The sequence below is a fragment of the Daucus carota genome, chromosome 9, assembly GCF_001625215.2.
Source record: "Daucus carota subsp. sativus chromosome 9, DH1 v3.0, whole genome shotgun sequence".
Lineage (NCBI taxonomy): Eukaryota > Viridiplantae > Streptophyta > Magnoliopsida > Apiales > Apiaceae > Daucus > Daucus carota.
The window spans coordinates 12,537,275-12,609,363 of NC_030389.2; the positions used below are offsets into that span (position 1 = coordinate 12,537,275).

The 72,089-nt window shown below is 36.4% G+C and overlaps 5 protein-coding genes and 1 long non-coding RNA gene across 8 annotated transcripts in view; 5 read left to right on the plus strand and 1 right to left on the minus strand.

The window, feature by feature from the left end:
* The first annotated feature begins 3,267 nt into the window (after positions 1-3,267).
* Positions 3,268-5,886, plus strand: LOC135149421 (uncharacterized). The gene has a single exon (XM_064085138.1). It carries the CDS (start codon positions 3,268-3,270, stop codon positions 5,884-5,886), a length of 2,619 nt encoding a protein of 872 aa, XP_063941208.1.
* A 14,353-nt stretch (positions 5,887-20,239) lies between these two features.
* On the plus strand, positions 20,240-27,971 carry LOC108201746 (probable protein arginine N-methyltransferase 3). Its single transcript, XM_017370032.2, has 7 exons — positions 20,240-20,636; positions 21,709-22,263; positions 22,373-22,470; positions 24,346-24,424; positions 25,271-25,525; positions 25,613-25,780; positions 27,239-27,971. The coding sequence occupies exons 1-7, from the start codon at positions 20,352-20,354 to the stop codon at positions 27,692-27,694; spliced, it is 1,896 nt and encodes a 631-aa protein (XP_017225521.1). The 5' UTR covers positions 20,240-20,351; the 3' UTR covers positions 27,695-27,971.
* A 2,894-nt stretch (positions 27,972-30,865) lies between these two features.
* LOC108201754 (peptidyl-prolyl cis-trans isomerase CYP22) lies at positions 30,866-36,525 on the plus strand. The gene is made up of 7 exons (XM_017370042.2): positions 30,866-31,157; positions 31,536-31,559; positions 32,639-32,726; positions 34,050-34,142; positions 34,634-34,666; positions 35,506-35,562; positions 36,138-36,525. Exons 1-7 carry the CDS (start codon positions 30,982-30,984, stop codon positions 36,246-36,248), a joined length of 582 nt encoding a protein of 193 aa, XP_017225531.1. The 5' UTR covers positions 30,866-30,981; the 3' UTR covers positions 36,249-36,525.
* A 5,011-nt stretch (positions 36,526-41,536) lies between these two features.
* LOC135149116 (uncharacterized) lies at positions 41,537-51,407 on the plus strand. 2 transcript variants are annotated; one of them, XM_064083981.1, is made up of 8 exons: positions 41,537-41,779; positions 41,909-42,111; positions 42,194-42,641; positions 43,224-43,583; positions 43,691-43,869; positions 44,101-47,046; positions 47,224-49,813; positions 51,170-51,407. In XM_064083981.1, exons 1-7 carry the CDS (start codon positions 41,575-41,577, stop codon positions 49,804-49,806), a joined length of 6,924 nt encoding a protein of 2,307 aa, XP_063940051.1. In that variant the 5' UTR covers positions 41,537-41,574; the 3' UTR covers positions 49,807-49,813; positions 51,170-51,407. The 2 variants fall into 2 exon arrangements, with proteins under 2 accessions (XP_063940051.1, XP_063940050.1); XM_064083980.1 differs by lacking the exon at positions 51,170-51,407 and having other exon boundaries at positions 47,224-50,010.
* Positions 51,408-53,398: 1,991 nt separating this feature from the next.
* Positions 53,399-58,076, minus strand: LOC108201756 (NADH dehydrogenase [ubiquinone] 1 alpha subcomplex subunit 6). The gene is made up of 2 exons (XM_017370045.2): positions 57,787-58,076; positions 53,399-53,789 (listed from the first exon to the last, which is right to left on the minus strand). Exons 1-2 carry the CDS (start codon positions 57,997-57,999, stop codon positions 53,604-53,606), a joined length of 399 nt encoding a protein of 132 aa, XP_017225534.1. The 5' UTR covers positions 58,000-58,076; the 3' UTR covers positions 53,399-53,603.
* Positions 58,077-71,131: 13,055 nt separating this feature from the next.
* The window catches only part of LOC108201758 (uncharacterized), a 3,713-nt gene continuing 2,755 nt past the window's right edge, over positions 71,132-72,089 (plus strand). The window contains exons 1-2 of one of the 2 annotated variants that reach the window (XR_010287937.1): positions 71,132-71,251; positions 71,358-71,462. This is a non-coding gene — a long non-coding RNA (uncharacterized LOC108201758). Of the gene's footprint in view, positions 71,463-72,089 lie in introns of both variants that reach the window. The other variant, XR_001802914.2, reaches the window with a different exon arrangement.

Consider the following 72,089-nt stretch of genomic DNA (forward strand, 5'->3'; position numbering starts at 1 on the left):
ATGTCAAGGGTCACTACGAGGGCTTGATTATGACCCCGGGTGACTCCTTCGAAATCCTTGTTGCTGAAGGAAATCACCTGTTCGGGGTAGGCTTGGATGGACATCACTTCTTGACGGGAGCCCGGGCTAGGGGGAGGGGAACAGGATCCTCCCAGCACTACGTTGACAATGTTTTTCTGTTTCCCGGATCCTCCTGTTTTGTCGGCTGTATTCCGGGCTATATACTGTCCCATATTTCCCTTGCTGATCTGCTCTTCAATGAAGTACTTGAGGGATATGCAATTTTCAGTTTTATGACCATGGGTACCATGGTAATCACAGTGCCTGTTGGTAGGTCTGCTTTCGGGAGGAGTTTGCATGGGTTTTGGTGGGTAGTAGAAGGGTTTGTCCCGGACCTCTTTGAGTATGTCCTCGCGAGACCTGTTTAGAGGAGTCCATTCGGGCTCTGGTTTTGGTTCCCTGGTTGCTTTGTTTGGACCGGGGTCGTTTCTGGACCCGGATCCCTGTTGGCTGGTTCTCTTAGAACCTGATTGCTGGATGAAGTTTGTTTGTCTATCTGGCTTGAATTTCTTATCCTGGTGATATTCTTTCCGGGGTCTATCCTCGACCTGCTTCCCTTTTGAGCTTCCTTGTCGGGTCATTCTCATGGCTTGGAGCACATCAGTTTCCTTAATGAATTTTGCGGCCATGGCATAGGCAGCAGCTAGGCTCTGGGGTTCCTTGTTGATCAGTTCGACCACATATCTCTCATTTTGTTCCGGGTCCAGGTTCCTTCTGAATATGCTTAGGGCCTCACGCTCATCCAGGTTGGAAATTTTGTTGATTGCTTCTTGGAAACGTTTCATGTAATCTGAGAGTGCCTCATTGTCATACTGACGAACCGTTTCCAGGTGACACATATGAAGTTCATGTGTCTTGTTTGCTCGGAACCTTCTGAGGAAGGCTTCCCTGAAGTCTTTCCATGACCCGATGCTCCGGGAGATGGTTCAGCCGAATCCCCTCCCGGAGCATCGGGTCATGGAAAGACTTCAGGGAAGCCTTCCTCAGAAGGTTCCGAGCAAACAAGACACATGAACTTCATATGTGTCACCTGGAAACGGTTCGTCAGTATGACAATGAGGCACTCTCAGATTACATGAAACGTTTCCAGGAAGCAATCAACAAAATTTCCAACCTGGATGAGCGTGAGGCCCTAAGCATATTCAGAAGGAACCTGGACCCGGAACAAAATGAGAGATATGTGGTCGAACTGATCAACAAGGAACCCCAGAGCCTAGCTGCTGCCTATGCCATGGCCGCAAAATTCATTAAGGAAACTGATGTGCTCCAAGCCATGAGAATGACCCGACAAGGAAGCTCAAAAGGGAAGCAGGTCGAGGATAGACCCCGGAAAGAATATCACCAGGATAAGAAATTCAAGCCAGATAGACAAACAAACTTCATCCAGCAATCAGGTTCTAAGAGAACCAGCCAACAGGGATCCGGGTCCAGAAACGACCCCGGTCCAAACAAAGCAACCAGGGAACCAAAACCAGAGCCCGAATGGACTCCTCTAAACAGGTCTCGCGAGGACATACTCAAAGAGGTCCGGGACAAACCCTTCTACTACCCACCAAAACCCATGCAAACTCCTCCCGAAAGCAGACCTACCAACAGGCACTGTGATTACCATGGTACCCATGGTCATAAAACTGAAAATTGCATATCCCTCAAGTACTTCATTGAAGAGCAGATCAGCAAGGGAAATATGGGACAGTATATAGCCCGGAATACAGCCGACAAAACAGGAGGATCCGGGAAACAGAAAAACATTGTCAACGTAGTGCTGGGAGGATCCTGTTCCCCTCCCCCTAGCCCGGGCTCCCGTCAAGAAGTGATGTCCATCCAAGCCTACCCCGAACAGGTGATTTCCTTCAGCAACAAGGATTTCGAAGGAGTCACCCGGGGTCATAATCAAGCCCTCGTAGTGACCCTTGACATGGCCGAAAATGAGGTAAGGAGGATCCTGGTGGACAACGGCTCTTCCGCCAACATCTTGTTCAAACACACCATGGATCGAATGGAGCTAGGGAGTATCCGGATGAACGACTACAGGGAGGATCCTCTATATGGGTTCGGGAACAGCATCGTCCCGGTCCTCGGCACGCTTTACCTCCCTGTCCGATTTGGGACTCCCCCGAACCAAGTCACCCATACTATCAAATTCTATGTCACAGATACACCCTCGCCTTACAATGTGATCATTGGCCGCCCAGGTCTGAACAAGATTGAAGCTATCACATCCATTCCACACCTGAAGTTCAAATTCCCAACCCCGTTCGGGGTAGGGGAAGTCAAAGGAGACTCGGCAACAGCCGGGGTATGTTATAGCCAAGCCTTGGTCATGGCGGAAACACACCTGGACAACAAGAGAAAGGCAACCGTCTTTCAAAAACAGAAAAGCAACAAGAAGCACCGACCTTACCCAAAAACCAAAGGTGAAATACAGGTGATCGAACTCGACCCGGGTAACATCAACCCGGGAGCAACCAACCCTGATCCCAGACAAAACAACCAGAAAGCAACCATGAGCTCAGCTCAAGATTTTGTTGAAAAGAACACTGACGCCCGGATCCAACAAATGATCTCGGCACAAGAATTGACCAAGGTCGAAGCCGCAGTAGAGACCGAGTTGGTCCTAATCGAGAAAAACAACCCGGCAAGAAAAGTCAAGATTGGAAAAGGCCTGGACACCGTTTTCAAAGAAGAACTTATCCAACTACTCCGGGACTACGCTGATGTCTTTGCCTGGACCCCGGACGACATGCCCGGGTTGGATGAATCACTGGCAATACACAGCCTTGATGTCGATCCCAAAAAGAAGCCTGTTAAACAAAAACGAAGAAATTTCGCCCCGGAGAGGCAGAAGGCAATAGACGAGGAAGTTGGGAAGTTAATGAAAGCAGACATCATTTGTGAAATCAAATACCCGGAGTGGCTAGCCAATGTGGTCATGGTCAAGAAAGCGAATGGAAAGTGGAGAATGTGCGTCGACTACACAGATTTGAATGCAGCATGCCCGAAGGACCCTTATCCTCTTCCAAGTATTGATCAGCTTATTGATGCCACATCAGGACACCTGATGTTAAGTTTCATGGATGCCTTCTCCGGGTACAACCAGGTCAAGATGAACCCAGCAGACATAGCCAAAACAGCCTTCATAACCCATCGGGCAGTATACTCATGCCCTTCGGGTTAAGGAACGCCGGGTCCACATATCAGAAAGCAATGAATGAAATTTTCAAAGACCAACTTGGAAGAAATTTGGAATGCTATGTCGACGACATCATTTCCAAATCCACATCAGTCCCGGGTCACATATCAGACCTCAGAGAATGTTTTGAGAACATGAGAAGAACTAAGCTAAAGCTCAATCCAGACAAGTGCACCTTTGGAGTAGAGGCTGGAAAGTTTCTGGGTTTCATGGTAAGCAACCGGGGTATCGAGGCCAACCCGGAGAAGATCAAAGCTGTACAAGAGATGCAACCACCCCGGACCCAAAGGGAGGTTCAAAAGCTAGCAGGGTCCTTGGCAGCACTTCGAAGGTTTGTCTCCAAACTCGCTGAAAGATGCCTACCGTTCTTCGAACTGTTAAAAGGGGCAAAAAATCAGAAGTTAGTAGAATGGAGCCCGGAGTGCCAAAAAGCCCTTGATGAAATCAAATCATACCTGTCCAAACCTCCGATCCTGACAAAAGCCTTACCCGGAGAGCCTCTCTATCTATACCTGTCAGCCGGACCTTTGGCCGTTGGGGCAGCCCTGATCAGGGAAGAAGCCGGGCAGCAGAAGCCCGTCTACTATGTCAGCCAGGTCCTCAAAGATGCGGAGACCAGATACCCTAACTTAGAAAAGTTTGCTTTCGCACTGATCACCGCATCCAGAAAACTCAGACACTACTTTCAAGGAAGAGAGATCAGGATTGTCACAGACCAACCTCTAAGGAAAATCATTCACAAGCCGGACATCTCCGGGAGACTAGTGAATTGGGCAATCGAGCTCAGCCAATTCAGCCTAACATTCCTACCCCGGACAGCAGTCAAAGCCCAGGTCCTAGCAGATTTCGTGGTGGAATGCAACTTCCCAGAAAATCAAACAACTCCCATGGAAACCGAACCAGAAGCCCCGGTAGAGTCTAACCCGGGGTCTTGGATACTCCATGTCGACGGTTCCTCAACAACCGAAAGGTCAGGAGCCGGGCTAATCCTGAAGAGCCCGGATGGGTTCACCATCAAAACAGCAATATCTTTTAACTTCACGGCAACCAACAATCAAGCAGAGTATGAAGCCCTATTAGCGGGGTTGAGGTTGGTCCGGACCCTGTCAATCCGGAACCTCACCATCTACAGCGATTCTCAGATCGTGGTCAGACAGACCAACGGGGAGTACCTTGCCAAAGACCCGATCCTGACCAAGTATCAGGCCTTAGTAAAAGGCTACCTCACTCTGATCCCCGGGTGCAAGATCTTGCAAGTCAACAGGGAAGAAAATGCTGAAGCGGACAACCTACCCAGGTTGGTTCAAAATTCAGCAGACCTGGATAGCTCAGTTTATTTTGAGGAATTACACAAGCCAACAATAGATCATGAAGAAATTCTCGAAATCAACAACAACCCTACCTGGATGACTCCCCTGATCAACTATATAGAGAAGGGAGAGTTACCTGAAGACAAGGGAAAAGCACAACGGCTGAAAGCTAAGGCGGCCAAATTTTTTGTCGAAGAAGGAACACTCTTTCGCCGGACCTACTCATCCCCAATCCTGAAATGCATAGGTCCGGAGGAGGCCGAATATTGTTTGAGAGAAGTTCACGAAGGGATCTGTGGAGATCACATGTCAGCAAAAGGCCTGGCATATAAAATCATCCGGCAAGGCTACTATTGGCCAACTATCCACCAGGATGCCATGGAGTTTGTGAAAAAATGCAAGAACTGTCAGCTATTCAGCAACGTGCCCCGGGTGAGCCCTGTCCTACCCTCCTCAGTTCTATCCCCGATCCCATTTGCTGTATGGGGAATAGACATCATGGGACCCTTTCCCCGGGCTAAGGGAGACCTCAGATACTTGCTTGTCTCCATCGATTATATGACTAAGTGGGTCGAGGCCAAGGCAATGAGAACAATCAATCAACAAGACGTCATCCGGTTCATGGACAACATCCTGATGAGATTCGGGTTACCAAGAGTCCTGGTCTCAGATAATGGACCCCAGTTCATAGGGTCGGATTTTGAAAGCTACCTGGCGGAAAGAGGCATCAAGCACAAGAAATCTTCAGTCGCCTATCCTCAAGGAAATGGCCAGGTAGAGGTCACCAACCGGATCCTCCTGAGAGGAATTGAAAAGAGGCTAGAAGAAAGCAAGAGCAAATGGCCAGAAGAATTACCACATGTTCTGTGGTCATACCGAACCAGCCCCCGGACAAGCACCGGAGAAACTCCTTTCAAGTTGGCTTATGGAACTGAGGCAATGCTCCCAATTGAAGTCGGGTCACCTTCCCACAGAGCGATCAACTTTGATGAAATTGCGAATGAAGAAGGACTCCGGGTCAACCTGGACTTGGTAGACGAGGTCCGAGATCAGGCAATCGCAAGGATGGAAAAATACAAAGAAAAGACCCGGGATCACTTCAGCAAAAAATCCCGAGTCAGGAATTTTCAAGCAGGAGACCTGGTCCTACGAGACACCGAAGCCTCTGATCCAACCAACACAGGCAAGCTGATGCCTAAGTGGGAAGGCCCTTACAAAGTCAAAGAAGTCCTAAGGCCGGGCACCTACAAATTGGAGCATATGGACGGGTCAGAAGTATCCAACACCTGGCACGGTCCAAGGTTGAGGAAGTTCTATCAGTAGAATCAACGAGAAAGAAGGATCCCGGAAGACAGCCATATATACCTAAAAGCAACCATGTACTTTTGATCATTCTCAGAGCTGTGTAATAGTTTTAATATCAATGAAGTCTTTTGCTGTTGGTAAATCTACATTACTATGTACTTAGAAACTTTCTAAGGCAATCAAGCAATCAACCCGGGAAAACGTTCACCGGGTCCACCATTTTCATTTACTTGGAAAATTTTTCAAGAACAAACATAAAGAAAACAACCAACCCGGGAAAGCTCTACCCGGGTCCATCCATGCAATCATCTAACTTGGAAAATTTCTAAGTATAAAAGCTAAAGAAAACAACCAACCCGGGAAAGACCATCCCGGGTCCATCCATGCAATCATCTAACTTGGAAAATTCCTAAGTATAAAAGCTAAAGAAAACAACCAAACCGGGGAAGATCTACCCGGGTCCATCCATACAATCATCTACTTGGAAAATTTTCTAAGTACAAACATATATGAAGCAATCAACCCGGGTAAACATTGCCCGGGTCCGCCTAACTTATTTACTTAGAAGAATTCCTAAGTACGAACACTTACAAAGCCATCAACCCGGGTAAGAGTTGCCCGGGTCCATCTATTCTATTTACTTTGAAAAATATTCTAGGTGCAACCCGGGTAAATGTTGCCCGGATCCACTTGTTCATTTTACTTGGAAAAATTTCCAAGTACAAAGCTAACTAAGCAATGAGACCCGGGTACATATTACCCGGACCAACCTATACAATTCTGCTTAGAAAAACTTCCAAGTACCAAAACTATTACGAGCAATCAACTCCGGGCATACTCCACCCGGGAACGCCTATATCATCCCTACTTAGAAAATTTTTTCTAAGTACACAATTATTCTACAGCAATCAGTCCAGATGAGAAATATACAAGGCAAACAAAAGCATTCACAAGCAAGTATGATATTCGATAGAAAGCAACAAGAACAACCATCCACAACCCCGGGCCTACATTGACCCCGGATAAACATCCAAATCCATCAAAAGCAAATTCAGAGTTACAAAAGATTGTTTTAGAAACTAAACAGACGGAATATCATCAACAGGAGGATCATTGGCAGGAGTCTCATCGGCCAAGGGTTCCGAGTCGGCAGAGGAATCAGAGTCCACCTCCTGATCCGGGTCAACATAGGGTTCGGGCTCCCCTCCGCCTGCAGAAATCTTGTTCTTAGCGGCTATGTAAAGGTCGATGAAACTCTGGGCATTGGCAGCCGGATCAGTCTTAATATGCTTCTCGGCCACCGTCCAGCAGCGCATGACTTCAGCAGCTGCAGCCTTCGCCAGAGCATCTGCATAAGCCGGGGACCTCTGAAATTCGGCAACGACCTCTTCTGGAGCCTTCCGGGTCTCTAGTTGCGATTTCAGGTCAGCAATCTCCCTTTCCAACCCGGACACTCTCTTCTCAGCCTCACCCGCCCGGGTCTCGGCATCCTTAGCCCTCTGCCCAAGTTCAGCCTCCTTACGGGCCTCAGCCTCCTTGATCCTGGTCGCCACGCTCGACTCCAACACTTCCCTGGCCGACCTCTCCGTATCCCGACTCTTCTCCAACTTTGCGACCTCGGCCAGAGTGGACGCGGAAAACTCCCTCTCTTTCTTCAATTGGTTCAAAGCATTAGTATTGAACCCGGCCAGGCGGCCACCGAGCTGAAAAGGCAAGATTTTAGAACAAGTCAGAAAATAAACGCAGAGGAAGAAGGAACAAACAATACAGAAAGCGAAAAGCAAAAAAGGGACAAAAACTTCACCTGATCCCAGAGATTCCCGATCTCTTTGAAATTCTCCACAAGACCCTCTTCGCTCATCACTTCCCAGTCCTGATCCGAAGGGAGCTCGGACATCAACCCAATAACTTTCTTCACCGAGTACTTCCCAAACTCGGGCTTTTTCACCTCCGATACCAGCCCGGTCTCACCCTCAGCATCCACATCCACATCAAGGACCTCAATGGCCGATTTCCCCGGGTCTGCGCTTCCAACCCCAGTAGCTTTCTTCACATGGGAACTTGGCTTTCTTTTCTTCAATTTCGGCTGAAGATCCGGACTCTCTACCCCCATCTGGTCAGCGCTAAGCTCCGGAGCCTCAACCTCCAGGATAGGATCCGGGTTGGCACTAGAAGTACCTGTACCCTCGGCCTCCTGTCGAGAAGACCCGGATTCAGCCTTCTTCTTCGCAGATTTAGTCTTCGGAGCCGGCTTAGGAAGAACGTGAGCCGCCCCAAGACTCTTCAGATGAGCAGCAAAAGAATCACTGGCCATTTCTTTCCACAAGTCAGGGTCGAAGTACGGCAAACCTGCAACAATGGGAGAATACCCGGGTCAGAAACAGCATACATATAACCAAGGAAAAAATTAGAACAACAGGAAATTTCTAAGTACAAACAACAAAGACAACCCGGGTAAGAAACACTACTTACAGCCATATCCGTGCAACTTATCGTGTTGCATGAATGAATCCCGGGTCAGTTGGGACCCGAGGCAACCACAAAACTCACGCAGCTGTTCCCGGAATGCACCTGCGGCACCCGGAGCCCCAAAATCCGTTCTTACTTGTTTCTCGTCAGAAACAATATAGGGCATAAAAGCCAGGTCCAAACCTTTCAGCATGAGAACCTCCCCATTCCAGCCCTTCAAAGAGCTTTGGTGCATAACCGGGCTGACGAACCCGGCTCCCAAACCCAGCTCTTTAGAGCGAAAACGCAGCTCGTAAAGGGGCTTCACCCCGGACTTCTTGAATTGGAACAGCATATGGAAAAGCTTGAGAGTTGGATAGTAATTCTTCTTATTACAAGACGCCAGAAACCAGGTCATCCACTTAATAGCGTTAGGAGTGAGCTGCATCGGGGAACACTTAAACTCATATTTACACAAGTGCTTGAAAAAGACGTGCCACCTCGGGTTCCACCCGGATCTGAGATGCTCCATCCAAACAGGAACAAAGCCGTCAGCCGGGCGATGATATATCCTCTCCTCGGCCTCAGGCCATCTCCACTCAACGTCAGGAGGGAGTTGGAATGCTGCCCGGATCATCTTATCCGCGACATCTTCGGGCATCTCCTTTATGTGATCTCTGAGGGGGAAAGGAGCCCGGGCAACGGATAACAACCTAAACCTAAAATCAAAATCCGCCTTGTCATAGGGAGCCAACCGACCGTTCGGGTGTTTTAACCGGTAGAACCCGGACATGTTGGCATAAAAACTTTTCTCCTCCACAAGAGGAGCCTTGGTAATGAAGTATGATTTGCTATCACCCCAAATACCCTCCGGGGTCATAATAACCTGTCGCCCGGTCGAAACCACCACCTTTTAGTGCGCAGAAACTACTCCAGACTCTTCAATTTCACGATCGGCCATCTTGACTCGGGCGCGATGGGCAAGCGAATAGACCTCGTCTGATTCAGTGTCACTAGAGAACTCCCCGGGGACGGCCGAGTAAGCAACCTCCCTTTGTCTTGGTCTTTTAGAGATACGGACCCGGGCACGATGGGCGAGGGCGTGAGACCCGTCCGATTCACTACCGCTAGAGAACTCTCCGGGAACTTCCGAACAAGCAGCAATCTCTTTACTTGACCGCTGGGGGATCCGGACCATGGACCTAAATAAAGAAGCAACCCGGGTCAGTTTTAAGGATTCGCAAATTATTTCAAGTTTTATTAAGGTCCGGATCCCGTCCTAAATCTATGTGAAGGATACCAAGTCGGAAGGAAGCAATTAAACACATACAAAAGCAATAAGAGAAAGCCTATACCCGGGTCCATATTATCTACCCTACTCAGTTACATAAACACCTTACAAACCAACCCGGGCTCTCCCCTTTTGCAAAACTACGTGAGAAAAAGAGCACTATATACTAGAAGGGGACCCGGGTCCTATGGGTTCTACATATACAAATTGCAGCACAACGAAATTCTCCCAAGTACGAAACAAAGCAAACACAAAAACCCCTACCCGGATCTGACACATATACCCGGGTCGAAAAACCTACCCTTCGCGACTACATACACAACCCACAAACACCTAAAAACATCTATACCATAAAACTACCCAACCCGGGCGCAGTCACTCTACCCGGGTCCAGTTCAAAGACCAAAAGCCACAAACAGTTTCTAAGCTATTTCAAACGAAAATCCAAGATCAAAACCCAAACCCCACCGATATATACATACATATATACACACCTAGACATCAAGAACATTCAAACGAAAAACCAAAAACCAAACCTTCAAAACCCAAACCCAAACTTTTCAAATCGAAAACATGAAACTACAAACCAAAAATGCCGCAAACTTCGCAAGATAAAAGCATAGCAAGTCTAAATACGAGAGGAAAAGAAGCAAAAACACAACGAACACCAGTCTTTACGAACCAACAACAACATACAGAAACGTCACATGCAAAATCTCAAAGAAAAGCTTCGAACAAACGAAGAACAGGCGAAAGACTTACCGGAGAAATGGAAAACAGGCGGAAGCAAAGACACGAAGCAGACGGCGGGACTAAAACTCCGGCGAGAGACAACGAACAGCAAAAAATCCAAGAACCCTTTCCAAGAGAAAACAGAGAAAATCACAGCAGCAAAAAGTAAAAAATGGAAAATGAGAAGGGAGTCCGTACTTATAGCCACGTCCAAAGCCACGTGGCGGCCTCCCATTCGTAGAAAGTCAATAATTACAGCTGTAATTATTACACATCCTCAAAAGGCGCACCAGTTCAACTTCCAAGACACAAGACTCTTCGAATTCCACACATTTCAAACGTTCCGCCATCCCTCAACCAACCCGGGCGTCTCCCACTACCCGGATCCACCAACGAAGAAGTACAAAGGACAACAACACTCATCAAACCCCGACCCTTCGGCAAACTTTAACCTTACCCGGGTCTACCCGGGGAGGGAGGAACAATAACAAAATCTCTAACCTTACCCGGGTCTACCCAAACAGGAGGGCGTCAGCAAAGACTCCGCTCTAGCCCGGATCCGTCCAGGCCGGGGGGCGAGCATGAACACCAACCACACCCGGATCCACTCAATCGGGGAAACAAAAGCAAAAAACCCTACTCTACTCCCTCACATAGAAAATCTATATAAGGGAGTGGGGGGCAAATGATAGGGTATAACCCGGTCAAGGCACACCCGGGTCCTGATAGGGTATAACCCGATCAAGACGCACCCGGGTAGCCACCGACACCACAGTCGACCCCTCGATCCCTCCAGGATACACCACCCAGGTATGACATTGAATCCGGGTATAACCTAAAACATACCCCCGACCGGGATCCATGCATGTACCAGCCGACACTTGCTGTACAAGGCACAGACTGACACGATAAAGACAAATATAACGGTCAACTACGGACGATAGAGACAAGGCAGGGAACATTCCAAAACACTACTTCTACGCTGACACCTGGACACGTGTAGGGGATCGAGCCCCTACACGTGTAGGACCAGGATCCAGGTACGCACCCTTAAACCCTAATCCTTGGCCTATAAATAGACCAAGGGTCTGGAGTTTAAGGGTTACTCTCTTTTTACACTCATCCATACACACACTTCCACTCAGCATATACTCAAACACTCTCAGCCACCAGCAACCACCAACCAAACGCCTTCACCCACCACACATAGATAGCACTCTCTCTAATCTTCATCCTTCCGAAACCCACGCTTACTCTCACGCCGGAGGCGCTTTGGGGCCAAACCCCCCCGCCGGCGTTGTTTTGTAGGCTCCCATCCAGCAGCAGCACCACGGAACCACCAGTCACGGCGGAGGAAGGACCGGGATCGGAGATTGGCGTTATCATGGCTACCCTTGGAAGGCAACCTGATAGCTTACACATCAAAAAACAATCTTGAAAAAATTAACAGAGATACCCTGATTTTCTTTATCAAGCTTAGAGCCTCCCATAAAAGCTTTTCTAATCTATTCTGATAAAGTTTGTGTCCAAACTTGGAACGTGATTTTTGATTTCTTCGAGAGCCAGACAAGATTCTGAGTAAGCAAAGACTGTGGAAGCGTAACAACCCTCTTCTTCTGCACATCACAAAATCATTTATTCTACTAATAGTCATCCTTTAATAACACTATACTGGGAGCTAAGTCATGCTTCGAGTCCTAAGGAAATCATTTGAAAATTTGGGTGTATCAAGGGAGTTGAACGCCCATGCTCCTGGTTTTGAATGCCCACGTAGTTGAGGATTAATTGAAGCTGCTTTTCTGGTCTTTTTTAACACACGTAAACGTGAAATCTTGATAAACTTTTTGATATGGTACATAATAAAGGAGGCATATTTGTTTTTGACTGATTTCTGAGCTGTAACAATCCACGAAACCGGTAACCAGAAGATCATAAAAACTAATCCAGTAAACCAGACAATGAATAGTTTAGGTATCAAATCGCATGTCATCTAAGTTCTAACAGATGGCCTAGTGTAATATCCAGACAATCTTCCCAGCTTCCTTTTGCTTCGTTTGATGAAATTTAACAGCTTCTTTCATGCTAGGCCGATATTTGGGGTTTGGATGTATACACAAAACTGCTACTTTATGACTTGAACCATTATCCATCGGACAAGGGAGGCGTTGGTCCCGAATACCATTCAACTGAAAATCTCAAATGTTTCATAGTGCTGATGATGAGGAAGTCCATAGCATTGATGAGATAGATGAGATAAAATCATCAATGTACTATGACTTTTTTTTTTGCTCTAGGCATACACAGGTGATTAACAATAGTGGCGGAACTAGGAAATGTAGCTTATGTGATCGCCCAATAAGAGGCTTCTTGATCTCATCCGGTGCAATATGTAGGGCTGGTAGGTGACATTATTATCAGGTTCAGATGTTCGGTAGTTTCTGTTCTGTCAACTGCCTTTCAGTCAATACCAACTTCTTTCTTCTCCAAATATATTTTTAGTTCCATACCGGACCTGGCAACCAATGCAGTACGGCTGACTTCTCTTGAATTTAATGTCACTATTTTACTTCTAAGTTATTTGCTTATACACTAGTTAGACTAGAAAAACTGAAACTATTGTTCTGTTTGGCCATATTACAGTTTTGGCTTGATCAATCATTTTAATCAGATTGATTTAGGTATTCTGGTAGCAATTATATACATAAATTCTAACTGTTTTCACTATTTGTATCCCAAGTAAGCAAGACTTAAAGCTATAAATATAAGAACTCTAGTAAAAAAGGAATTCAAGCATTGCAGCATTTTCTTACAACTTCCAACCAGTAATACCACTGTGTTTTTGTGCAATTCTCCACAGCTTCATTCCACCACATAAAAGGATCTCATTTACTCTTACTTGATTTGATTGTTATGGTCACTATGATGCCGTGGAAGATTTGATTATAGTCACCATCACACGGGAAAGAGTGAATTTCATGAGCTGAACAAAATTGAACATAGAACCAAACCAGTTACTTAAATCTTGTATAAATTTCTAATAACAGACACAGGCTTACATGTCAAGCTAATACAAGCAACTTATTGCAGACCCTTGTGAGTTTAACATTGAAGTCTGCCGATCACCCATGTCTTTTATCTTGATGAAACATGCATAACAACAGAAAATGTCCTGGCGGTCTCATGTAAGCTAGATTATATTATGTGACCCTTATTTATACTAGCTAGCCTGTGCAAAACACGGGTGGTTTTTAATTATTTATAAATTTTTTAAATATATTGTAACTGGTGTGAAAAGAATTTAATTTATAAATAATAAATTAAAATTTTCAATTAAATAAAATTTGAAATTATGATTTGTTTGTAAGTCAGAACTATTGTAAAAATATATAGTCACAGTCATTAATGTCTTCAAATAAACTATTGTAATCAAGCTATTTCTTTTCTTTTATATATCATGTCGAAGTATTAAATTTTTTCTATTAGATTTTAATATATAGGGGAATTATCTTGTATATTGTTTTTTCAATCTTATTTTCAAAAATACTACCTTATCCAATCTTATTTTCAAATCTCTAAAATATTTTCAAAAATACTACCTTTTTGAAAATATTTTCCAAAAATACGGTGGTTGCATATGCAACCATATATGCAACTACAAATCTTGATTTCAAGTTTCAGTTTTCAAATGTCATTTTCGACCTCATCTTTGGAGTCGATATATATATATATATATATATATCGACTCCAAAGATGAGGTCGAAAATGACATTTGAAAACTGGAACTCGAAATCAGGAATTCAGTTGCATATATAGTTGCATATGGTTGTATTCAGTTGCATATGGTTGCATTCAGTTGATTCTATTGCAATCTAATGGCCCCGCCAGGGGCACACCATACATCCGTTGCAACTTACAGTTTTCAGTTGCATTTAGTTGCATATGAGGTTGCATTTAGTTGCATATGAGGTTGCATTCAGTTGATTCTATTGCAATCTAATGGCCCCGCCAGGGGCACCCATACTTCAGTTGGAACTTACAGTTTTCAGTTGCATTTAGTTGCATATGAGGTTGCGTGCAACCTCATATGCAACCTCATATGCAACGGAAAACTGTAAGTTGCAACTGATGTATGGGTGCCCCTGGCGGGGCCATTAGATTACAATAGAAGCAACCTCATATGCAACCTCATATGCAACGGAAAACTGTAAGTTGCAACTGACGTATGGGTGCCCCTGGCGGGGCCATTAGATTACAATAGAATCAACTGAATACAACCCATATGCAACCATATATGCAACTGAATTCCTGATTTCAAGTTCCAGTTTTCAAATGTCATTTTCGACCTCATATTTGGAATCGATATATATATATATATATATATATATATATATATATATATATATATATCGATTCCAACGATGAGGTCGAAAATGACATTTGAAATCTGAAACTTGAAATCAGGATTTGTAGTTGCATATATGGTTGCATATGCAACCACGGTATTTTTGAAAATATTTTAGAGAAGGTAGTATTTTTGAAAATAAGATTGGATAAGGTAGTATTTTTGGAAATAAGATTAAAAACGTGATTATTAATAAAAAAAAGCCCTAATATATATTGAGTAGAATATGTGACGTCAACTTCCATTAGATTATATTTATAAATGTATTTTATATTAGAATTATTATAATATGGTTTAAATTTGACTTACTAATTTTAAAATATATTAGATAAAAATAATTTTGTGACAGTGCGATTTATATGATTCTACAATTAAAACTGGTAGGAAATATTTATTTTGGATTAAAATATCCGGCTTATTAATTTTAAAATATATTAGATAAAAATAATTTTGTGACGGTGCGATTTATATGATTCTACAATTAAAGCGGTAAGAAATATTTATTTTGAATTAAAAAAATCATAAACATGTGAAAGTCGGAATTTGTTTTGGATTCAGAAAAGTAATTATAAATATGCAAGTAGATATCAGTTGCCTTATAGAATTAGAAGTTAATTTTGTTCTAATCAAACGGTACCTATTTGTTCAATATACGATCCAACGGATGATAAGCTTTTGGACCACGTGACCATGCGACCAAATTATCTCTTTTACGCTTATTATATATAAGTATATAATGTATATTCTTACGCTTATTATATATAAGTATATAATGTATATTCTTGTAACTAAATTCATACACCCGCGTATTTTAATACTCTCATAAAATATAATTTGATAAATTATTTTGAATTTTTTCCCTCTGAATAAAAGTCTAATGTTTAAATTTTTATAAAAAAAATTTAGAAATAAATTATGGACATATTTTATATGCGCCTTAAAACATTTATCGAGTAATAAAAAAAACTCCAAAGAAATTCGCTGAGTTATATTAAGCAGAGTTATAATATGTAACATTTATTTATATGTATGCAACTAAATTAAAATAATAAATATTATATTTATAGAGAAAAATTGTATGAAGTCCACTTTTAAAAAAAAGAGTTTTGAAGTCTCATTCTTTAAAATAGTATAATATATAATCTAATGGTTTTAGTTTAGTTTTTTTTGTTATATAATATTTTTAACATCCGGTGAAGATGTGTTTTGACTTAAATTATAGATATTTGTTTTGATAAAATAAAAATTTATATTATGTATGTACAGAAATACTCAAATACCCTTGAATTAACAACTCATATTTAGCCCGCAAGGGTTGATTCAGCTGGTTGAAGAGGGGACAAGTATCCTCTTGGTCACAGGTTCGACTCCCAAAGGGAGCAGAATTGGTGATTATGCCTCCTGGATCAGAGCCTGTCGCGCTTAGGTGCGGTTTACCTTGGTTCACGTAGATTGCAGGCTATTGCGTGAGCTCGTGGGTTTACCCAGTGCGCATCCGAAGGGTAGCGTCTGCGGGTTCCTACGTTAAAAAAAAAAAAAAAAACTCATATTTTACATTATTGAAAATTTTTAACGGAAGGGTAACAAACTTAATATTTTTTTTAATATTTAGGGGGCGAACTACCACATTTCACATTTCAATATATGGATACTCTTTCGTGATTGAACGAAATTAAAGATTACAAACTGCAATTAACCTATTGATGATTTTAATTTATAATATCATTTACTCTTATTTAACGAAGAATTTTAGTGATTTGATGATGCTCTAAACATGAATATTGATCTCAGGAAACTTAAAACTTATATGTGTAATACAAGTATGGTTAACCTCTAACTAATAATTTGAAATCTAAAGATGTAAAAATCCTATATATTTTTTTATAGATATAGGCTCGGGGCATTGCTGAAACAACAACAAAAATTTGTCGAGAAATAGACAAAAGATTGTATGATAAATCTAAAAATAGTTTCTTTGAACAATAGCTTTTAGCTCTGAAGCTGTTTTTAGAAATAAGAGTTCCCTTACTTTTGGAAAAAGCTGTTTTTCAATTTTTTCGGAAAGTTGTCATAAATTTCACTATCAAACCTCATCAAAAACATTAATTTTTTATATTATAACTCAAAATATGCAAATATAAGAAAAAAATTACTCCCTCTGTCCCATCTAATTCTTATCATTTGAAATGGAATGCTCTACACGCATTTTAAGGCTCATAAAAAATATAGCTTCATAACTTATTTTTAATTTTTTTTTCAGAATAAAAGTTTAAGCATTAAATTTTTATTCAAAAAAAGAAAATTTTAAAAATAAGTTATAGAACTATATTTTTTATGAGTTTTAAAATGCGTGTCGAACACTCCCCTCCAAATGATAAGATTTGGAGGGGACGGAGGGAGTACAAAACAGTTATCTGATTTTTACAACAACACTTTTTTTAAAAATAATTTTTCTAACAACATATTAGTTTTTAACAACACTGCTGGATATACCTTGCATTGATTTGTGATTATTTGAAAATAATTATATATATATATATATATATATATATATATATATATATATATATAATAAAAGGACATTATATTTAAAAAACCTAAAATATAAAAATTTAGCTCGTCAAAAATACAAAATCAGATCGCTTTTTAAGTACAAAACACAAGTGTATCACATAATATCAGTATTTTAAAAATCCCCGATTTCACTGATTAATCTCCTATAAAGTGTCGTCCGATTCGATTTTTGAGATCCGATTAATCCTTACAAAATTTTCTTAATAGGAATATATATAATAAATTATTAAAATTAAAATACTATATTACCTTAAATACGAACAAATATAGAATTTATGATACAGTAAATATATTTGTTATTAAATAACTAATATAATAATAATAATTATATATTAAATATCTATTTGATATTAAAATACAGCTAATTTTCATTCAGATAATTCTTAATCAATATATCAATATACTTATATAAAGCAGAAGCGAGGGACGTGTAGGTAGCGCCTCTCACATCGCTCCGTTCTATTTTTCTAATTTTCTGAAATTTTTGGATGAAAAATATCAAAATTTAGAACTACCTTTTTTAGTTTTGGGTATATTAAAAGCAAGTTTCAAAATCTGATTTTGTTTCAAATTATTTATGGAATATAGTAGCTTGAAAGTTTTAATCTGATTTTGTTTCAGATTATTTAATTATGGGAAATACAAATTATTTATGGAATATAGCAGTTTGAAAGTTTTAATTTGATTTTGTTTCAGATTATTTAATTATGGGAAAAAGTAGCACACAAGTCTCTCTGCACCTATAAATACTCCTATAAGTTGTAAGGTTTTGGATCAGCTAAACACAACCTCCTCTCTCTCAATACCACAACTCTACCTCTCTCTGGTGATAGGTCTCTTGCTCGATTTCTAACTCGGTGATGCCGTTCTTCAGCAACGATATGTGAAGGCTGTTTATACAGTATTAAAAAAATAAAAATTGTTGCAAGCAAAGGTAGTTATAGACCGCTATGTGAGAATCGACAAATCCAAACACGGGAGAAGAATATAGTCTTCACATGATATTAATGGATGATATCAATAAATTAACTATCAATGATGTATGTTTGTTGGTTATTCTCTTATAATATTTGTTTTGTTCATCAGACATGTTTGTTGTTGTTAATTTTTATATGATTTATTTTATAAATAGGAAAAAATTATTCTTGCGTTATCTGTTTGCTTCGTTTAAGCAACTTTTAAGTGAAGACTGTTCATACAGTATTAAAAAATAAATATTGTTACAAGCAAGGGTAGTTATAGACCGCTATTTCACAGATTTAAGTTAGATGTTTTTGTGCACAATCAATCCAAAAAAATTAGAGGAAGGTGACAATTAGGGGTGTAAACGAGCCGAGCCGAGTCGAACACTGCTAGGCTCGGCTCGAGCTCGACTGAAAAGTTCGGAGCTCGAGCTCGAGTTCGAGTTCGACCGAGCCTTTAATTTCAAGTTCGAAGCTCGGCTCGTAAATAGTTCGATAGGCTCGAGTTCGGCTCGAAAGCTCGAATCGAGTTACCAAATATTGACAAAAACTCGAAATATGATCGGTTCGACTCGAGTTCGATTCGATTAAATATATAAATTATAAATAAAATATTGAATATATTTGGAAAAATATATTTATAATAAAAAAATGAAAAAATAATAGAGGCTCGATAAGGCTCGCGAACCTTACGAGCCGAGTAATTTGAAGCTCGAGCTCGGCTCGGTAAAATATTCGAATAGCTCGAGCTCGAGCTCGGCTCGATTATTACCGAATCAAATTCGAATATTTTCCGAGCCGAACTCGAGTATCTCATGAATAGTTTGGTTTGTTCGATTACTTTTCAAAAAAAAAAACACAAATAAAATTAAGATTCGTCGTGCTTTAAATTGTTAATTACATGTAATTTTTTTTCCATTTTTTCAACATGAATAATGGTCCAATTTTGCAATTTTATATATTAGTATTGGTAGTAGATCAATTTTTTTATAATATAGAATTTATTTTATCCTACAAATATTAATTTTCAATCATTAATATAATTTTTATACACAGCCACAAAATTATTATATTCTACAATTATTAATATTGAATCATTACTATAATTTTTATAGGCCGCCGCAACGCGCGGATTCTCAACTAGTTTACAATTAATCCTGAATCAGTAATTCAACTAATAAATAATTCTTGATTTTCTATTAATCTTGAATCGGTAATTGAACTGATTACATCCGATTATCAATTTTTTAACACCGATGGTGTCTTCGTTTTCTCTAATTTATTATTGTCTAAATTATTTTTAAAGTAAACAGAGGGAGACATCAAAGTAGGGTTTTATAGGGCTGTTAACGAAACGAATATTTAATGAAATATTCGGTATTCGAATTCGTTTAACATTATTCGTATTCGTTTGTTAACAAATACAAATACGAATTCAAATCTTAAAAAATATTCGGTTTGTTAACGAATACAAATTCGAATAGATAAATATTCGTATTCGCTATTCGCTTAATTATTCGGAAATTAAATTATATATATATATATATATATATATATATTTTATATTATATAGAAAAATATTATATTTTTATTTAATAAGATTATGTACTGGTAAGGGGAGCTCTTCTAGTTATAGGCACAGACCGACAAATCAGAAACAAAATGTCACACCTTCTGGTTTATCCAGGTTTGTTCAATCAGTAATTTGAATTTTATATTATTTGAGTTGGATGACTTTTTTATAGTTTGCTTGAATTGGTGAAGTATGGGAGTTTATAACTTTTGTCACGTGTCAGCAGTTTAGTTATTTTTTTTATTTTCTTTTAAATGAGTGTCTTAAACGAATATGAATAGTTCGTGAACTTAACCGAATACGAATACGAATACAAATAACTATTCGGATAATAAACGAATACAAATCCGAATATGTATATTTAAACCGAATACAAATACAAAAACTATAATATTCGTTTCGAATTCGTTTCGTTAACACCCCTAGGGTTTTAGAGCGGCCACATCTAGGGTTTAAGAGTTCTACAAAATCCCCCCAATTTCTACTTGTTCATCATTAGCAATGTCTGCCAATGAAACGCCACAGCACGCTGAGCAATGGAACGATTCGGAAGAAGATGATGACATGGAGGAACAGAACTGGGATGATTTCGTAGCTGACGAAGAAGATGATGAAGAGTTTGATTCTGTCATGCTCTGTTTGTTCTGTGCTTCCACCTACAAATCAAGTGACGAGCTTTTTCAACATTGTAAAGCGGCTCATTGTTTCGATTTTTCGAGCCTTAAGAATGATCTCAAGCTCGATTTCTATGGGTGTTTTAAGCTCATTAACTATGTTCGCTCTCAGGTATTGTCATTTTGTTTCTCAATTTGTATATTTATCATATGTTTTTTGTGTTTATTGTTGATTTTTGTAGTTCGGCCTGACTTTTCGTAAAGTTTAAGTTTTTCTTGTTGAAGTTGATTATAGATAGCTTTTGTTCAAACTAAAACACACGAAGAATTGTTATATTCAAGTACGGTTCTCAAACTCGGTAAAGTGTGTGCGAATAAAGTCAAAGTGATGAGTAAAATTTACGGGAGTGAGTATTCGGATAAACACTTCTGTTTTTGTTATTGAATGAACTAAATCTTTCGGAACTATATAAGAATATAAGCCTAGAATACAAATTAAAGGAAGCTGCAAGTTTTTGGATACAATGTGGAAGACAGAGTTACATTTTCTTGTGGCAGTTTAAATGAGTTGTGAATGATAAGCGCCAACTAGTTCTGAATCTATGGTTTGTTTGGTATTAGTATATAATAGTATTAATATATGAAGCCCCCCTCTATAAGGGAGTTCATGGCTTCATGACATCTCTGGTCAAATAATAATATCATCCGAATATTTTCTATGGTTTAATATTCATCCAAGATGTTGCCTATGTGTCCAATATAAGGATGTCAGTTGATTTTCGATCCTTCACGACCTGATCAGACTGAACCAAAGCCTAAGATTTGGATTTGGTTTTTATTCTCTACACCCTAAATGTTTTCTGTTTAGATTTGGTTTTTATTATACCACAACCAAACAATATATAACGCACTGTATATACAGTGTGCTGTAAATATATTGTAATTATAAAATACCAATGTATATATGCTTTACATATTACCTGGATTTCAGTTGGGTTTCGAGTTCTTGCTAAACCCAAACCTATCCGAAATCTGTGGTTGGTGTATGATCTGAATTAATGGGCAATGACTCGATCCGACTTGTTGTCATCCCTTTTTCAATTGTCCATTTGAAGGCAGGACCAATTTACATTTCCAAGAGTCATCTTTATGGATTATGGAACTTCTAGAATCTGCAATTCAAGTCTAAGTTTTTCTGACATCTTTAATTCCTAAAAGAATTTGTTTACAATAATTGTTACCAGGTTGCAAAGAATAGTTGCTGGGCTTGTGGGTGTAGCTTTGGGTCTAAGGAAGATCTGCATGGTCATTTGCATGATATTGTCAATTTTAAAGAATGTACACGTCCATGGGATGATGACAAGTATCTTAACTCCTTCTTGCAAGAGGATCCTCTTTTGCACAATTTCTTTGAAGATGACGAATACGAAGGGGGTTACAATGTATTAGCTGATGATGATGAGCTAGGGAGAATTTGGAGTGGTACTGAGAGAATGATGATTGACGATGAGACTGATTTGGAAACAATGGCACCTGAATGTAACTCTCCCTTGGAAGATGGATCAAAGCAGATTGTTTATGCTTTAGCAACCCATTCCATTTCGGAAGTTCCGTTGGTTAAGGATACCGTGAGCAGCAGCGATTTAAGCAATGGTGGCACATCGTTTAGCTATCCTAACAATAAGCCCTTGCAAAAATTTTCTGCAAAGATTTCAGAAAATGAAATTATGAATGTGAACAGAAGTTATTTTGGATCTTACAGTTCATTTGGCATCCACAGGGAGATGATCAGTGATAAGGTTTCTCTTTCTAGAGGACCAGTCGTCCATACATTTCTGTTGTAGTAGGTTTGTGGTTTACTTTATGTGATCCTATTATAAGCCTAATGAACTCTATTTCTTAATGAAGGTAAGAACAGATGCCTATCACAGAGCACTTACAGACAATCCTTCTCTTCTAAAAGGGGCTGTTGTGATGGATGTAGGTTGTGGGACTGGCATACTAAGGTGTGATAATATTCTTATTGTTACTGATGCAGTATCTATTTTCCTATCGTGCGTGTTATGTGCCAATTTGTTTTTCTTTTTGTTTCATGCCTTTGTGTTTCTGTATATGTTAATATATGCTTTTAAAAAGTGGGGTAAGAAGAAAAATATGGAATGACACCAAACAGAATTAATAATGACAATGAATAGGAAGAGGTTACCAAAGTTTTGTGCTGATTCAGTGTCATTCTGTCTAATACTCAATCCTAAAAGAAATTTCCCTCTGTTCCATCATTATCCTCGATCTAAGACTTTATTATGTGAATGGTTTGTACATAAAATTGTTAAGTATCTTATTCTTCAGTTTCTCCAATTGCTTTTTTCTTTCTGTGGTATGTCTTTACTTTAGGGATGGCAACAGATCGGGTTTGGATCGGGTTTTATCCAAATCCAAATATTTTCGGGTCTCAAAACTAATACCAAATCCAAATCCCTCGGGTTTCGGATCGGATATCCGGATCGGATTTTTTCCGGGTATAATTTTTTTAAAATAATATAGTAAAGTCCATTATATTTAATACGAGCTAGTAATACTATTTTTTGTTATTTGAGCAAATAATATTATATATATAATGCACATAATATTATAAATGAATAAGTTTTATTAGTGAGCATATGCTCCCTCCATTCCAAAATAAAGTCGCTTCGACTTTTTGTACGTAATTTGAGGTGTAAAAAAACATATTTTTACACATCATTTTTCAAATTTTCTTTTTCTGAATAAAAGTTTAAGATATATATTTTATTAAGAAAAAGAAAATTTGAAAAATAATATGTAAAATATTTTTATTTAAGGTATGTTTATTTTCTTTATCATATCACTGGATCTTCTTTTACTTCTGGGTATTCTTTGTTCAGACTTGAAGATGCTGAATTCAAATGAAACATGCATGGCATTAAGTGTAATTACTTCTATTATTAGAACAAAAGGTGGTTGAGTCTGCACACAAAAATGTCTCATATTTCGCACTGGCGTATTAAAAGCTATACTTTGTGTTCACCTAATTTATTTTCTTATACGCTGTAAAAATTAATTAATAGTCTCAATATCTGTGCCAAAAGTCTGATTGAATAATTAGGAGTAAAATGTAGTGAGAAGTGTTGAGTTCATCACCATTGTTATCAAGTCGACGAGTCGACGACTAGTCGACGACTAGTCGACGACTAGTCGACAAGTCGTTTTATAGAATAAGTCAAGCAACGACTTGTTTAGTTTGGCGACTTATTTTTTCAACATTTCAGTGTCTCCCTAATCTTTATATCATTTCAACTTCACATTATTATTTCCTTCCTGTCACTACTTTTTGGCTTCAGGCTATGTAATATTTGTATCATTCTATACATATTAAGTATATCCCTAATCTTTGTATCATTTCAACTTCACATTATTATTTCTTTCTTATCACTACTTTCTGGCTTCAATTTATATGTGAACTAACAATCTGCTACGTCATATACGTCTCAATGTTGTTCATTATCTTTTACTTTCGATTCAAACTATAAACTGATGTGCGTTCAACTATATTTCATACATTAAATCTAGTAAAATATGTATAAGAATGACTTGATGACTTTTTACGACTAGTTGAGCGACTTGTCGACTAGTCGATTCCAAGGTATCCCAGCGCCGAGGCTCGACTTGGCGCCGTAATAAGCTTGTTCATCACACGACTGCACTTTTCTTGTGTGCCCCTTTATATTATTTGATTATTTAAGAAACTGAATTAGACATAATATATCACGAGCTATCTTCTGGTAAATCTGTTTGATTGCACGTTCAATAATTATCAATTATATGTTCACCAGCTGAGTTATATTTTGTTTTGTTTTTACTAGTCTGTTCGCAGCCAAGGCAGGGGCATCTAGGGTTTTTGCAGTTGAAGCAAGTGACAAAATGGCTGCAGTAGCTAGTCAAGTAACCATTATAGCCTTTTAGTTACTGAAACAATCATTTATTTCCTTTGAATGTTATTGATCACCTGAATCTTACATGTTTATTTCTTTATCTCTAGCTTTTGTGATTGATTTTCCCTTCTTAGTATCCCAGTCTTCAAAAGTTTTTGCATAATTCTAAATTTGACAGAAATGCAAATAAAGGAGTTTATCTTGTCTAATAGTTTATTGGCAGAGAGTTTGGTTACACATTCCTTGCCAAAGGTGGTAAACTCAACCTGTGACTCTACTGTAGTACGTGGATACAGGCTGGTACTGAAGTCAGAAACGTCAATGCAATTCTTTTTATAATGTTTTTGAACTAGCATGCATCTCTGTTCACGATTGTAATGCTCACTTGGAGTCTTCAACCATAACTATTCATAAGACTCAGTTTATTTCTTTATGTAATGTGATAATTAAATTGTTGGCTTTTACCCTTTTCTGCAACTGCCTCTGGTTTGTTGTGATCTGTGCATTAACTATATATATGCTCCAAAAGAACAATTTGATTCTCTCAAAATTCCCATGAAAGTAAATGGATTCAGAAACTAAACTGGACACTTGGGAAAAATATCTCTTGAAAACTACTCATACTTGAAACATGGTAGGCAATCACTATATTTTATTTTAGTTTAGTAGCAGAAGGAAAAATTTGAAGTTTTCATTATATTTTCATGGTTCAAGTTCACCATTCTTTTTGTGTGTAGTCACTATTCTTGACAATTCAAGACAACTCCTTGTTGCTTTTTTTTAGTTGAATGGCGGTTTTCCAATTCTTGTCATCATAATATCTTGCAGATGAACATGTTTTGTTGTGAATGTGCAGATTGCTAAAGAGAATGGCCTCTTGTGTGAAAGCAAGGCAGAAGGTAGCAATGAGTGCTCGGGGGTGATAAACGTTGTACATGGTATGATCGAAGATGTTAGTTCAGAACATGTTAAACCCCAAAGCGTTGATGTGCTAGTGAGTGAATGGATGGGATATTGCCTACTCTATGAATCAATGCTCAGCTCTGTACTTACTGCTCGTGATAAATGGTTGAAGCCTGGGGGAGCCATTTTGCCAGACACGGCAACTATGGTGAGATTCTAGAGAGGGCATATACTATTTGCTCCCATGAATTGGAATCTAAGGTCTGACTTTGTGCCTTCTCTCCTTTGCTTTCAGTTTGTTGCTGGATTCGCAAAAGGTGCTACCAGTATTCCATTTTGGGAAGATGTATATGGTTTCAGCATGTCTTGTGTTGGCAGGGAACTTGTTGAAGATGCTTCAAAACATCCCATAGTGGATGTTGTGGATCCTCAAGATATAGTAACTAATGCTGTGGTTCTACAGGTCAATATTCTTCATTCTTTTTGTACTGAAACAGTTACATAGTTAAGAGTATACAATTTCTAAGCAATTTTTTACTAAATTAAAAATTAACTGCACAAAAGTAATATGACTTTTCCATGTTACTTGTCTCTTGTTGGGTGCAGAGGGACAGCTCATGGTCCCTTTCTTCCTAGTTGAGTACTTTCTCCTCTCAAACTATCTTCTAAGAATACTTTTCTTCCCAGGACCCTGATCATCAAACCCCAACAATTAAATTACACCTTGAAATTATTAGTTGAATTCTGTTCAAACAATCCCAACATGAATTTAGCAGTCGAATTTATTTTTTGTGGTGGGTGGCAGAGTCATCTTGTGTTGGAGATGGTATAATTGGGACGAAAGTTAATTATGTGATATATTAGTGAATGACCTGTGGGAAAACGTGTGTGTCGCTGTAACCTAGGCACGCTTACTAGTTACCCAAGCTGTTACCTAATTAGAGGAAGCATGTGGTTTCCTTAAAAATATAAACTTGGATCATTTAGTTGCTTTAAAACAAACTAAAGTTGGTAAAACTACAGAGCAGTACAAAGTGTAAATGACGGGCCACCAAATTGATATCCGCTCTTTGATTTTTATGGGTATGAATTATATATTTACTTCAACAAAGCTCTGGTGCTAGTAAGGGTGTTGAGTATGAAATTGGAAAAGTAAATGTGTTATCAAGAAGCAGATGTGCAGATATGTGAATTTGTATTATGTCTTTGTGCGTGTGTGTTTGTAGACAATATAAGATATTTTTTGATACCATGAAGTAGACAAATATTTTTCTGGCATGGTACTATTAAGAATTAGGATAGCTACTTGTACTCGTTCTACATCAAGTTATGATAGGTTAGATTGTGACATTGGCACATTGCACTAGAACAAAACAATAATGATTTATACTTCCATACCACATAAAACCTAGGAGGACTTCTTATTAGTGAAACATTATTTTGCTCCGAGATGGAATATGTTCAGAACTTGGATCAAAGGCTCAATGCTATGATAGGCAGGTAGGTTTTACATTTATTATTTGTTATTATAAGGGTTGCATCTTCAAATTAAAATGCCCAGTGTTTATTTTGTTAACCTTGTAGCTTGTACGTAATAGACCGAATCAGTTGTTCACTTTTGTTGAGAAACAAAGTTCTGAAGTTTAATTTTGTGCTTACTAATGTATATATTGGACCTAAATACTGAATTTACCTATGCCATCTCACCATAGTTCCTCTTCCATTAACAACCAAGTCTTGGATGCCGTCTTCATATGGTAGATGGTGATATTCTAGAGTTCTTTTCCAGCCTACTTTCTTCACCATAAAGATATACTCTATATAAGAAAAATATATATTGTTTTTTCTGAGACAGTGATTGTTCTTGCTTTGTTGTTTTCTTAAATATTTTGAATTAACTGCTTGTTCTTAATGGTGTCAGACTTTTGACTTGGTGACACTGAAATCTGAAGAAATGAACTTCACGGCGACAGTTGAGCTAGAACCAAAGTTCGATGCCTCTAAAATTAATACAGGTTCAGAATCCAGAACAATGTGGTGTTATGGAGTTGTTTTATGGTTTGAGAATGGCTTTACTAGTAGGTTTTGTCACGAAAACCCTGTCATTCTGTCCACTTCACCATATACTCCCAGCACACATTGGTCCCAGACAATATTCACTTTCAAGGAACCAATTGCACTATCATCTGGAAAATCCAAGGCTAATATATCTTCACCTGTTGGTACAGAAGCTAGCCCAGCAATGAAATTGCGCTTGCGCATCAGTATTGCACGTGCTCTGGAGCATCGCAGCATTGACATTGCCATTGAAACAACTGCTATTGGATTTGAAGGGCGGAAACACAGTTTGCCGGTGCAAATATTTAATTTATGCTAGATGACAATTCTCATCCGGCACCAGTAGTCCAGAAAAGGCGTATGAGCATTACATTCCCCTTTGAGGGCATTGATACAGTGTTGTGCCCTTTTTTCGGTTTTTTCTTGCCCAGGGGTCGAGATGACTCAAGTTAGGTGTCATCTTCGAGTGTTATTGTATTAATGTGCCATAGGCTGAAAGTAAAATGTTGTCATATACCTTATATTTAATTTTTTGTAACTTTATAGTTCATAAATTTTGTTTAGAATTTATTTAAAATTATGCTCAATTTGTAACAGCGAGCTCTCTTTAGCAAGGTTGAAGATGCACATAGAAGAAATTAGAACCTAGTAAACTATTTTTACTTTTCTATCCAACTCAATTTCCAAACTTTATTATTAATAAATTATACTAGTTTACAATGTTTGAAACTTTTTTGGGTATTTAATAATTATTTTATGCGGTAGTTAGCTCTGAAATTTGAACAAATTTTAATATATATAGGTTTTATTTCAATACAAACCAAATTATTTTAAAAACTAAAAACTAATAGGTGCATCCCCAATTTTACTATACTCATCTCATAGTTGCTGATTGCATGATTTCATATTCTTTTAATTTTTTTTTTTCTAATTTCTGTGGGATATTGTTGACATGGTGGGACTGCTAAAGTGGTTGTTGTCATGTCAACATTTTGCTGAGGCGGCACTAATGTCATGCTGATGTAGCAGTCCGGGTGACCTTTATTGCTGATGTGACAGTTTGTGACCCCCTAATAATGACGTGCGGGTGACGTGACATTTGGGTGAGTTTCATTGCTGATGTGGCATTTGGATAGAAACTGTAAGTTTTGGAAAATTAATGTGTCAACTAGGAGGTGCATATTGTAAATTTAAAAAGTATAAGAAGATCTTTATATAGAATCAAGTTCTATGATGACCACAAATAATTTGGAGCATCGAAGATCAACATCATTATCATTCATTTAGTTTCCATCCAATGATCTTTATTAATATTTTTATTCATACGTACGGTTGTCTTGCTTTTTATGCTATACGTAACACGGATTACCGAAATTTTAGCACTTCTGTTATCTTATATATCATTATTGGTCATGAACCCATTATTAATTTGTTGACAACAGTCATCACAATCATGTTCCTCTTGATTGTTCCGGCAATTTTGTTTATTCCCCCACACAAGCATATAGTTCACAGGCGCAATACTTGGGAGCTATTTGGGAACCAGAAGCAACTCCTGCTTCTGACTTCTATTTTTCTTGACCCGTTTGTGTAAAGAAGTAGATGCAATTTTAAGAAGCTGGGAATGCTAACTTCTCTCTCACAACTTCTGTTTTTTTTCCAAACACTTTATTAACTTATTTACTTCTCACTTCTACTCCACTTCTCTACTTTAATCAAGAAGTCACTTTTTTTAAATTTGACCAAACGGCCCCTTAGATTTATCAAAAACATGCAAGACATAATAACATTTAAATTTAAAACAAATGTGCAGAACAAATTACTCATATTACATTACTAGAAATGCAGGATAAGAACCAAACAAACAAGAACGGGACAAAAACAAACAACCATGTCCACAGTTTTGCAACAATCGAAGCCCTGCTATTCAACAATCTATACTACAAACTACAATGTTCTCTCATCGCTGCTGTTTAGATACTTATCTCTTGCCCTCCTCTAAAAATATGTCGTATTTTAATACGTATAGGATACACGTGTATGTATAAATCAATTTTTAAATTTTTTAAAAATTATATATATTCCTTTAATCAATGCCCATTGATTTCTAGATTATTTTAACGGTAGATGTTGTGCTCTCCAAGAACTCCAAAATTTTGTGGTCTCTATAGAACCCAACTGTTTTATAGTTATAATAATATTTGATATATTAGTGTAATTTATAATATAACATATAATTTAAGAAAACCAGTGATCGAATTTTAAAAATCGAATCGGAGGAGACACCTTGCAGATGATTATTTGACCAAATCGTGTTAGAACCATGACCGAAACACTTCAATTGTTGTTTTGAGAAATCGACCAAAATGGCATAACCATAAAAAACCTTATCACTGAATGAACACTATGAAATTTTTTCCCACGGATCTGTATTACCGAACATGATGGACAACAAAAATCAAACTCTAACAAGGAGAGACTAAACAAAATACAAATAATTTGGAAACTTACTGAAGAAAAATAAAAGATGAATTAGAAATAATAAAAAAATAAAAAGATTGTGGTTTTCCACCGGTGAAAACTGGTAAAAACTCATCTCATAACAGGGACGACTACTTCAAGATAGAGAAAATTTTAGTAAAAAGCACTTTAAATATAACACGATGGATGCTTGTTCACTAGATTACTCACTTAACACTGTTCAGAGAGCTCGTTTGGCTGAGTTTATGACTTATAACTAAACGTGACTTGACTTATGGGATGATGTGACTTAATGTGATAAGATGGGAGTTTAAAATATATGTTTGGATAATTTTGAATTTAAAAAAAAAATCAAATTATTGAGGAAAAGAGTACCTCAAACTAACTTATGACTTTAAGTCCGTTTCTTCTCTTATTTCCGACTTTAAACCGACTTTTGACTTATTACACAAACAAACATTTTTCAATTTAAAGTCGAAAAAGATTTAAAAACCCGGACTTTAAACCAGACAAACAGACTCTAAATAAATCAAGATAAATAAAAAAAATGAGGTTCTCTTTAGTTGTTTTGTAATTATGTAATTTCGGTCAAACAATATATAAAAATGTACTATAATTTAAAAATATATCAGAATTTCAAATATTATATTTTAAATATCGAGGATTTTAAAATTTAGGAAATGCTTTTCAAATTTCAAGAAGTAAAAATTTATCAAGACTCTCCGTGATATTGTTGTTACACAATATAATTATAATTATAGGGTATTATCGAGAGAATTTTAAAATTTAAGAAATGCTCTTTAAATTTCAAGAAGCAAAAGGTTATTAAATTATCATTTGCTGAATGTAAGGCACTTTTTTGCCGGAAAAAAAATGAAAATCTGTTTCATAAATTAAATCAGTTTTTAGCTCAAAATAGAAAAGCAGGTACACCCTTTTGGAAAAGAAAAACTTTTCAATCTTTGCGCGGTAGTCATAAATCCCAGAAACCCCAAATTAATATTAAAAGACCTTGATGCTTCATGTCTTGAGAGTTGAGACTACACTAGGCATAAATCCTAGTAGAAGGCTAGAACCCTCTTCTTTTTTTCTATTAGCTCTGCCTCTCTCTCTCTCTCTCTCTGAATGGCGAATAATAACATAACAGCAGGTGCAGGGGGAGGAGTAGAGTGGCATCAGAGGCCAGCGAACCCTAAAAACCCAATTGTATTCTTCGATATTACCATTGGTTCTATCCCTGCTGGTCGTATTAAGATGGAACTCTTTGCTGACATCGCTCCCAAAACCGCTGAAAACTTCAGGTCTCTCTCTCTCTCTCTCTCTCTCTCTCTCTCTCTCTCTCTCCCTCCCCTCTCTCCCTCTCCCTCCCTCGCTCTCTCTCTCTCTCTCCTCTCTCTCTCTCGCTCCCTCCTTCCCTCCCTCTCTCGTCTCTATTCACTACTTGTACTTGCTTCTTTTGTGTTTCCGATTATATTTTTCTAATTTCTTACCGAATGAATATTAGTATTGTTTCTTAGGGTTTACTACTGATGTTATTATTTGCTCAACATAGATCAAAAGGAGAATATTGATGCTCTTGTTTGTCAATGTTCCTTGGTGCATACCATGATTCTTCACAACTTTCACTTTAGTGTTTGGCATCTGTATTTTGCACTAACTCATTTTTGATTAATTCACAGGCAATTCTGCACTGGCGAGTACAGGTAATCCAACTCTTCATCTGTTAAATTTTAAGATGCCTTTTTTATTTATATATTTAATTTTGCCTATATGATAGTAATTTGTTGTCATATAGTTAGAAAAATTCGTCTCCCTTTCGTAACAAAACCTCAAAATGTAGCAAATTCTATCTCCTGACTATTAAGCCAACTACATCTCACATTCTCTTGACAAAATGTATTAAATTGGAAATAGCCTACTTTTCAAGGTATGACTCATTGCGTACCTTAACATTGTGACTCCCTGCTTTTTGCATCACGTAGTTTTCAAATGCTGTGAGTTACCTTGGACGGGAGATTGTCAAATAGATACAAAATGTTGTGAATTCCTAAGAGACGCACATGTGCCACAGACAGTTTAAAGATCTGTTACTATAATATGATGAGGCAACATTTACAAATTGCAATGTGCAATTTATGATTGTAATATAATATACTCCCTCTGTCTCAATTTACAAGTCCCTTTTGAAAAAATTATTTGTCCAAAAATACTTGTCCCTCACCCTTCTCAAAGTACTGTTTTAAATGGTTTTTTCTTGAAATGCTCTTGAAACACAATTTCTAATATTTGACTAATAGACTTGTACTCACAACACATTTTAATATGGTGCAACTATCAAGGATTGACAAGAAAATTGAATACCCAACTAACATTTTCTTAAGATGCGTAATTTTTTCAAAAGGGTCTTATAAATTGAGACGGAGGGAGTATGTGGTTACTTTCATTTTTTGGTGTATGCCTTAATTTAAGAATCAACCTTTATTTACTGAGTTAGTGGTGTCGGATATATGAATTTGGACATACACAGTGCACAAGTATTAATATATTAATACTTAATTATTTGGCAAGTTCTCAAACATGAAACACATTCCAGAGAGATATACTGGGACAGATCTAGTAAGTATGTATATATATTTTAGTACATACATATCTTTGCACTTTTTGGCATCCTAATGACTTTCTAAATTTAAGGGCTTCTGAAGCTCTTAAAAGATCAAGAGCTATTTAAGTACAATTTTATAATAGGGCGTTTCTTGTTCTTATAATTCGTTTGAACTTGCAGGAAAGCAGGATTACCTGTTGGTTACAAGAATTGCCAGTTTCATAGGGTGATCAAGGAATTTATGATTCAAGCTGGCGACTTTCTTAAGGTCTCTCTCTCTCTCTCTCTCTCTCTCTCTCTCTCTCTCTCATGTATTTACTATTAAGCATTTATATCCCAAATGTTTATGCTAACGAGACAAGAGAGAATGAGCGAATAGCTGAGTTAAGGTACAGAAAGCACAGAACATTAAGCCTACCCGAGCGAAGTCTCCGGAAATCAAGTAACCGGTTGACTCAAAAGCTGTGGATAAGCTGTAATGAACTAATTATAAAGAGGATATAAACAACTTAATTGGGAATTTTTTAATGTGTGGGGCTTAGACAATTATGTTTTTTGCTAATCTATGGTGAGTGTTATTTGCTCAAATAAGATGCAAGTAGCTATGTGATAGGGTATATGCCATGAAATATCCGTGTAAGCTGGTATACTCGTGTGCAGACTCAATTATATTCTTTTATGCATATTTAAAAACAAAACTGTACAAAATTTCATTCCATTTTAATGCTCATTTAATTTCTTCTGGACAGTGTGTCACTTAAAGTCAATAGTTCATGAGCCATTTTATGCTTCATGAGTACATTTCTTACTTCAATTGGTACACAGGAGTTACATAACTCCAATATAACCGGCAAGCTAGAAAGCAGGGATTCTTTACTCACTTGCTGCACTGTGCACCCGATACTTGGGGATTCTTCGGTGCACGGGAAATCTTATGGATTCTTCTCTCACCCATGACCCATAAGTGAGAGAAAATAATTAAGATACTTAAACTTTTAATCGATTAAGTACGTTAAAATGCATTAGTTGTGTTATCAAGTAACCCATATTATTAGCGATAATGAACTTATTAAGTTGTCTATTTAGTATAAATTTAATTAAATCTTAAAAGATATATTACATATATATGTAATATATTAATATATGTTGAATCCCCCCCCCCCCCCCCACCCGAATCCCCATAATTTTAAATTTGTGGAACTTCCGTTTCCCCGCACTACGCACCCCCGCACCCGCTTCCTAGCCGGCAATTATTAGTACAAAGAGAAAAATAGTAATTAGCTGCCAAACTCAAGTCAAATTGTGTTGCAGTTTAAAACTTCATCCTTTCCAACCATTTTATTATATCCAAATTCCTGCTGATATTTGTATACAAGTGTTGTCAAAGCAAGATCAGTCACACTTAAATATAACATATTTAGTTAAAGAAGTTCTAAGTTCATGCTCAGTAATTGTTAAAGCCAATTGAGTAGAACCTTTGTTTGAGCTACTAAAGAACAGCTCATCTGCAGTCTGCACTTGCACCCCTTGCTGTAAGTCTAGCTATGTTTGCAATCTGTTTCTTATTTTGATGATCAATTCTGCACTGCAGGGTGATGGCAGTGGATGTGTATCAATATATGGAAGTAAATTTGATGACGAGAATTTCATTGCCAAGCACACTGGACCTGGTCTGTTGTCAATGGTATCAGCTATCTTTCTGTTAAACATTTGCTATCTATCAGCTATCTCACCTATATGCCATGACTTGTCATAAATTATTTTCTTTTATTCGCATAATGATTTGGAAGTGCCACAAATCATGAAGTCACTTTCCTGTTAAACATCAAGATGACACTAAGTAGGCAAAATATGAAAATCCTTGTTCTCGTGTTAGAGATATGTTTCTAACATTGTACTACATTAACATAAGAAGTCCATAGATAATTGTATGATTGCAGACTGTTCAACAAGCAAGTAGCCTGAGAATTTCTGTCATGTGGTCACTAAGAATATCAGGATAGTGATGGCATTATACTATTGAAAGTTGAAACTCGCTGGTTTATAAGATAATGAATGACTTGTACTTGATTTTAGTAAGTTTCCTTCGATGTCAGCATTGTCTTCAATTATGGACCATGAATTTTGAAACCAATTACTTATAATCACAACTCAGTTTCCTATTCTTTTTTGCAGGCAAATAGTGGACCGAATGCTAATGGTTGTCAGGTATTAAACAGATAAAACACAATGAATATGCTTTAGTGATGCAATTTTGTTTTCTGCTTAGATAGTTTAATTGCAGACCGTGGTCCTGGCATCCTACCATTCTTTGGAGGTTGCCTAAAAGAGAGTTTTTTACTAGAGTGAAGTCCATATTGGACTGTCTATTAGATCGAATAAGTACATTCAGTCTAATACGTCAGAATTGATAAATTCTATGGCTCGAATATTCAGTATTCTCTTATTTTTTGCCTGTGTCTACTACTTAGGCAGAATACCGTCACCCATTTTTACTAAGAAACTGAATCCACAAACGGAAGAAGGGTGGGAAAGTGAGGAAGAAACAAATGTAGAAATAGAAAGAGCTTCCGAAACGAAGGGGGACTAAACAGGAACAAGAGGGATCCACCGAAGAAGATCCTTATCCTTCCTGTTTTTCAGAAGAAAAGGAGTCACTATCAAACCTCTTAATGTTGCGTAAATATCGTGCAGCTAGGGAATGAATCTACTTTTGTCATAATGCTGTGCAACAATGCTATTGAAGGATTAAAATTTATTATAGTATACCTTGTCCTATATAAAAAATTTTCATGAATAATTTTTTTTGACAGCCATCTTCCTAGGACAAGTTTGCAGTTTTGATTGTGTTTTCTATTAGAAACAAGTTAAATGATATACACTGGGGCAGGTTCTGATAAATTGCACCTAAATTTTTTGAGCTGTGTGTTCAGACTGAACACAGAAAGATTATGTTATACTTCTCAATATGATATTTGGCTGGATATCTTTGTTGTGTCTTTTAATATTGTTTACCGTACTAACTGGTTCTTAATTTGTAATTGCAGTTTTTCATCACTTGTGCCAAGTGTGATTGGCTTGACAACAAGCATGTCGTCTTTGGGGTATGTCACTTATCCTCGATTTGGTTTTGCAGTTTATGATTATCTCTACTACACATACTACTATGAGCAAATTTCCTCTAGTACTTGCAACACAGTTTTCATGTAGTTAGTGTGAGCAGGCGACATCTTAATACATTTAAGGGCCTATATATTTTCTGCAACTTCCCTATCATAGAAGGAATAACTAATCCGATATTACAGTATTAAGAAGCTGATATTGAGTCAATTTAAGTTTACAGATATCTAATTGCACAATTGGACTCCGATGTTGAAGGATTATAATGGTTCGATAAGCAAATATCTCCGGTTTCTTTTGTATGTTGTCACTGCCTATGCATTTTTAAAAACCTATGTAGGCATCTAAAAAAAAAGGATATGAATGAACCACAGTCCACGCTATCTAATTTTACTCACGGATATCTAATTTTACTCCAAAAAATATGTTGTGTATATCTTTAGTGTTCCTTCATCAAGTAGGTAGAAGGTAAATGTAGTATCAGATCTTAATTAAATATTAATTGCATATTACTAAACTACATACCTAAGTTGTGTGTGCTGTTCTGATATATATGCAGCGAGTACTAGGAGATGGCTTGCTAGTTGTCAGGAAGATTGAGAATGTTGCTACAGGTCAGCAAAATCGCCCCAAGTTGCCCTGTATCATTGCAGAGTGTGGAGAGATGTAAAGCAAGAGCGGTCATCTCAAAGCCGCTTTTGTATGATGATAATTTATAACATTTAGTTATGTACCTTTATGTGATGTACATTTGTTTTGCTTCAGTTGATATGTTAACCGAGTCAAGAATTTGTGTTTTAACTGCAAGTAGTCTAACTTTTGAGTGTCGGACATGGCATTAACTTGATTAGCCACAAAAATTGGACGAGCAGTTCCTGAACACAGTCTGCATGCTGCATCCTCATTTGCATGTAACATTCCAATTATGAGCTATTTGGTCGAGTGAACTTGCAAATGTGTGTATCATTTCAAATGTTGTCCATCTTTTGCAGTAAAGTATGTTCTGATTTTAATCATAGGAAATTTATAGTCACGAACAAATTTCTCCGGGTGCGAGTATTCTCCAGCATTTGGTTTCTCATGCATTGCTTATTTGCTTCATAATTGCGGACGCCAATTTGATTGTTTAAAGCAGTTTACGTATAATCTTCTTTATGTTTTCTTAACTATTACTCCCTCTGTCCTAGTCAATTGTATACGTTTCTTTTTCACTACTCGACACGCATATTAAGGCTCTTATATAACATAGTTTTACAACTTATTTTTAGAATTTTCCTTTTTTGTATAAAAATATAAATGTTATATTTTTATACAAAACAAGAAAATTTTAAAAATAAGTTGTGGAATTACGTTTTATTAAAGCATTAAAATCCGTGCCGCGCCTCCGTCCCCCGATGTATACTATTGACTGGGACGGAGGGAGTATCACTCAGATAACAAACACCAGGAAGGACATGGTTGTACATTTCGTAACTGAGAATCGAGTGTCCCCACCTTCAAAAGGTCGGTGTCAACAAGAAAAACGAAAACCTAGAAAGAGTCACACTCATAATAACGTGATTTTGATACTATGTATTTATGAACTGTATAGAAGTTATATAATTGGAGAATTAGAGTTATTCTACCTTTTCCGTTGCTTACTTGTTCCATGTTTACCAAGTTGAATAAACAAATAAAGTTATGCATGTTCTTTTCTTCTTTTTTTTTTGAGAGCAAAGTTATGCATGTTCTTCTTTTACTATTTCTGATCTTGTATTAAAATTTAAGTTTTAAAACTGAATTCAAATTAAAAATCTTCACAAAAATGAGATTTGTGGATATGCTTTTCTCAGTTCAATATGTTCGAACAATTAAAATAAATGAGTAATAAAGAAGAAGATATGTGATAAATAACAATTTTGCACAATTATTGATGCTGATATGTACTTATACTGTTAGTTTATTGATTTTGATAATTCTAGAACTATTTACAAAAACTTGTTATAATAATCAAAAATATAAGTCAACAATTAAAATAAATGAATAATGAAGAAGAAGATATGTGATAAATAATTATTTTGCACAATTATTGATGCAGATATGTACCTATACGAAAGTTTATTGATTTTGATAATTCTAGAAATATTTACAAAAACTTGTTATAATAATCGAAAATATAAGTCATTGAGAACAAGTCTAGAGTCCTGCCCCTAAAATACAATGAACAGAATTAGAGGCCAACCAACAAAAGTATTGTTTGTGGAGAAGTTCTGACCCTCTATCTCCAGAACAAGCCAGCTGATCATATCAAAAAATAATTTTCAATTAGATTAATTAAAAAATTAAATACCCACAAAAATCATCCGTTAAATAAAATTTGATGATTTGATCAAGCTTTTGGCAGCCCCTTTTAGTAGCTTAGCCGCCGTCAAAGTCAAGTACAATGAAATAATCTTACCGGCGAGATGTACAAGTAATAATTCATGAGGTAATGCAATTTAAAAATGACATGTTCATGGTGTAAAGACCAACTAAACGCGGATTTGGAATATTTCCAGAATATCATGACGCATGATTAAATAATAATAACTAGAATTTAACAGGTAAATAAACTATAGTTCTCATATTTATATTAATCCTTTTATAGGCATATAATAAATATAGGTCAATTATATGAATTCTCCGATTTAATTTCATTGAGTTTCTTGGAACAAAGACCGATGCTTTATCACTGTCTCATTTCTTTTTCCTGTTAGAATACGATTAAGGCATTTCCGAGACCGAAATATTTTTAACTTAAATCTTAGAAGAATTTCAAATTAGGGCATCGATATGATTATGCGTTTGTTCAATTTCGATTATATCTGTAGATGCCGTATGACTTTTCATTATTGAATTATTTTCCTTTTTCAAAAAAGGAAGAATTTCAAATTCAAAATATGTATAAAATGAATTATATATTATCTAAAGCTATAATCAATCCCAATAAATTAGTCATATTTGTTGGAAAGTTACACATAATATATTATTATGAAAAGTAATAAATTATATAGATAGAATCTGAAATAACAATAGATTATTATTCTGAAAGTATACCGGCGATTGTAATCAATTTTATTAGTATTATAAGTTTTAAATTTTACGCAAATTAAGAAATATAAATTAAAATAATTCATTTAGGCAAATGAATGAGGAGTATAAATAAGATAAGTATCATATTTTATTTGAAATAATATATTTAATCGAAAATCATAGATTATTTATAAGTATCACATAAGCATATCATAACCGTATAATATTATATTATAATTAATATATTTTGTAGGGGCTTGTTTCACCATAGTTCTAGAACAAAATTATATAATATAGTTCATCGTTTAGTATATAAATGTATCGAGTTATGGGTCCATCTAGTTATTATAAATCCCAGAGAAGTAAGCCAAATGTCAAATATATTTAAACTGTATTATTCAATTTGCAGTGCATATTTAATCTCACATATCTCCAATAGAATAATAATAACTTTCTCTCGTAATCTCATATATTCATGTACAACATAAGAGAAATTTGGGAATGTTTTTTTTAACTAAAACCTGCTTCGTTTAGTTTAATTAAAATATTAAAAATTATGTAAAATAATTTACTCATGTGAAATATTCGGTTCGATAAAATTTTAGCATGATTAAATTTATATAACTTTATTATAAGTAAAATAACGTACTCATGTGATATATTTTGTTGAAAATAATATCTTAGCGAACGCGATATATAATATTCCCTATATTTATCAGAATATTCCAAACCGAAAAGTTCTTATTTAAAAGTGAGTTAACATATCCAGAATAAAAAAATATAGCTAATATGTTAAAAAAATCAAACTCCAACCATACTCATAATTATAATCAAGTAGTATTCATATATTTGTGAAGCTCATCAAAGCCATAAGAAATCTGTAGGTTACATCATCTATTATTATTATAATGATATATTCTATTTATAATAATATAAATTATTAACAATGTACTATTTTTAAATTATAACCGATAAAAATAACATAGGTTAAACTTATATGTCAAATTTCTCCCACAATCATAATCAATAGCATTAGAACACATCATCTTTGCAAGTTTACATTATTTCAACCAAATATTCTAATCAATACAATAGTCCATCACTTTTCTATGAATATTCTAGATGTAATTTACTTATATATTATCTTACTCTCAAACTTCCAAATGATCTAAGAAAGAAATTAGCAATACATGGTGATTAAAGATCTAAGACCTCAATTACATATACATATTATGGATGAGTAAAATATAATGATTAAAATGGGTTAATTGGAGCCTGCAAAATTTGTCGAGTTGAGGAATATTGTTATGTACGAGAGCAACAGCCGGAGTAGAAGAAACAAAGGATACTTAAACGGCCGAAGTATATACTAGAGTATATCTTTGACCTTTTTGTCCTCAATCAACTTATCACTGCCCCACATGCATATTTTACGAGGACTCTGCATTAGTGCTGTAATCCAATCTGGGCAGCTCGCGAGCTCGCCCGACTCGAACTCGTTTTGATGAGCTCGGCTCGACTCGTTTAGTTAAACGAGCTCGAGTCCGGGCAGAGGTTTTGGCTCGTTTCGTTAAACGAGCTGGCTCGGCTCGTGAAAATTAACGAGTCGGATTCGGGTAGCGTTTTAGGCTCGATTTAGTGTTAAATTAAACGAGCCGGCTCGCCCGACTCGTTAAACTCGGCTCGTTTAGCTAAACGAGCCAGCTCGACTCGACTCGTGAAAATAAACGAGTCGAGCTCGGGGAAAAATTTAGGCTCGTTTTCTTAAACGAGCCAGCTCGGCTCGACTAAATAAAACTCGGCTCGAATTATGCCCGGCTCGAAACTCCGCTAGCCCAGACCGAATAACAGCCCTACTCTCCATGTTTCCTCCTCTGTGCCTCTGCTTGTCTATAAATACCATCTGCCAACACATACGTGTTGTACATAATACATGCATGCTTCCATCTGTCAAAGTGCATGCCTAGACAGCTGTCCATCTCGACCACAATTCCTGCCGTAGCTGCTTGTTCAAAATTCCAGGTCTATCTCGTTATTTACACTACACGCTATTCAATAAACTAAGTCTTTGCTGCTACTGATCTTGTGAAGAAGAAGATCATAGTAGTTTGAAGCTGCTCATGCGAATTAGTTAAGGTATGTTCATCCTGCTGCTCTAAACATATCATGCACATATATATATATTGGTCAGTCTTGTGGCTTGTCTTATTTTTCAGAAATAAGTCAGCTTATTCATCAATTATCAGTTACAATTTACAAATATATGAATACTTGCTAATTGCATGTTGAGGTAACTCATATAAAAACTATGTTTATAGCTCCATGGTGTCACTATATTCTCTTTATCCCATACGTTACTTTTTGACACGTATTTTGAATCTCTTGTAAAGTATAGTCTCATAATATATTTTTTAAGTTTTTCCCTCCCGAATAAAAGTTTGCCGTTTAAACTTTTATTCAACACAAAAAAATTAAAAAAACGTTATGGAACTATATTTATAGGAGACTCAAATTACGTCCAAACATTTAACATAAACAAGACGGAGGTAGTACTAATTTGGTCAGAGGCCTAAATTCCGGACACCCCACTAGTACCACGCCAGATTGTGGATTATTTTTGTTGCACTTGATTAATTTGTAGCACTTGGACTTATTTTGTTTCAAGTAGTCTTGCTTTATATAGCATAGCTTTATGAAGAAATAGAAGTTTAGTGAAGGATGATAAAAATTGAAAAGCTACTGTGTTTAGGTAAACATATATATTAACTGTATGATTACATTGTTTTAGCAGGCAACTATGATCCATTCTAAAATCTGGTATTGAGGAGCTTGTCATATATTATATTGATAGAGAAATAAATAAAATAAAATTAATGTGTACTTTTAACATGAACTTTCTTGATCAACAGAGATACTACAAATAAAAAGAACAAAAATTGATCACAATGAGGGGGGAAATGTCAGTAGAAGATGAGTTTTCCAAGATGCATCCTTGCTATGATCCCATTCGTACGAGGATCGCGATTGTGGGAGCAGGTCCCAGTGGTTTATCTGCTGCCTATGCACTCTCTAAGCTTGGTTACTCAGATATTACTGTGCTGGAGAAACATCACTCTGTCGGAGGCATGTGTGAATCAGTTGAACTTGAAGGTAATAATATCCCTCGTTGAACCAACTAGCATGTTCCAGGGATGTGTGTACGTCAGAATGTCGCATTTTAGTATTTTGTACATGATATGTGAAGGTAAGATTGAAAAAATGTAATTCTGTTCTGCTCAGGAAGAATCTATGATTTGGGAGGTCAAGTTCTTGCGGAAAATAGTGCTCCTACTATATTTCACTTGGCCAAAGAGATTGGGGCTAAAACTGAAAAACTAGACAAACATAAATTTGCAACTATTGACAGCTCTTCCGGAGAGTATAATGACTCGAAAGTGGTAGATGATTATGTTTCTGTGATCTCGCTCACCTTAAAGATTCAGGTCAGTTTCTTTTCAGGCACCAGCTTTTAATTTTCTAAATGCTCAAGTAGTTTTACTTGAACTGGCTTATTTGATACTACAGGATCAGGTAAAAGATTCGGATAAAATTGGGGTCCATGCTGTTAGCGAAATTGCTTCAGATTCAGCTCCTCGTTTCTTAGAGACTCATGGGTTCAAAGCGATACCAAAATCAGTGGCATATGGATATACTGCATCTGGATATGGATATGTACAAGATATGCCATATGCTTATGTTCATGAATTCACAAGGACTTCCATGGCTGGAAAAATTCGTCGATTTGAAGGAGGCTACACAAGTGTTTGGAGGAGATTAAGTGAATCATTACCTATAAATGTCCGATGTGATACTGAAGTATTAGAAGTCAAACGTGATTCAGGTAGCGTTGCTGTCAGTGTAAGGGGTAACACAGGGGAGGAAGAAGTATTGGAATTTGATAAAATCATTATTTCTGGTAGCTTTCCTTTCAGAAGCGCGAAAACATACAGGGCATCTTCATCTATTACTACAGGTATGTTACACCTTTTAAACGTGTAACGTATGCTTACTGTTTCAAAGCGACTAAAAGAAGTAATAAGATGAAGAGAACAGCTATAGAAATTTAGGTGTCACCCATACAGACTTGCCCCCACCGACCTTCATAATATATGCATATATTTCCTACACCTTTAATAGAAAATTTGGGTTTGACCCCATGATTGTGGAGCTGGACCTTCTCAGTGAAGGCACAAGTTCGAATCCAATTTGTGGCAACAAAGTTGTTTTGTCGACAGAACTTTTTTTTGCCCCCGCTAGGCTAAAAACCTAGCTCCGTCCCTCAGTATAACCAGCGTTAGGTTCTTCTTTCTAGCAATTTTACGCATGATTTATTTATTTTGAAAAGCAAACAGGTTTTTTAACAAGACCTACCCCTGCTTAGGCACACATGGATGATGTCTCCAGTAAACTTGAACCCGCAGCCCCCTACTGCAGGGAGGGTGATATTGCAGGAGCATTTACCTTTTAGTTGATTAAATTGTAATATACAGGATAATATTTAGCAATATTTAAAAGAGACCTAACTTTGGTATTCTGACTACTATTATCTGTGCAGAAAATGGAAAGGAGGTCATGGTTATGAGTGAGCTTGAGAGGGAATTGTTCGGAAAAGTATATATAATTGATTACTACACAACTGCCTTGAAGATAAAGGGGTTTGAGCACATTCCAATGGGCTTTTATTACTTTGCGGAGTTCATGGATGATCCCACATCAATTGGAAATCCTGTTGCAATGCAGAAATTTTATGCAGACACAGACATATTCTTGTTCTGGTCATATGGAAACTCAACAAATATTAAGGGGGAAGAAATAATAGAATTTGCAAGAAATGCAGTAGCACGTATGGGAGGTGAAGTTGTAAAGACTATTTTGCAACGTCGATTCAGATATTTTCCTCATATTAAATCTCAAGGTATTCTCAAATTCAAAGCTGTTTTAACTTTTAAGCCGCAACATATGAACATGAATATACATATTTATTTTGAAGATGAACTCACATATATATATTTTGGACTGCAGATATGAAGGATGGGTTTTACAACAGAATGGAATCAGAATTGCAAGGTCAGCTTAATACTTACTATGTGGGGGGACTCATGGCATTTGAGCTGACAGAAAGGAATTCAACTTATGCAATGGCTCTCGTCCGCAAGCACTTTGCAAATAACAACCTTCAGCCAAAATTTCCATATGTGAAGGTAGAACCATAGAATTGCTTCTTTACCTAGTTAATGTTTATATGTCTGAATCTTTGTAGCTGAAGCAGCTGTACAGCCTGTACTTGTATAATTGTATAACACACAAAAAAGGATAAAGAATGATATAGAATTTTTGAAGATGACATTTCATCAGTGTTTAATGCGGTAGTAACATCGTGGGATTTGACAATTTAGTTGAGAAACATTGCTAACACACAATATATTTTGCAGAGGCTATTCACATTGCAATCACATAGACGGTCAGGCATCACTAAGAAATTAGATGAATCCCCTGGTTTGGAGTTTCCAGACCTTTTCTCCCTTGATGATTTTCTGCGTCATTGGGGTACTCATAGTGTCACCGGGAACAAGATCCTTTACAACTGGATCAATGAAAAGGGAGAAATAACATCTAAAAGGACTTACAGAGAACTTCATGAAAATGCTTATATTATTGCTCATAAGCTCTTGACAAGCCATAAACCAGCCATCAAACCTGGAGACAGAGTTCTTTTGGTCTACATGCCTGGCCTGGAGTTCATTGATGCCTTCTTTGGTTGCCTAAGAGCTAGAGTAATACCAGTTCCAGTTATTCCTCCAGACCCATCTCAGAAAGCCGGACAAACTCTTCTCCATATTCAGAACATTGCAAACAAATGCAATGCAGTGGCAATTCTATCAACCAAGCGCTACCACATATCCGTTAGAGCATTTGCTGCAAAGAACATTATTTTTTTGGCAGGGAAAAGTAAATCCTCCCCTCAATGGCCTGACTTGCCATGGTTGCATACTGACTCATTCATAAATAAAAGTAATGATGGAACATACTTCCAAGCCATGGCTCAAGTATCCAAACCGCTGCCAGAGGATTTATGCTTTCTCCAGTTCACATCAGGTTCAACTGGTGATGCTAAAGGAGTTATGATCACACACGGTGGGCTCATCCATAATGTGAAATTAATGCGTAAGAAATACAAGAGCACATCAAAGACAGTCCTGGTAAGCTGGCTGCCCCAGTACCATGATATGGGATTGATTGGAGGGCTTTTCACAAGTCTAGTAAGTGGTGGATCTGCAATCTTATTTTCTCCGGTAACATTCATCAAAAATCCACTTTTGTGGCTACAAACAATGAGCAAATATCAGGCCACACACAGTGCTGGCCCAAACTTCGCTTTTGAGCTAATTATAAGAAGATTGGACCACAAAAGTAAGAAGGAACAGAATAAGGAACTGAATTTGGACCTCTCCTCAATGGTGTTTTTGATGGTTGCTGCAGAACCCGTGAGACAGGGCACTATAAAAAGATTTATTGAGTTAACTCAGCCTTTTGGGCTCTCCCAAGAAGTGATTGCTCCTGGTTATGGCCTTGCGGAGAATTGTGTGTATGTGAGTAGTGCTTTTGGCGAGAAAAATTCTATTATGGTGGATTGGCAAGGAAGGGTTTGCTGTGGGTATGTTGATCCAAATGATCCTGATGTTGAATTTAGAATCGTTGATCCAGAGACAGGGAAGGAGCACGAAGAATCTGAAAAAGAAGGAGAGATCTGGATTAGTAGTCCAAGTGCCGGGATTGGATATTGGGGAATGGAAGATTTGAGTCAGAAAACATTCAGAAACAAGCTAAAAGGCCAGACAGGAAAAGTATATACTCGAACTGGAGACTTGGGTAGAATTATTAGGGGGAAGTTATTTATCACAGGGAGGATTAAAGATCTTATCATTGTTGCTGGAAGAAATATATATTCATCAGATATTGAGAAAACAGTTGAGGCCTCATCTGAAGTTTTGCGCCCAGGCTGCTGTGCAGTGATTGGAGTTCCTGAGGAGATCTTGTTGTCAAAACAAATCCATGTTCCTGGAATATCTGATCAAGTTGGATTGGTTGTGATTGCTGAGGTCAGAGATGATAGACCTTTTACTGAAAATGTTATCGAACATATTCAGAATCGTGTTGCAGAGGAACATGGCATTACTATTGCTAAAGTTGTGCTCATAAAATCAAGAAGTATTGCTAAGACAACATCAGGAAAAATCAAGAGATTCCAGTGTCTCAAACAGTTCACTGATGGCACCTTGAACACAATCCAACAGCCACGGGTTGAGGAAAAGAGAAAATCAACAAACGTTGCTATCATGAAGAACTGTCTTTCTGAAAGTAAATATATTCAAAAGAAAGACATTATTGATTTCTTACGGGGGCTGTTATCTGAACAGACAGGGATTCCTACAGCGAACATTACTATCACAGAGAGCCTCATGTCCTATGGAGTAGATTCTATTGGCGTGGTTCGAGCAGCCCAGAAGCTCTCCACTTATCTTGGGCAACCAGTAGGGGCAATTGACATATTCACAGCAACCTGCATTGAAGATTTGGCAGATTTTGCTGAAGGCCTTTTGCAGAAATCTCGACCGCAATCTATTACGGATCCATCTCCCATGCATCAAGTCAAGACTCCTTCTGTCAAGCAAGAGAAAGTCCTTTCATCTCATAAGTTGGCTATTTGGTTCTACCAGGTTCTCGCTCTCATCTACATCTCCTTCTTACTGATCATTCCTTCATATTTTTCTGTATCGGCCTTTACAACACTAGTCTCTGGAAGTTACTCTCCGGGAGGATCATCCTGGGTGGGTTACCTGGTCTCCTTAATTTGTGCACCTCTGGTTTGGTTACTTTGCATTTTCTCCACATGCATCAGTATATCATTCTTTGGGAATTCCTTTCTACAACCAAACTATGCACTAAGCCCTGAAATATCCATCTGGTCGGTCGATTTTATAAAATGGTGGGCACTGTGCAAGGTCCAACAAGCTGCATCAAATGTTTTTGCAGTACACCTTAGAGGAACAATTTTTGCTAAGTATTGGTTCCAGATGCTTGGAGCTAAGATTGGTTCATCTGTCTTGATCGATACTGTCGACATAACAGACCCTTACCTGGTTTCGATAGGAGATGAAGCTGTAATTGCAGAAGGAGCATTAATTCAGGGCCATGAAGTGAGAAATGGTATCTTAAGACTAAATCCTATCAGGATTGGCTGTAAATCTTCTGTCGGCCCTTTTGCTGTAATTCAGAAAGGCAGCATTGTGGGAGATGGAGCTACTGTAGCAGCTTTGCAAGCTTGTGAAGGAGGCAAGAGTATTAACAAAACTTTCATGGCTGACATAAGTAAAAAGGTTGGTGATTCTAATTTTTTGAAGTCATTTCTTTCAAATATCCTCGTTTATAATTTTAGGAAAATATTGTTATGGAACCAAAACTTAGGAAGAGTTACTTTAATTTACTCACTAACTCTTAAAAAGTTACTTCAAAGTAAAAAGAAAGAATTTCAATCTTATTTAATATGTTCACAGGAAAAGGTGGCACAGGTTATCACAGGCTTCAAAGGCAACTCTACTTCCCATTTTACTGGCATTTACATGGTGGGATTTCTCAGCAGTCTATCAGCAGCTATTACTTACGTAGTTTACATATGGCTATCCCATAAGACTCCATCATTGCAGCATTTTGGATTCTTATGCTTATGCGGCACATTTCACTGGCTCCCGTTCACCATAATTGCATATGCTACTATGCTTGAGAATGTTCCTTCAAGTCCATTCAGCTTTGCACTTCTAGTCTCCATTGGTCACTTGGCTCATGGTGTTATTCTTTGCTTTCTCACTTCTATTTGTGTTCATCTTCTTTCAAGAACAAAGATGAAGAAAAACCAGCATTTTGTAACTTGGCTTCAGCATAGGATCACTGTCTCCTGCCATCTGAGATTTGCTAAGTTTCTTTCTGGAACAGAAGCTTTCAGCATTTATTTCCGTCTTATGGGGGCAAAAATAGGGCAGCATTGCTCCATTAGAGCCGTCAATCCAATCTCAGATCCGAAGTTGGTGTCAATTGGTGATGGTGTCCATTTAGGTGACTTTTGTCGAATTGTCCCAGGTTTTTATAACTCCACAGGTTTTGTTCATGGAAAGGTACAGGTACAAGAGAACTCAGTTGTCGGCAGTCAGGGTCTCATACTGCCAGGTTCCAACCTTCAGAAGGATGTGTTTCTGGGTGCACTTTCGGTTGCTCCAGTAAATTCAGTTCTGCAACAGGGTGGAGTTTTTGTGGGATCTCAAACTCCTGTGATGGTTAGGAACTCGATGCTTTTATTAGATGATCGGATTGAGGAAATGGATAGACAATATAAGAAGGTACTTGGAAATCTTGCAGCAAATTTGGCTGCCACAACCCTTAAAGTGAATGCTAGATATTTCCATCGTATTGGTGCTGGCGGAAAGGGAACTTTAAAGCTCTATGCTGACATACCAGGATTCCCAACACATAAGGTATTCTATCCAGGAAAGAGTTACCCAATTACTCTCCGACACAGCAATTGCTTAAGTTCTGATGATGATGCCAGACTTGATCCGCGAGGTGCTGCACTAAGGATCCTTTCAGATGAGAGAAATTCAACTCCAGTGCTTGATCTGACATTGAAGACAGGCAAGGCATTTCATGCGCGTTCTATAGGAGACTTTGCAACATGGTTAGTTTGTGGAGCTGCAGCACGCGAAGAGCATGTGAAACATGTTCCACATATCCGGGAAGCTATGTGGGACTCCCTCCGACAAGCAAACTCATATACTGAGCTGCATTACTATTCAAATATAACCAGGATATTCAGATTTGAGGATGGACAGGAAATGTATGCGAAGTTCAAATTGAGGCCATTTGACAAGAAGTTCGACGAGGATTCAGGAAAAGTAGAACCAAGAGGTTTACTTCCTCCGGAAACCGGAGCAATTCCAAGGGATGAAAATGACAAACGGCCCTTATTGTTCCTCGAAAGAGATTTTCAACATCGTGTCAACTCGCCTGACCGTGTCAAGTACATTCTTCAACTGCAAATGCGGGCTGTTCCAGAGGATGAAATCACACGTGAGACAGCACTTGATTGCACTAAGCCCTGGGACGATGATGAATTTCCTTATATAGAGATTGGAGAGATAGTTATTGATCAAGTTCTGACAAAAGAAGAATCAGAAGCCCTCGAATTTAATCCATTCCTCAGATGTCATGAAATAGATGTGATTCGAGCCAAGTCATGCTCCCAAAGCGCGTCAATGGATCATGGGCGCTCAATTGTTTATTCCATTTGCCAGCATTTGAGGAATAAAAAACCGCTTCCTGAATCTTGGAAAATGTTCCTGGATCAGTCTGATGTAAAGCTCGACCTGTCCGGGTGTCCAATGGCAGGAGCACTGGAGAAAAACAAAGTCAAAAGAGTGACTCTCGCGAGACCATGGCATCAGAATTTGTGGATGATGACTGGACAACCAATTCTACAGATCGTCGTGCCTTACTTCCTCATGGCTTTAGTTATGTTTGAGCCTTTAAACGCGGTACTTTCCAGAAAAGAAAGCATGAATATCATTCCAGTATACTGGTTAATATCGATGTTATGGATTTCTACAGGCCTTGTTGCTGGATTAGTATGCGCATTGGCCAAATGGGTTTTAGTTGGAAAGAAAAGAGACGGTGAAATTGTGATGATATGGAGCATAGGGGTGTTTATGGACACGACATGGCAGGCGATAAGAACACTGGTAGATGATTACTTTATGCAGATGGTAGGAGGTTCAGTTTTATACAACATCTGGATGGTACTTATGGGTTCACAGATCGACTGGGACGATGGTGTTTATGTGGACAGCTGTGGAGCTACGTTGAACCCCGAGATGGTGGAGATCAAGAGGAATGGTAGTGTGGAGAGAGGAGCTCTGCTATTTGGACACATATATGAAGGTGAACAAGGCAAGGTCAAGTATGGAAAGATTTGTGTCAAAGAAGGCGGGTTTGTAGGGAGCAGAGCTGTTGCAATGCCAGGAGTGACTGTGGAGAATGAGGCTTGTCTTGCTGCTCTTTCGCTTGCCATGAAAGGAGAGAACATCAAGTAAAACTCATGTAATGTGTTCTAATATTCACCTCCATCACATAGCAATAAAATAGTTTGATATTTTCATGTAGTATTTTATATTTATCCGTTATCATCATGTTAATAATATGAAAGGGCCTTGCATAATAACACAGAATCCAGAACTAATATGAGTCGAGTACAGTGTCCTCGTAAATTTTATGTAAAGCAGTTGTTTCAAGATGAATTCTAGATGCCTTCAGGTTGTATTAAGAGAAGTATTCTATTCTCTGTATTTAAGAAGTATAACAAATGTTGTTCTGGTAACCTAAATGCCTAGGAAACAAGTCAAATGACTAAAATCCTTCAGAGTAAAATCTGTTTAAGAGACTGTTTAACAAAACTATATTGCAGATATGAAATTTCTGGTATAAGCAACCACGACTTCAAAAGGTTTCTAATATAAGATTTCTGGTCAAAAGAAAGTTAAGATTATGATCTGTTTGCGAACTTGAAGACGGTTCCTAACTATATGTAGGAAAAGTATGAAGTCACATGGACTCAGTAGAAAAATCAGGGTGAGACATGAAGCATTTGCAGAGTTATCTGAGGAATCGGAATCCTGTTTAGATGGTAATATATGCAGAGTTGGTATGAAGAACATGAACAATGATGAGTAGTTTGTTTGTGCCACAAGACTCTTGCTGAATACTAATTTTTTTTCACAAGCAGTAATGTGTGTAGTGTGGTAATCATACACAGGAACATAACCTTACGGAATCTTTATAATTATTGCTTTAATAAATTATATTATTTAGTAAATCTAGTTTGTAAAAAACTAAAATAATAAATATAGCTACGAAATCTTGTTTTTGATATGTTTAAAGATGGTTGAAAAAAGGTACACCAGATGTAATGTAGGTTGTGCTGGTATGAGGTTTGAATAGCAAAATGAGCACCAATATTACACTCACTGTGGGAATGTAAAAAACCTTAACTAGGTAGATGATCATATTAGTCACTGAGCATAGTTGAATAATTAAGTTGGTGTTTAGTGTTTTAATTATCTCTGTTTTGATGTTCTAAGTTCTTTTTGAAACATTGAGTTTTGCTTAATGATAAAGTTACAACTAAAATAGAGTACTTACCTGTATATCTGGTTAATAAATTTGTTCTTTCCATTGTTCAAATTCCAGACACACATGTATTATTTTGTTAATTAATCATGATTTTTAAACTATGATGTTCTGTTTTCTAAATTCTAATCACGTTTGATTGGAATCTTGCTGCATGATTTTTTAATAAACAATCTTTGCTATTGAAATCATTTTGCCTATATGTCTGTACATCGGTTTCAAGGTTGAATACGTTTTTTTTTAATTTCTAACTCTGGTTGTATATGTCAGTGATAGTGTTTGGTAATTGCTAATGAAGAGCCTATCAGTTCATCTTATTGAGGGGAAAGTAAACACTGGTTTGTTATCAGAGGAGGCTGAAACACCTGATTTAGTTGCTTCATAATCTGTTCCCAGGTTTTCCTATATGTTCAACGACAAAACTTTAATCTCAGCTGTAACTTTACGCCTGGTATTGCGATTTTAATGTTATCAAGAACAATTGTTTCCCCTGAGCATAGTTACCTGGGAGCCTTTTAATCGTGGACAAACTAGATGGTACGAAATTTGCACTTAAATTATCTTGCATTCTACTCGTTCCTATATAATTCACCCTCCGTGTCAAAATAATAAAACTCCGTGCATATTTGTGTTTTAAGTCGAATAGGGCCAATTTTGATTAAATTTAAAGATAGACTCAATTTGTATTAATTATGTTCAGCTTTCTTCGAAAGGTGTATTACGGGACACCCAGGTCGGACTAACCGAGTGTCTTTCTTCAAATCATCGCACTGTCTATTCAACTCGAGTGAATGTCCGGGAGCTGGTGAGTTTTGAAGCCGTGACCCTTAGGATCAAGGTAAGGCCTTGTTTCCACTTGGACAGCTCTTACACTGAATGTTCAGTTTTCTAATTATGTTCGATTGGACTCCTGCTGCATAATTTTTTTAAAACAAACTTTGCTATTGAATTCATTTTGCCTATATGTCTGTGTATCGAGTTCAAAGTTGTATACATTCAAAGCAGTTGTTACCAGTTTCACTTGACGATTACATCTTTTTTGTATTTGCTTTGTTTGCTTCTCTGCAAGTTGTTTTTTCAATTCACAGGCCTACAGAACTCCATCTCCAATTCATAATGTTTCATCTTGTCAAACAGTGTTTTATTAACTTTGTTTCAAATTTTTGTCATTTAAAAAGAATTTGTTTCAAATAAATACATATCGGTATGACATATAGGAATTTCAACTTTGTATCACTTAAGTTTATAATATTTCAGAGGTTAAACTATGCATTGTTCAATGCAAGCAAAATAAAGTTTCGATTACTGTTTAGAGGTTTAAACCAAAAAATTTTCTTTGATTCGGACCTTTGTCCTCAATATGAAGATTATTTGATTTTAATTTGTTATCTATATCACTGAGACATGACACCCTGTATTTTAATTTCAGGTTGCCGAGAAAAAAGTTGCATTCTTATTTTAATTTCAGGTTGCCAAGAAGAAGGTTTTTTCTTAGTAGACATTAACTAATAACTTTATTATCTAAATATCCTCGGTTATCTTGCATGTCCGATAATTAGATATGATAAGTTCTCTTGAATGAAAGTAACTACTCAGTTTAACTCGCTGAATCTGCTCGTTGAGAGTTATTCTAATTTTCAAAAAAAAAAAAAAAAAAAACTCCTACTCCAGATATGCCCAACACGGAACATATAACCTGAAAAGGTTCTAAGCATAAGACCAATATCATTATATCATATAATCATCTGAGTAATGTTTTTAATGGCTACATCATAGAATTTGCAGTTTGAGTAATCAGGACTTGGGAGGTTTACACATCACAAATTCGAAAGGAGTTTTCCAAATTCTAGTTCCATTAGCTAAAACAAGCAGCAGACCAACTCGCATGACTTCAAGTTCTAGAAAAACAGGAGTTTTCCAAATTCTAGTTCCATTAATTGGCTAAAACATGTGGACCAGCTCGCATGACTTCAAGTTCTACAAATACTTGAACTCAATACAGATGACAAAACTCACTCAATTACCAAACAAATCTATAAATGCCAATCCTTTGACTCCTTCGAAATTCAATTCCTGCTCAGGTATCCTCTGTAGTAAAGAAGAGGTCATTGACAAATTCCAGGAATATCATGTGTACCTCCTTTATGTGTCCAAAACACATTATTTTGACAAATTTATTTCCAGGAAAATCATGCGTACCTCCTTTACATGTCCGAAACACATTGTTTTTATAAATCTGATACTCCCTCCGTCCCACCAGGATGTTTACGTTCACTGTTTGCACGCATTTTGAGGCTCTTATAAAGTATAGTTCAATAACTTTTTTTTAATTTATTTTTTTTCTGTATAAAAGTTTAAACGTCTAACTTTTTTTCAGGATTTTTTTTAAAATAAAAAATATTATGGAACTATACTTTATAGGAGCCTAAAAATGCGTGTCGAAAAGTAGCGTAAAGAACCTGGTGGGACGGAGGGAGTACATGTTTATTTCCATGGATATAGGTAAAAAGTTAATATTTTCAATGCCATGAAACAGCAACCTTATCCTTTAGTCCATAGAAACAAGTAAAAGCATTGACAAATTCTGCTGGACCATAGCTACAACATCAAACATAATTTGACCATTGTTAAAAGTTCACATTTATTTGTGCTATTCCCAAAATCAACCCCACCACAAGCCTGACTTAACCATGTATAACAGGGTTCAGAAATAGTTCGTCTTGTAAAAATTCTTCAAGAAATCAGAGGCACCTTCATCCTTGGTGCCTGAATCCTGCGACAGCCCATGGTGACCTACCACATATTGACCAATGATGTGGTGCCGCTGCTTCGCATGCTCCACAACATCGCCCAATTCTTCCATGCCCTTAAAAAGCAGCATGTCTATCACCTGTAAACAAAACATCAATTTGCCAGAAATGTTAATTTTGTTAATGATGAGCATGTGTCAATTTTTAGAGAATTGAGGTCCAAAACCGTATTACGGATGTTGAAGTTCAGTACCCTGTTTCCTCTGTATATTTATACAACCGTATACATTTTATGAAATAGCTCATTCATAGTAATATGCATTTTATGCAATAGCTCATCCGTAGTAATATGGGGAACATGACACTTCTACATAGCTTGATGGCCTAATGCCTACATTGCTACTATTTCAAATAATCTCTGGATTTGGATCTACTACTACTACCACAACATTGTTGACTTAATTCAGACACCATACAACACATTACACAAAGGTGAACAGTAAACTAAGTTTGCATAATAGAGCTATTCTATAATCAGACAGATCAAGTACCTGAGTAAGACATAGATAAGTAGCAGGTGATCAGTGTGAGGAGATGCATTATTATTAAACATAATAAAAAGTTTGGATGATAAATGATACCCACTTACAGATACTCTTCCGCTGAATAAATAAGTATACCCAATATTTGACCCATACATCTTTCTATATAATTTAATGTCTGCTTCCATTTTGTGAGGTTTTAAACATCAATTCTGATTTGAATATTTTCCTTGGAGTCATTCAATTTCTAATCATTTAACATAAGAAAAACAAAATCTAGTACTCCAGTAAGATGCATAGGTGCAAGTGCAGTGATACTGCTCTGCTTGGGGAATATCTTTAATTCATGATCTGTCTTGCAGTGCCTACCTTTGTCTTCAGAACCAATACCATAATCCTAGTAGGCTCCTTTGGCTCTTACCCAAGAGGAAGCCCTAATTTAATTCATCCAGTCTTTAAATTTTAGTTGCACGTTTCAGAATCAACAAGAAGTTTTTTACTTGCACTTTGTTCACTGTATGCCCTCTTACATATTTATTCTTTTCTTTCTTATGTCAGCTGAGGACAGTTGTAGTTAAGTAGAAGTTGTTTAGAATTTATGTGTTCGTATAAAATTCTACTCGATATGTACATTCACAGCTTAACTAATTTATAATCGCACAACTAAACTTGACGATCGGTATATTAAATTATTTAACGTCTGAGTATATTTCTTGATTTATACAGTAAGCTTTAAGAATGTTTGAATTAATATTTTTTAGAATAATTAGCTATCCTTATTTCAGACTTTTACATTGGTTTATCTTGTGTTACATAGTAATAGTATATAGATTGAATAGTTAATTGATCAATACTCTATATTATACAAATATTACAATGATTACATTAAAACTCCTCAAACCTCAAACCTTAACTGATTTCCTGTTAGCTAAAGACATGAGATACCTATGTAACTTGTACAGTTCAACATTGTCTCCTAAACCAGATTTTGCTGGACTTCCTTTGGTAAAAAATATAAAGATAAAAATTGTACAAATACTTTAAAGATCAAAGCTAAAAGAATACCACTACATCTTACCATCGTAGAAGTACAGGTCTACAAACAACCAAAGCATGTCCCAAAAGATTTCAAAACAGTAGAAAACAAGTTTATTAACGAATATGTATGGTTCAACAACACCTTTTATATTCAGACGTAACCTCACCCTGACACCAGTCTCTACTAGGGGTGTACATGAAACCACTCACACTGCAAAAAGCACTCCTCAGACCATGTCATCATATGAACTTTAATTCTTGCAGGTGGAGATTTTAGCAGACCTTCATGGTGCAGTTTGTAGTTTAAAAGTTTAATATTGATGTTCAGACCGCACCACACTATTATAAAATACAAACTTCGAATACATAAAGTACACATTTGCTTTAGGCTTAATGACCTTTTAGCCCTCGAAGTATGGGTGGAAGTTCCGATGCGGCCTCGAAGTTTAGAAACGTACCTTTCGACCCTCAAAGTATCTTTGTCGTACCTTTTAGCCCTTTTTAAAAATACCGGTATAAATCGGGGGATAAACTTGACAATTCATATTCGGGGTAAAGTTTGGGCGTACCTTTTAACCCTTAAAGTATACATCTCGTTCCTTTTAACCCCTAAAAAATACATTAAAATACATCAGATGTTCCTTTTAACCCTTAACGTTTAATGCCCCTTTTAACCCTCACGTGTGTAATATCAACTTTGTCCACCCCGTTATATACCGGTATATGCCATAAGGGCTAAAAGGTACGACAAAGATACTTTGAGGGTCGAAAGATACGTTTTTAAACTTCAAGGCCGCATCGGAACTTCCACCCAAACTTCAAGGGCTAAAAGGTCAAGCCTTTGGCTTTAATCAGATAATATAATAATTTAAGCATTTTCTATACACATAATCTAGAACTCAGTACTGAAAACAGAAGACTCATATGGTTATTTAACTTTAGCAAAGAGATAAACTGTAATAACACTAAACAACAAATTCATTATTATTAGTTTGATCTTTGAAATATTGATTTATAACCACTGCTGGACAAGGTTTACAGTATAAATTATGCTTGCTCCTGTTACACATTTTTGCTAATACACCGACACATTAGTTATGGCAGAATCAACCTATTAAAACTGACAATTTACAAGGAAATGTTGAATAATAAGCAGGAGCATTTAGACATCTAAAGAATATATGGCCATAAGCTACAACACAGTCATTGAAAAGCAGAAGAATAAGAAAAACATGAGCACTGAAGATCAAGGTCTGCCTGAGACTACAATCCTTATGTCCCATAGATAAAACTCCACAATACGGAAGAGCAATATATTGGCAGTGAAGAACAATGGGAAATTGGATTAGATCACAAAAAATTGTATTTTTTTGAACTAGCTCCATAAACTAATAAAAACAGAGTTTTACTCAGGTTGAGCATAGAAACTTCCGAACTATAATTACTATCAAGTCTCAGTCATAACATACCATGCCACTTGATGTAGATTATTTTCAAATTTAAAATGATTTACATGGGCAGGTGCAACACAAAGATATAAATCAAAACGGACCGCCAAAGATCAAAAGAACAAGGAAAACAGATCACAATGAACAACATATTCACAAACACACACACATGCTAGTAATCAAATAGAAACCTTATCGTTTGTGTCATAGCACAAAAAAAAAAAAGAAGCTTATTTTTTAAAAGCCAACCAGGAATACGTGTGAATTTTATAACAAAATTAGTCCAGAAATTTAAAACTTCTAGTATAGGACTTTACAATATCTTATTAATACCTGGAACTTGTAACCTATAAAGCACATACATAATTATATCATCCACTAGTATACCTTATCAATTAATTGATTACTTATAGCCAACACAATATAATCATTAACCCAAGGCATTGAATAACCTAATTAGTAACTGCGAAAGAAAATGAAAAATAACGGAAGTAAAATAGTTAATTTAGGGGGTTATCCATAAAAGTTTCACAAGGTAAAAGAGTCTTCAACTAGGAATCACTCCTTTCCAGTCGAGCTGAAGAAGCTATCATTTTCAATCATCTTAAATTAACTGACAAAGAAAATAGAAGATTAGAGGTCCCAAATTTTTCTTGACAGAAGATTCATAATCTAAGAGCTCTGGAGGCACATATGTTGGTTGCAAACCAGAAAATCTCGGTTATTATCCTTTCAACCCACTTTGAACAAAGTTATTTAGTATGAAAATGAACTCGGGCAGAGTGGATAATTAGGCAATATGTATACGACATCTCCACTTCCTCTTTTCTAAAATCAATACACCATCTAAATGAACATCAAATTCGCACAATCAACATGATAAAACACCAATTCAGAATTTAAGGACCTTAATCAGATATCAAAAAAACACAAACCGAGTCAACGGATAGACAAATTAGGCTATAAATCTACACAACCTCGCCAATTACAATTACAACCCACTATATAAATACACAATTAGGCATCCCCAGATCTAAATTACAATAAATTTAATATCTTTAACAAAAAAAGAATCAATTGTATGAATAATTGAGAGGAAAAGATAGTACCTTGGTGTTTGTAATGTGAGCATTCTTACGGAACTGGGCGGCGATGTTGGAGCGAAGCTGAGAAGGCGTAACGACGTCGTATAGATTATAGATTTCCATGACAGTGGGAATAGATCTGCACGCCGACTTGAAGAACTCGAAAGTACGAGTCCGAGCTTCTTCCAGACTCACTGAGTTTGGTGGCACCTTCACTGCTCTCATTGTAAACGCCATTTCTATCGCCCCTCTTTCTCTCTCTCGCTCGCTCTCCAATTGATAATTATGATATATTAATTTGATATCTAACTCTCTGTGCAGAAGTTTAACATACTCCCTCTGTCCCATTTTAACTGCTTTTTTATAGAGATGCACACAAACCAATTTTTACATTTATTGTGGTGTTTATTTGAATACTTTTACCTAGCTACCCCTAATAAAAGTCAAACTAAAATACCATTTGTATTGCATTGAAAATATAAGCTGCATTTAATGAGGGGCAAAATTGAAATTCATCTACCAAATAGTGTATGAAAACAAAAGAAAGTCACATATTTTGGGACAACAATCAAATTCTAAAAAAGCAGTTAAAATGGGACGGAGGGAGTACAACTTTTATCTTTAACATGGTTTGGTTAGGCTGGTATAATTATTCGAAACCGGTCCAAACCAGTCTATTCAAACCATTCAAATTGAATATTTCATTTTTTTAGATTGATCAAAATATCTGAATCGAACCGTTAGCACATATGTTATATAATTAATATTTTTATAAATTTATTCAGGTATTTAAGTGTTCAAGTGTCAGATCAATATTATAGATATTTCTTACTTTTAGAAATTATTCCACCTCTTTTCTCCATCCTTATTTTATCTACTCTTCATTACTAATAGCCTTTCTTCTTTTTCTCTTTTTAATAGAACATTTTGTTTAATTTTTAAAATAAAACGAATTATTTGTTTTCGTAACAATGTACAAAGATAGCACCTAAATTTTTTTATATCAGAGAGTTATACACGTTTCATCTTTATCTTTTATTAAGTATTTTGTTAAGTGACAAAAAAAGGGAGCACCTAGAATTATTATGATTTAATAAAAGTAAATAATTTTTAAAATATTTTGGTATTAAACCGACCAAACCGAACCAATTCGTTAAGAATCAGTTCGGTTTGGATTGGTTTTTATAACATTCGGTTTGGATATGGTCTGTAAATTTTCGAAACTGAAAAATTCAGTTTGGACCTTCAAAACAGTCCAAACCGAACCGTGCTCAGCCCTAAATATGGTTAATAATCCTAGCTTTGGGATTTTTAAAAAATATACTCTCTCTATCCCCTTTAACTTGTCCATTTGGATTTTCCAAGGAGTCAAATTGACCAATTTTTGACTAGACATTACAAATTATCTATTCATCATTTTTAAAATCTGAAAGTTGCGTATTAAAATAGACTAGATATACTATCTAATGATATAATTTCTATTATTATTTTAAATTATATAATACAAGTAATTTTCAACCAAATTACAGTCAATTTGACTGGTAAAAAGCTAAAATGGACATGTAAAATGGGACAGAAGGAATATCAAACAAATCAATACGCCCTCCGTCCCTCCCATTTCTTATTGAATGAGTTGAGCACGGAGGTTAAAAAATATGTATAAAGTAGTGGTAGAGAAAGAAAAGTTGGTGAAGTGGTGGAACCCATTATTTTTTAATGTATAAAAAAAGGATATTGGAGTAAAAGTAGTGTGAAAAGTGGAGAAGTGGTGGGACTCATTGACTATTTTTGGTAAGTTTTGAAATGTAAAGAATTGGATGAAACATCCAAAAAGGAAAGTGTAAAGGAATGATTGGGACGGAGGGAGTATATAAAGTGCGTGTTTGTTTCACGGAATCGGCTACTGCTTCTCCCTTCTACTTTTCTTGACCCGTTTGTTTAAATAAGTGGAAGCACTTTTACTTGACAAAAAAAAGTAGAAGCACTTTTAAGAAGTAATTAAGATTGATGTCGTCTCTCTCACAACTTATACTTCTTTCCAAACACTTTATTAACTTATTTACTTCTGACTTCTAATCCACGTCTTTACTTTAAGCAAAAAAAACACTTTTTTAAGCTTGCCCAAACGTCCCCAAAGTTTCTTGGAGTCCATGATTTTGGTGGAGTATTTGCGTTCAATATCCTAACTGTTCATTGGTATCCAATCCAATGATAAATATTAAAATTGAGAACATTTTATTTTTTATCAGTAAAATACAATACAAAAAACGTATCTTTTAGGGGTGTTGGCCCCAGCTAACACAAATTTATAATTTAATGTCCTGAATATCATGATCCAAATAAATGCCTCCAATATCATTCAGTGACAATAGATCGTGTAGCATTATTTTAGGACAAAACGCTACATTATGGGCTCTGTGTCCATCATCTCCCTAGTCATATAAACACGAACACGAGGTGCTTGTAATGTGCGAAGTATAAGAAAATAAGGTTTCCCCTTCTCTACAAGCTCGGGCTTTTAGCGCAGTGGTAAGCGCCAGATCCAAACAGAGTAAAAAGCTTGCTAAACATTTTAGTGAGACACCTAATGTTTGCCAAAATCAACATCAAGCTAAAGTCGATTCTTTCGTTAGATGGTTAGATATTGGAATCCACTTAGCTTGATTACATATTACTATGTTCTTTAAAGTGAACCCATCTTTGAGCATGTAAAGAGTATGTTTGGTTACATTACATATTACTATATTTCCCCTATCAAATTTCATATGAGAAGCCTTCCTTTGAATGTCAAGTTCTAGCGATTTTAAATTTGATTCGGAGGATTTCTCAATTAAGAGAGAGAAGTAATTAGAGAAAAAGGTATATACACACTAAACCGCTATTTTGTAATGCTACTGGTATTATGGAGACGTGGTAAAGAAAAAGATACGTCATAAAGGTACACTACTTTGTAAAGATTAGTGAGTGAAATTGGCATGCTAAATTCTTATCTTATGAATTAACATAAAAGTCAGTCAAATTGTTGCAACAGCTGATTTTTTACATTATAAAAATCTAATTTTATTGAAGTGAAAATTTACTGAGATATGATTTATAAATATTTTGGAACTCCGCTGCATATTTGTAAAAATCAAAAATAAAACTTAAAATTTTAATTTTGAGAAATTTCAAAACTTGGACCTTTTCCAAATATTCCAACTAAATTGCTTAACGAATAAATTTTAAGGACTTACTCAATAGTTTGGAGAGTTTACAACAAGGCAAAAATTGAAACAAGGGTATATCACAAACTGAGGGGTCGATAAGACATTTTGGAAATCGTGGAAAGTCATATCAAGGTATCAATCGATATTGTCAAGTTCACGGCATGACTTATTGTAGACCTCTCGATAGGCATTCTTCACTTATCGAAAACTCAGAAAAAAAAAGGAAAAGTTCAAATTCAAAATTGATTTAATTTAGATAAATCAAATTAATAAATACCTTTGAAATTTTCAATTAAATTTGTATCGAGAGTTCATGATATACATTTTGTTCAGAGTTCCTGTTGAGTTCTACAAAAATATATTTACTTGTCGACAATCTGAGAAATGTTATTATAACTTATAATGGAATTCATAATTTTTTTATATTTTTAATATTCTATTATGAGAAATGTTAAACTGAGATTACTTGTTTTAAGGGTATGCATGCTAATATGAATAATTGCTATGTATTGATATTTGTTCATCAAATACATGCTGTCTAATAATCTCTCTTGCGCATTGATCTTTCTTGCTTCGAAACTCAGTGTTATACGCCACACTATTTTCTTTTTAACAAAGTTAAAATAGTATTACGTATAATCTTGCCTAGGAAATCTAACGAAAATTTGTTGATGTCTAATTAAGCGTGTCTAATTATAATCATGCTTTTATGGACGTGTCTATTCATTTTCCTAAACTCTCCTCTACAAAAGCCATGCATGTATCACTTTTCTTTCTCATCACACAAGCTCTCAACTCTCAAAAACCCTCTTTGTTTCTAAAACTCTCTCTACTCACCAATGGCTATCATTAGGATTAATTACTCCTGCTTCACCATTACCATTAACGGTGTATGATACGGGGTCCTTGACATCCCAGATCTGAGTCAAAAAAACTCAGATCAAGATCATGTTCCTGGCGCTCAACTGTATTCTTAAGCAGGAGATGCTGAGGGAAGAAGCGTTTGGAGAAGCTGGAGCTCTAAGAGCGAATCAGCGGATTCGATGGCACCATGTCCCGCATTCTCCGTAGAAAGGGGGAGGCGAAGAAAAAGAAGGATTCCAAGAAGGGATCTTGACGTGCCTAAAATTAGATTTTAAAATTAATTGCAAGTGCTGTTAGGAATATGTGATGCTTCATGATACAAAGTATTTTATTCTTACTTAGAATAAAATTACATGTAGCTGATCAATTGATGGCATGCTAAGGCAGTATCAATTGATCAGATTGACCCATCAACGGATGATGAGGTACTGTAACAAAGCTAGAGTATCTTAGCAGTTGATGTAAAAATAATGTGTACTTTTAGATTAGAAGTTGATCTATCAATGGATGTTTAGATAGGGTGACATAATTGTAAATATGAGAAGTCATGTAATCTATCCAAGTGAAGTGAAGATCGATCGATAATTATAAAGTATCAATGGCTATTTGGAAGAAAGATTATCAACCGCTATATCAACATCATCATTATCCCATTACTCAAAGAAGACTATCAACTGCTATTTCAGAGTATTATCAATTGATAATATTAGCAATTGATTATCAGCAATTGACAGCTACAAGTCAGGTAAAAGACAAAGTTCACATGGGTTGATGTGACAGATGCTGCACCAGCTTTGGAAGCTAAACCAAAAGGAGTTTAGTCAAATATTGAGAACCTCGAAGCCTACCATTTCTGGCAAAGCAACAAGAATTTCAAGCTGCCGAATGCAGTATCAAGTCCAAGAAATTCTATATTTGTACTAGCTAGAAAGTGAGTAGGAAAATACTTTTACAGACTAGTTTTGTTTGTAGTAGTATATATTCACTTTGTAATTCTACATTTCAGTGTATCCAAACACCAAGAACTGAAGAGCAAAGCACTAGAGAAAGTTAGCAAGAAATTGTAAGCTTCTGCTCTTCATTCTTTTGTAAGCAGCCAAGTATTTTTACTTGGAAGGTTCTTGATATAAAAATCTCTCAGGTGGATCAAACAATCCATCTGAAATTTTTAAGATCCTTGTTCTTTAAATTTCTGTTTTAGCTTTTATATTCTCTTGTAGTTTGAATATAATCTCTTGTGCAAAAGTTGTTCAAATTTTTGTAGATTGTATTCAACCCCCCTTCTACAATCTAACTTATTGTTTGCATTGTCTAAATAACAAGTGCACAATCCCGTTTTAGTATTTGTAGATTCGTACCATAAGGACTAAAATTATATTCGAATATTTCTTAATTTCTAATTTAGGTGAATCAGAACAATAAATTTTTTAAGATTTTAGTTTTAGCAAGATTTATTTATCTAGTTACTAATTTAAGACTTAATTACAGAATAATGGCCATAACTATTTTCATTTAACATGGAGATGATCGAATTATTTACTTAAACAAACGATGGTCCAAACTATTTTTTCTTGCCGCCCAATTGCACTCCGTCAAATAATGCAGACGACCGTTTAGTTTTTAGGGGTATAACAGTCTTAACCATTGCTTTTGTGATATAAAAACAATACTTTACCTCAGTTCATTACATCTCCCTCCAAAAACAAAACCCTACTGCTCGAGACTCATCTTACAGCTTTGATTTCGACGAACATGGCGTGGGTAGTCAGGGGCAAGGATGAAATAGACAAGTACAAGCCTCACGAGTGTCCTGGGTATCAGTGTAAGTACTCTAATCTCTCTGCTGTTATATTTGTGCATGCATATTTCATGATTAGGTTGCTTAAAAATTGGGGCTTATAGTGTTAAACAAATGTTATGTGTTAGTATTAGTTGTGGTTGTTGTTAATTATCTTGAAATCTGTATTGTTTTGTGGTATCAGTGGCCCCTTTTGATTTTTGTGTTCACTGTTAATTTGAAATATATGTGTTTTGTTGCATATGTAATTCAGCCCCAGAAGAACAGTTCACCATTAAGTTGTATCTAGATGGGAAATTTGAAGAAAACCCTAAGTCGTATAGAGGTGGTTCAGTGCACTATATTGATTTTTGTGAAGGTGATCAAACGAGCTTGCTAGAGTTATACTCTATGATTGTCTCTTGTGGTTCTGAGGTTTTTTTTTCAGATTGTGGTATCACTTGCCAGGCACCACTTTAGATGTAGATTTGTTTGAATTAGTAAGTGATGGGGATGTTCTGGATATGTGTCAAATTATCAATCCTATGTATGGCTACATGGAGATATATGTGATAACAATACCAGCAATTGGTTTGGAAAAAGAAATGGGGTCATCACAAGAAGAAATACTCATGGAAAATCCTTTTCCAGATTCAACAAAACCAGAATTAGATTTGGAAGAGAGTGTTAGGGAATTAGAGGGACTGCATAAAGACTTCTCTGATGATGATGAGTCTGATAGTGAGTATGTGGCTGATGCATCTGAGACTGAAAGTGAGAGTTTTTATTTAGATGAGTCCAACAAGGACATTAGTGATGATGATCTCATATTTGACAAGCATGCTAACAGGACAGTCCATGAGGACTATGATAATTTTCAGGAAAATGATGAGGCAAGTAGTGAAAAAACACTACTAACAAGGGAAAAAAATCAAAGAAAAGATAAGGGGAAAATAGTTGACAAGGGCACCAATGTTGACAAGGGAAAGAATGTTGACAAAGGCAAGAATGTTGACAAGGGCAAGAATGCAGTCACATACGACAATGCAGAGAGTGAGACTTCTAGTGTGTATGCTGCATCAGATGAAGAAAGAATGGATTGCAACTCAACTGATGATGAAGATGAAGGCTTCACAGTTTTCAATGAAGATATTGACATGGAAAGACCCACTTTTGAAATAGAAATGTTGTTTAATAGTTCAGCAACTTTCAAAAAGACAGTGATGACACATGCCATATTGGAGAGGAGGTCAGTTACACTTGTTCCTAATTATGGGAAGAAAATTAAATACATTTGCAAACACCCTTGCAAATGGAAGGTGTATGCTACTCCACTTAACAAGAGCAACACCTACGTACCAAATAAGAGCTTTGACAACTAAACACACTTGCATGCCCACATTCCATCAGAAGCAAATTAGCTCTGCCTATTATGAGAAAGAATTAAGGATGAATCCAAGGTGGCCAATCAGTAGTTTTCATAAGAAAATTTTTAATGATTTGAAGTGTGAGGTCTCCAAGCACTCTGTCTACAGAGCCAAGATTAGAGTATTACTTAAGATCAATGGCACTCATGAATTACAATTTGGTCAAGTTTGGGATTATGGATTTGAAGTGAAGAGGGTCCTTCCGGAGAGCACAGTGAAGATTTTGACTAAGGATCCAGAGCCAGGAACAGATAGTGGTAGGTTTCTGAGAATGTATGTGTGCCTTGGACCTTTGAAGAAGGCCTTTGTACAATTCTATAGGCATATTGTTGGCTTGGATGGGTGCCACCTTAAGGGCCCTTTTGGTGGTCAACTATTAGCTGCAGTGGGGTGGATGCCAATGATGGCATGTACCCATTGCATGGGCATTTGTAGAAACTAAAAACACGGAATCCAGGACTTGGTTTTTGGATTCGCTGAGGCAAGATATGAAGATTCAAGATGATACTCAATGAACCTTCATTTCTGATAGGCAGAAGGTATGCCTCTTTTCATTTTATACATGTTATGCTTTGAATTGTTGGTTAATGATTTGAATTCTTTTATGCTTTGAATTGTTGGTTAATGATTTGAATTCTTGTATGCTGCATAGGGTCTAATCAATGCATTAGAACAAATGGTACCAAATGCAGAACACAAATTTTGTGTGATGCATTTGTACCAAAATATGCACAAGGAATTCAAGGGCATTGCTTTAAGACAATTACTGTAGAAATCTGATAGGCCCATTACAGAATGGGAATTTAATTTGCATATGAATAAGATGAAAGAGGTACAATTCCTAAACTATTTTTATTTTCAAGCACTGCATTTTTTAACACTGCATATCTTCTATCCGCAAATTTTTACAGATTGCTCCCAAATGCCATGAATGGCTGATGGTCAAATCCAAGAGTGAGTGGACAAGAGCTGTTTTTAAAACACATGTTCACAGTTATATGTTTGTTAACAATCACTGTGAAGTGTTTAATAGCAGTATTAGGAAATATAGAGATTTACCTATCATAACCATGTTTAGAGAACTACAAAAATCAGTCATGAAACGAATTCAAATAAGAAGGGACAAGCTGTTGGCCAGGGAATCTTTTATCGGCCCAAGTCCACTCAAAAAACTTTAGAAGTAAGCTGTTGTAGCTCTTAAAAATAATGTTGCATCTTATTCTAAGCATTTACTAAATTATATATGTATTTGCTGTAGGGCCATTCATTATGCTGGTAATTGTATTGTTGCATGGTCAGGAGGCAATACATATCTTATGACATGTACAGATGGGGGGCATGAGTTGGTTGTCGATTTATTCAAAAAAACTTGTACCTGTAGAAAGTGGGATTTAACTGGGATTCCTTGCTATCATGCCTGTGCATGTATAGCTGTGAGAAATGACTCTTGGGAAATGCATGCGCACAGTTGTTACAGCAAGGAAAATTACAGGAAGGTAATAGCTACTAAGATACATTGTTCATAATTGTTGTTGTCTTTATTTTAACCTCGTGTTTGTGATTATTATTACAGCTTTATAATTGTACTTTGGAGCTTATTGTTGGTCCTGAGTTTTGGCAAAAAGCAAATGAACCAAAACCTCTCCCACCAAATGTCAAAACTCCAACAGGTAGACCTAAAAAGAAAAGAAATGACATACCTAGAGATCCTAAAAAGCTAAGCAAAAAGGGGGACCATTATTTTCAGTGCATACTGCAAAGCACAGGGCCACAACGCAAGAACATGTGCTGCCAGGGTAACTAATGATCCTTTCTCCTACATACTAAATACTTGAAATAAGCTTGTGAAGTAATGTATGTATCCACATCAATGTAGATGAATGATTTGATCCAGGGAAGTGCAGTGGAGGGTAGTGTGCCTAGATCCACAGTGGTTTGCAAGACTTGCAAAAAGTAAGGCCATAATTCTAGGACATGCTCTCTCAAGGTAAATATCATGTTTTATTTCCTTAACTTTTAATCATAGTAATATAGTATTCATCACTAAATATGATTACATGATTTGCAGAAACAAGCAAATACCTCATCCAATGCTGAGGGACAAGATCAGCAATACATACCAGCCATGTTCAACTGGCAAGGAGGCCAATCTGCCACTCAAGGAAGCTCAACAACAAGAGCTACAAAGTTGAATCCAAAAAGGAAAAGATGAATATGTTGTCACTTTTAGACTTTTTAATCAGTTAATGTAATCCCTGTGGGAAAATTATTAAGCCCCATACTTTCTTTCTGGTTTGTTGGCTAGTTTGAGGCATTTTTTTGGCATGTGGGGGGATTGGGAACTGGGATTATATATGGTGAATTTCGGATATGATTGTAGTTGTCCTTTTTGGTGATCATATGCAACCAACTGTAATGACTTTGGCTGTTGTCTTAATGTTATGACTTTTGTTATCAAGTTCTTCTTGTTCTCTATTTCTTGTTGATTAGATTTGGACAAGAATTCTTGTTGCTTTCTAATTTTGTTGTAAGAGTAGGCAAAAGTAAAACAAGAACATCATATGTCACATAAACAACATTTTCATTACAACCAAAGCATCATACACAACCAAAGAAGACCTAACTTAACATCTTAAACAACAGACATAATACCGACATTACAACTTAACTTCCATTACAACACACAACACAACTTCCATTTCCAAACAACAATAGTTAGCCTTCTTCTTCACCAGAGCTGAAGATCCGGTAAATGATGTACAATAGAAGTACCACACAGCACAACTTCCATTTCCGATTTTCTTCATTTGCTTTCCTCATCTCATCTTCGTACCTATTCTTCTATGAAATGAGCTCAGCAAAGTGCTCATCATCTTTTAGCTTGAGACACCTGATTAGTCCATTAATCGTGGACTTGGTTCTAGCATTCATCTCCTCCTCGCTCCATTGAAAAAATCCACAGCCACCCAAACCAATTTGGCCACCGTTAGCACAAGTCAAGAACTTGCGCCCTGGATTGTACTCTGTCCAAGACACCTTCTCCACAGCCCAGCAACCACAATGACATTGTCGATTCATCGCAACTAATTTGGGTGAAAGATAAATTAGGGTTCTTGATGTTGTAGGCTGAAGAAAACAATGGGTTGACATATATATATATATATATATCTATATATATATATATCTATATATATATATAAATTATAGCCGTTGCTGTGACAACTGGCCACACTGCCCTCAAGTATGTAACGATCATCTGCATTATTTGACGGAGTGCAATCGGGCGGCAAGAAAAAAATCGTTTGGACCATCGTTTGTTTAAGTAAATAATTCGATCATCTCCGTGTTAAATTAAAATAGTTATGGCCATTTTTCTGCAATTAAGTCTAATTTTAATTCGGTTAAAATCGAATCGAACAAAATCGATATCAACTTCGATTTTAACTGAATTCTTGAGGAAAAAAACCAAACCAAACTAGAATTTTCCGATCTTGATTCGAGTTTTGGATTTTGCCAAGTTTTAATATCAACTATAGATTTGTTGTCGAGCACTATCCTATTAAAAAAACACTAACTATTGGTCTGGACAATCTCTTCTATTTATAAGCCAACTTATTCTTTGCGATCACATAATTCCTAACAAATACCATCTATTGATTATTCACAAAATCAATCATAATTTTTTATGCAAAATAAAAAGATATAATCAAACCTTAAGTATATGTATATCATTATAAAATAGTTTTATCAATATTCTTTAAGGATATTAGATTTTAAAATACGTGTATAGTAGAATAGTTATTTAACAAAAAAGATTCTATTTTCAATTTTGTTAAGAAGTGATAAATATAATATCTAACATGCGTAATTTAATCAAAAATAGCAACATTTAATTTTGACAGAGAGAATGCAGTATCGACATGTAATGCATCTTAAAACATTTGGTGTTATGGATTATCTGCTTATGTGGGGTACTAATATGGGAATCCGTGGTTAGAGAGAAAAATAACTCATTTGATTGAGTACGCTACTAACCGATTTCTCCCTCTTATTATAGTATGTGCTTCTAGGGGCAAGTTTATGTGCATATTTAAAATTTATTGTATATGTAATTTTAATTCGGTTTTTTGGTTAAAATTGAATCGAACAAAATAGATATCAACTTCGATTTTAACCAAATTCTTGAGGAAAAACTAAACCAAACTACAATTTTGCGATGTGATTCGAGTTTTAGATTTTGCCAAGTCTTAATATTAACTATAGATTTGTAGGCGAGCACTATTCTATTAAAAAAACACTAACTATTGGTCTGGACAATCTCTTCTATTTATAAGCTAAGTTATTATTTACGATCACATAATTCCTAACAAATACCATCTATTGATTATTCACAAACCAATCATAATTTTTTTATGCAAAATAAAAAGGTATAATCAAACCTTAAGTATATGCATATCATTATAAAATAGTTTTTTTATCAATATTCTTTAAGGATATAAGATTTTGAAATATGTGTATAGTACAATAGTTATTTAACAAAAAAAAAATAATTCAATTTTCAATTTTGTTAAGAAGTGATAAATATAATATGTGACATGCGTAATTTAATTAAAAATAGCAAAAGATATTTGTATTAATGAAAACGTACGTAACGAATTTGAGATTTATATGCGATTTCATATACGACCAACTTCTATAAGTGTCACATGCGTAAGTTGGAGGAAAGTATCAGATACGACAATATTTTGACAGAGAGAACGTAGTATCGATATGTCATGCATCTTAAAGCATTTGGTGTTATGGATTTTCTGCTTATGTTGGGTAGTATGGGAATCTGTGGTTGGAGAGAAAAATAACTCATTTGATTGAGTAAGCTACTAACCGATTTCTCTCTCCTATTCTAGTATGTGCTTCTAGGGGCCAGTTTATATGCATATTTAGAATTTATTGTATATGTAATTTTAATTCGAATATTTCGGTTAAAATCGAATTGAACAAAATCAATATCAAATTCGATTTTAACCCATTCTTGATGAAAAATACCAAACCAAACTAGAATTTTGTGATTTGATTCGAGTTTTGGATTTTGCCAAGTCTTAATATCAACTATAGATTTGTTGTCGAGCACTATTCTATTAAAAAAACACTAACTATTGGTCTGGACAATCTCTTCTATTTATAAGCTAAGTTATTATTTGCGATCACATAATTCCTAACAAATACCATCTACTGATTATTCACAAAACCAATAACAATTTTTTATGCGAAATAAAAAGGTATCATCAAACCCTAGGTATATGCATATCATTATAAAATAGTTTCTATCAATATTCTTTAAGGATATTAGATTTTAAAATACGTGTATAGTAGAAAAGTTTTTTAACAAATAAAAATTCTATTTTCAATTGTGTTAAGAAGTGATAAATATAATACGTGACATACGTAATTTAATCAAAAATAGCAAAAGATATATGTATTAATGAAAACGTACATAAAGAATTTGAGATATATATGTGATTTCATATACGACCAACTTCTAATAAGTTTCACATGCGTAAGTTGGAGGAAAGTATCAGATAAGACAATCTTTTGACAGAAAGATTGGAGTATCGACATGTAATGCATCTTAAAACATTTGGTGTTATGGATTTTCTGCTTATGTGGGGTAGTATGGGAGTCCGTGGTTGGAGAGAAAAATAACTCATTTGATTGAGTACGCTACTAACCTATTTCTCCCTCTTATTCTATTATGTGCTTCTAGGGGCAGTTTACACTAATACAGAAAATGCTTTTTGCTACGCCCCTTTTGCGTCGGTTTTATATATAACCGTCGCTCAAAACTACTTTAAGCGTCGGTTCTGTCCACAACCGACGCCTAAAATGAATTATAATGATCTATTGGCGTCGGTTTTTCGAACACCGACGCTAAAGGGTATATTTTAGCGGCGGTTCAGGATACCCGTGGCTGTAGCTGCAACTCTCTAGCGTCGCCTTTCTTTTAACCCGACGTAATAGACATTTTTTGAAATATTAAAAAATTAAAAAACTGAATAAGGTCGCGCGCCTTGGCCCATCTGGTTCAGTTTCTCAATTGGCTCTATACGAAATTACTCTCAAATCTCAATTGCTCGAGCGAATCTCTCAGTGATTAATCTCTCAGCTCTCAATCTCTCAGCGCTCAATCCCTCAACGCCCTATCAATCTCAATCTCCCAGGTAGGTGCTGCTCTCTCTCCGGGCTGTAGAACTAGGCTCTCTCTCCGGGCTGTGTTCAATCTCTCCCGCCGAATCTCTCAGCTCTCTCTCAATCTAAATCTCTCAGGGGCTCAATTTCAATCGCTGGGTCTGCTACAAACTAGGGTTCTTTCCTCGATTGATTGTATCTCTTTGCTGGGTTTTTTGGTCGGCTGCAAAACAAGGGTTACTGGTATGTAGTTTAATTTGCTGGGTACTGTGATTTTGTTAAGTATGTTTGGGATTTTGCTGGTTGGGTTGTATTTCTTGGTTGGGTTTTTTGGTGTTTGATTCATATTGGGTGCTTGGTACTGGGTTGGGATTTTGCTGGGTTGGTTTGCTGGATTTTGTTTTCCAAATATGAAATTATGCACTCTGATTTTTTCAAGTATGAGAAGGCATATCCCAATCCTTGTTAGATGGTCCTTGTTTAACTTGTTTTATCATCTTTGTAAGTTTCAAACAGTGTCAAAAAACCCAGTCTGGGTTTGTATAATGTATACCTGCATCAGAATTGGGGATTAATATGATGTATTAGTGGTGGACTTTGTTTAAATTGAGCAGAAAAAGTAAAGCCTATTCTGAAACTTTCACTCTAACCAGCTCTGTCTGCAATAACAGACAAAGATGAGAGCTGACAAGCTAGCTATCTGGTTAATCTTCGTTCCTATTTCTTAATCTTCGTTCCTATTTCTTAAGGAGTCTGCAATACACATAACCTATCGAAGCATATATAGATAATATAATACTGTACATTAAAGAAATTGTCAAGGAAATTGTCTACATTATACAACTTTTGGTTTCAGATATTACTAGCTAT

Coding starts and splice junctions, on each gene's coding strand:
- LOC135149421 (XM_064085138.1), top strand. CDS start 3,268: ATGAATGAAATTTTCAAAGACCAACTTGGAAGAAATTTGGAATGCTAT.
- LOC108201746 (XM_017370032.2), top strand. CDS start 20,352: ATGTCTGCCAATGAAACGCCACAGCACGCTGAGCAATGGAACGATTCG. Junction 20,637..21,708: donor TTAACTATGTTCGCTCTCAG/GTATTGTCATTT, acceptor AATTGTTACCAG/GTTGCAAAGAATAGTTGCTG. Junction 22,471..24,345: donor TGTGGGACTGGCATACTAAG/GTGTGATAATAT, acceptor TGTTTTTACTAG/TCTGTTCGCAGCCAAGGCAG.
- LOC108201754 (XM_017370042.2), top strand. CDS start 30,982: ATGGCGAATAATAACATAACAGCAGGTGCAGGGGGAGGAGTAGAGTGG. Junction 31,158..31,535: donor AAAACCGCTGAAAACTTCAG/GTCTCTCTCTCT, acceptor ATTAATTCACAG/GCAATTCTGCACTGGCGAGT. Junction 34,667..35,505: donor CGAATGCTAATGGTTGTCAG/GTATTAAACAGA, acceptor TTGTAATTGCAG/TTTTTCATCACTTGTGCCAA.
- LOC135149116 (XM_064083981.1), top strand. CDS start 41,575: ATGAGGGGGGAAATGTCAGTAGAAGATGAGTTTTCCAAGATGCATCCT. Junction 42,112..42,193: donor CGCTCACCTTAAAGATTCAG/GTCAGTTTCTTT, acceptor TTGATACTACAG/GATCAGGTAAAAGATTCGGA. Junction 47,047..47,223: donor TGGCTGACATAAGTAAAAAG/GTTGGTGATTCT, acceptor ATATGTTCACAG/GAAAAGGTGGCACAGGTTAT.
- LOC108201756 (XM_017370045.2), bottom strand. CDS start 57,999: ATGGCGTTTACAATGAGAGCAGTGAAGGTGCCACCAAACTCAGTGAGT. Junction 53,790..57,786: donor CTCACATTACAAACACCAAG/GTACTATCTTTT, acceptor TTTTGTTTACAG/GTGATAGACATGCTGCTTTT.